The sequence below is a fragment of the Gymnodraco acuticeps genome, unplaced genomic scaffold (genome assembly GCF_902827175.1).
Source record: "Gymnodraco acuticeps unplaced genomic scaffold, fGymAcu1.1, whole genome shotgun sequence".
NCBI classification, from domain to species: Eukaryota; Metazoa; Chordata; class Actinopteri; order Perciformes; family Bathydraconidae; genus Gymnodraco; species Gymnodraco acuticeps.
In genome coordinates, this window is record NW_022990772.1 from 1,939,040 (window position 1) to 2,010,943 (window position 71,904).

The 71,904-nt window shown below is 41.8% G+C and overlaps 3 protein-coding genes across 12 annotated transcripts; 2 read left to right on the forward strand and 1 right to left on the reverse strand.

Moving 5' to 3' along the window:
* Positions 1-1,096: 1,096 nt before the first annotated feature.
* On the forward strand, positions 1,097-12,863 carry anxa6 (annexin A6). 3 transcript variants are annotated; one of them, XM_034232606.1, is made up of 25 exons: positions 1,104-1,323; positions 1,722-1,777; positions 3,516-3,600; positions 3,788-3,882; positions 4,042-4,155; positions 4,256-4,346; positions 4,434-4,513; positions 4,611-4,667; positions 4,756-4,849; positions 5,396-5,491; positions 5,585-5,643; positions 7,689-7,811; positions 7,903-7,961; positions 8,164-8,242; positions 8,804-8,885; positions 8,971-9,065; positions 9,159-9,272; positions 9,950-10,040; positions 10,120-10,199; positions 10,419-10,472; positions 10,576-10,669; positions 10,782-10,877; positions 10,987-11,045; positions 11,239-11,361; positions 12,436-12,863. In XM_034232606.1, exons 2-25 carry the CDS (start codon positions 1,775-1,777, stop codon positions 12,493-12,495), a joined length of 1,983 nt encoding a protein of 660 aa, XP_034088497.1. In that variant the 5' UTR covers positions 1,104-1,323; positions 1,722-1,774; the 3' UTR covers positions 12,496-12,863. The 3 variants fall into 3 exon arrangements, 2 of the variants coding, with proteins under 2 accessions (XP_034088497.1, XP_034088496.1); XM_034232605.1 differs by having other exon boundaries at positions 1,107-1,323; positions 11,239-11,376; XR_004570644.1 differs by lacking the exons at positions 8,164-8,242; positions 9,950-10,040; positions 10,120-10,199; ... (4 more) ...; positions 11,239-11,361; positions 12,436-12,863 and having other exon boundaries at positions 1,097-1,323; positions 9,159-9,223.
* Positions 12,864-24,137: 11,274 nt separating this feature from the next.
* On the forward strand, positions 24,138-37,909 carry tnip1 (TNFAIP3 interacting protein 1). 8 transcript variants are annotated; one of them, XM_034232552.1, is made up of 18 exons: positions 24,138-24,267; positions 28,329-28,511; positions 29,029-29,172; positions 29,323-29,381; positions 29,480-29,539; positions 30,231-30,440; positions 31,310-31,404; positions 31,847-32,003; positions 32,291-32,383; positions 32,497-32,562; positions 33,717-33,848; positions 34,149-34,277; positions 34,361-34,498; positions 34,602-34,727; positions 34,873-34,956; positions 35,395-35,613; positions 35,867-35,951; positions 36,277-37,909. In XM_034232552.1, exons 2-18 carry the CDS (start codon positions 28,364-28,366, stop codon positions 36,396-36,398), a joined length of 2,067 nt encoding a protein of 688 aa, XP_034088443.1. In that variant the 5' UTR covers positions 24,138-24,267; positions 28,329-28,363; the 3' UTR covers positions 36,399-37,909. The 8 variants fall into 8 exon arrangements, with proteins under 8 accessions (XP_034088443.1, XP_034088442.1, XP_034088445.1 ...); XM_034232551.1 differs by lacking the exon at positions 24,138-24,267 and adding an exon at positions 26,773-27,345; XM_034232554.1 differs by lacking the exon at positions 24,138-24,267 and adding an exon at positions 26,787-27,345 and having other exon boundaries at positions 36,280-37,909.
* Positions 37,910-38,073: 164 nt separating this feature from the next.
* Positions 38,074-44,449, reverse strand: LOC117556946 (epididymal secretory glutathione peroxidase-like). The gene is made up of 5 exons (XM_034232559.1): positions 44,323-44,449; positions 40,917-41,064; positions 40,717-40,834; positions 39,124-39,223; positions 38,074-38,592 (listed from the first exon to the last, which is right to left on the reverse strand). The coding sequence occupies exons 1-5, from the start codon at positions 44,401-44,403 to the stop codon at positions 38,371-38,373; spliced, it is 669 nt and encodes a 222-aa protein (XP_034088450.1). The 5' UTR covers positions 44,404-44,449; the 3' UTR covers positions 38,074-38,370.
* Positions 44,450-71,904: the final 27,455 nt, after the last annotated feature.

Here is a 71,904-nt window from a genome sequence, read left to right on the forward strand (position 1 = left end):
TCAAGGTGGAACGCTCTTCCCACAACTGTAAAGGAAAGTAAAACTATACTTACCTTCAAAACCTCTCTTAAAGAGCACCTTCGGGGGAGAGCATTGCAAAACTGGCCCCGGTAATGGTACAAATCTCAACCTGTCGTACAATGGACAGCTTCCCCCCACCCCCCATCTATGTATATACTCGCATTTTAGACTCTGTTACTAACTGTATATCTGTAGACTTGGTATGTCTTAAATGTCCGGTTAGGATGTATTAGAACGAAATCTAAAATGAAAATTGTAAATAAGCAATCTGTATGTAAAAAACCACCTGTATGTAAATTGTAAATAAGCCATCTGTATGTCAAATATGTCTTATATGTCTTAAATTACATGATGAATTGGAAATGGGGGACCCTGATGTAAACAAGACGAAAGTCTTTCTCTGGTCTGCATCCCCTTAACAATTGTATGTTTTGAGCTGTACTGTACTGTACCCAATATACAAGCTGTTAATAAACTTTTCAATCAATCAATCAATCAATCAGTGTTGGCAGCCCTGCTAAAGCTGTAGAAGTGTAGTGGAGTAAAAAGTACAACATTGGCTTGCAAAATGTAGTGGTAGGCCTATATAAAGTGACATACAATGAAAATACTCACAGTACAACAAGTAGGCCTACCACAACATTGTACTTAAACCACTGCTTGAAAGTGTATGTTTCCACACATTACCACCAATGTGAAAGATTTGTCTCATTTTTATCATGTTTAATTCTGTAGTCCCAAATGCTGAAATGGCCACCCCCACCCCCTCCCATTCCCCTCTTACTGGAATAGATGCCGACAGGACAGAAATAGAGCAGACAAGCTGCCTTCTGTATAAAATCACATAACTCTCAGTCAGAGTCACGTGACAAAGTTCAGAAATTCAGAACAAATTCAAAGCAAAAAGTGCCTTCAACAAACCCCAAGTGAAGGTTTCCTTGATGCTAAAGCAAATAGCTTTTGAATGTTTTCTTAAAGAGGGGTACACGCTTTGCAGCAAAGTGCTAGAATGCTGAAAACAAGTGGCGTAAAATTGCGCAGCCTCCGTGCGTTAGGTTTATGATGTTACCACGTAACACACGTTGGAAGTATGTCTTTACCGTAAGACATCTTCCCGTTACATTCAGGATCTCTCTCTCTCTCACACACACACACCCCTGCGAGACACATCGCCGCAGTCGTGACGTCACAGAGGACACGTAAGGGGACTGCCCGAGTCTGACTGGAGGAGAGGAGCACACAGACCGGGTTAACGGGGACAGAGCAGCACGACATTCTCACCGGATACTGCCCACACACAAGGTAAGCCATATTCAGTATTATTTATATTTATATTTGTGGGGTTCAGAGAAGGGTGTGGCTCTGCATATACAGTGGAGGCTTGAGGCCAGCCCCCCGCCCTCATACCTTCATTCTGATATTAAGTTAAACTGTGCATGCTATTTTGGGAGAGCTTTCCTTATGTCTTTAAACGAACCGTGCTGCATTGAAACTGTAGAAAAGCTTAAAGTCTACATTTTTAAAACATTTGTCCTTTCTTCAACTTGATCTCATAGTACTCAACTGTTATTTTGCACCGTGATTACACTGCAACACAATGGGGAGGCGGACGGGGGGGGGGAGACACTTCAAGATGACAGGGATGTATTGCAATTCTGTTATCCAGCCCTACATCAGCATTTCTCTGTGTCTCTCTCTAGGCCTGAAACTATTGATTCCTGCTCAGTGTTGACACAGAAGACCACATATAGAAATGGTAAGTTGACCTTTCTCCTCTTGCATTATGTAAGTATGAAGCATTTTGTATCATACTGCAGAGCAGATCTTGTGTCTGTGGTACATGGTCGGTTTTGTGTACCATTGAATGAGATGTGGATAGAGTGAGTGAGGTCATTTTTCTGCCACCTGCCACCATGTGATTCCTCCCTATCATACAGGCAGCAGTGTTGGGTGACACATCTAATGGACACAGCTGACAGCATCTTTCCAATGGCTTTGTCTTGTCTTCAAATGAATTGTCCGAGACGTTAGTCAGTGTCCTATTGTTCTGCTCTTAGTTGAGTTGGACCAATATTGGCTGTTAATTATACTCTGCACAGCTGTGGCTTTAGCAAATAAACAAGCAGGGAGGAATGAAGGAGTACAAATGTAGCTAACAATTTGAATCCACATTAGGATTTTTCCTAATCAAACACATTACTAAATGGGATTACTTTAGTTAAAGGCCTGTTGCTATGTGGGTGAAGCTCTCCAGCTGTCGTGAGGAGAGATGGTCTGTAGTAAAGCAGAGAGCAGTGGCCCCTCACCAGGGTGGAGAACATATTTTGGCTGCATGCCTTAATGCGGTAGTATTTTATACAACAGCAGCTGCAGTAAGAGCCTTCGAAATGAAGGCCAAGCTTTCAGCTTTCTTTTTTCCCAAAGTGAATGAGCTAATAACATCACACCTCTAAAGCCAGGGCCCATTTTATAAACAAAATCCTTGTGTAGTGCTTTATATTTTCTTTTCATGCCCAATGGAGTTTGTTAGTAAACTCTGACATTATTGAGGTGCTGCATGACAGAACGTTATGTGAAACCTGACTCCGTGCTGCTCCTATGGACCCACTGCCCCCCCGACACACACACACACACACACACACACACACACACACACACACACACACACACACACACACACACACACACACACACACACACACACACACACACACACACACACACACACACACACACACACACACACACACACACACCTAGGCTATCCTCTGCTCAGCTGGGGGTGGGACAGGTGCAAGCAGCCAGCTGTAATAGCAGAAATGGCTTCACCTCCTGTCCCAGTGTCCTGTCCCTGACACTTTTACACAATTAACTACTGCAAGCCAGTGCACTGTTAAAGTGGGATAGTGCAATCTTTATAAGCTGTCTAGGTTGAGGTCAGCGGCCTCTGCAAATGCTGAACACAGCAAGTTTCTCTGTGAGGCTGTACCCAGGCACATGTGATGTTTTGAGCGAATGGCTAATGTTACCATGCTAACATGCTGATGTTTAGCTGAGGTTCATCCAAACATTCACAATTCATACATGTTCACAATTATTTTTCATAAATGTTTTGCAAGGATTTATTCATAAACCAAAGTATTGACTCAATTAAACGACACCATGCATGACTGTATCAATCCTATAGTTATCAGAGAATTTCAAATAAAAACTAAAATATCAACATCATGCATATGCTAAAGTAGTAGTCAGGGGATCACCAGGAGGCTTTCTCCTTTGTGGACCATGATATTATATATTTGTTAGGGATTAGTGAGCCAGAGCAGATGCATTTCCTTGCATCTGAATGTACAACTGCACATCCAGAGTTGCATTTCTCTGTACTGGCTCAGAGGTCTATGCATCCCAGACATCACTGTGCACTTCGTTCTTGAGTCATGAGCACTAACACCTTGTCTCTCCTCTGAAACTAAATTATAATTTCTTTCTTACAGGTGTTCAGAGGCATAATAACAGATGCTCCGGACTTTGACCCCTCCACTGACGCAGAGACCCTTTACAATGCTATGAAAGGCATGGGTAAGTGCCACATTCTTCTTGTGATTTCTGATTGCAGAGGGGAAAATGTCATCTTTCCCCGTCTCCACTCGTAGGCTGAATGATCACATAAGGAATTTCACGCAGTGTTCAGGGCGGTGGTGATGCAGTAATAGATTTTCTGTCACTGAGATTACGTTTCTTGAAAATGTTGCTTTGTGCTCCTCAGGTAGCGATAAAGAGGCCATATTGGACCTGGTCAGTTCAAGGAGCAATGTACAGAGGCAGGAAATCATTGCAGCGTACAAATGCAACTTTGGACAGGTAATCTGATTTCTGATTTTTGTTTTAATTTGCTTTTGTTTTAATTTGCTTTAATAGAAACACGTTTGTCAGAGACTGTTTATCTATCATGCTACAGGATAACTTAAAACACATTGGAGCAGACGCGTGCACTCTATTATGTTGTTGTCGTTCTAACAGGACCTAATTGAAGATCTGAAATATGAGCTGACGGGCAAATTTGAGCGCCTCATTGTCAGCCTGATGAGAACCCCAGCCTACCATGATGCCAAAGAAATCAATGATGCAGTCAAAGTAAGACGTTTTTTTTCAATTGTACAATTCTTTATGATACTTCAGGCACAACTAATAAAGAAGAAGCTACTTCATATTTAATGTCATGCTCTTTTTTAAGGGAGCTGGAACCAACGAGAAAGTCCTTATTGAAGTCATGGCATCCAGAAACAACCAACAGATTCAAGACATGGTTGCAGCGTACAAGGATGGTAAGGCTTGCTAAATAAGTCATTTTAAATCAACTCATTCTTTGTTAAGCATCTCTTAACATTTGACATTGATGCCCGTGTCTTCAGCCTATGGCAGTGACATTGAGGAGGATATAATCGCAGACACCTCCGGTCACTTTAAGAAGACACTGATTGTTTTACTTCAGGTCAGTTCACAGAGGAGTTGATGTAATCATGACTGAAATGTAAAGTCAGCCGTGCACCTTTAACAATAGACTGATTGTATTGGTTTGATGTTACCAGGGGACCAGAGATGAGTCAGGAGTGGTGGATGCAGATCTGGTGGAGCAAGATGCACAAGTGAGAATAAGAACTGTTTAAAACGCCTTAAAAGTAAAGTAAAATGTTTTGATTATTTATAACCTACACTTTGTCATTCTGTGTGTAGGATCTGTATGCAGCCGGAGAGGAGCAGTGGGGGACGGACGAGGCCAAATTCATCATGATTCTTGGAAACCGCAGCAAGACCCACCTTCACATGGGTGAGCACATGCTCTCTGGACAATTTACACTAAAGTCAGGCATTCATACATTACCACTGTGACCTCAAGTCTCTCAGGAGTTAATTGTAGTTTAAAAGTTGCCATCATATTGTGAAACCTACTTTCTCGTTCTAATGCCGAGAAAACTGCCTAAGGCCTGCTTCTTAGAAGTGAAATTTGAACACGGGCATCACAAACTAACAGAGATACATAAAAGATCATTCAGGAACATCATATGGCTAGTGAAAAAAACATGTTGGTTACTTTTTGTTGATGCCAATTGTTGCATCTGTTTAAAGAAAACCGGCCGTCTGTAACAACACCCATGCTAGCAGCTCTTTGAGGCTGTACTCAGTGGTGGTTTGAGCTAACATTAGCATGCTAACATGCTCATAAAGATGATGCTTGCAAACTGATTTAGAGATGGTTATATTTACAAGGTTCAACATCTTGATGTAGCTTGGTATTTTCCTTTTCAGCATGTTAAGATATTTAAATTGTCATGCGATGAAAAACATGACATAACAATGTCTTCTGTTTGCTTAGTTTTTGATGCATATGAGAAGATTGGAGAGACGACCATAGAGGACAGCATAAAGAATGAGTTGTCTGGGGATTTTGAGAGGCTAATGCTGGCTGTTGGTAAGAAACACATTAAAAGTACCACTTTAAGACATGATTGGTGTCAAGTTGTGAAGTTTACAGGGGTCTCTCTTATTTACTTTTTTCTAACAGTCCAGTGTATAAGGAACGTTCCCATGTTCTATGCAAAGCGCCTCTACAAGTCAATGAAGGTAAACAAAAAGTAAAAAATTGCTGTTCAGTCTAGTTTCAAACTATTTGTGGACATGTATTCCCTGGCAACACAGTTGTTATAAAATGTTTTTTTTATTTAGGGGCAGATTGCAATCTAACGTTTTGACTTGATATTTAAAATGTATTAGGGCTACTTAGATTAGATTAGAATCTTTAATGACTACACAGCCAGGCTGGTGGAATTCGTGTTCAGTGCAGAGTATTACAGCTTGTTCCATACAATTCAACATACAATAAACAGACAATAAAAAGTACAACACACAGCACAGAGCAAAGACATATAACATAAAGTTCAAGGTGTGGTGGATTGTTATTGTTCATTGGTGTTATTTAGAGTCCATTTAGTGTCCGTATTGCAAAGGGGAAAAAGCTGTTTTTGAAGCGGGCGGTTTTGGCGGACAGTGACCTGAAGCGCCTCCCTGAGGGCAGAAGTTGGAAGACATGGTGACCTGGGTGGGAGGGGTCAGAAATGATTTTCTTTGCCCTTGTGACAGTTCGTTGGTGGTGAAGTGATTCGAGTGATGGAAGGGGACTGCAGGTGATTTTTGATGCTTTATTGATGATACGTTGAAGTTTATTCCGGGAGAGGTTGTCTGAACTGCTGTACCAGACTGTGATGGATGATGTGAGGATGCTTTGGATGATGGCTGTGTAGAACTGGATTAGGAGATGTTTCCTCACTCTGTATTTCTTGAGCTGCCGCAGAAAGAATAGCCTTTGGTTGGCTTTTTTGTAGATGTGGTCTGTGTTGGTCTTCCATTTGAGGTTATTGCTTATGTGAGTGCCAAGAAATTTGAGTGATTCTGTGGTGGAAATGAGTTTGCCGGAGATAGATAGAGGTGATTTGGGCTGTGGCTTTCGCCTGAAGTCGATGATTATTTCTTCGGTTTTTGCTGTGTTAAGTAGGAGGTTGTTTTCTGAGCACCAGGTGACTGCTTGATGGATCTGAGTGAGGTATTGTGTTTCATTATTATTTGAGATGAGTCCTGTTATTGTTGTGTCATCTGCGTATTTATATATGTTGACTGTGGGGTGCTGAGATGTGAGTTGGTTTGTGTAGAGTGAGAATAACCAGGGGGATAGGACACAGCCTTGTGGAGCTCCTATACTGAGGTGCAGAGGGAGAGATGTGGAGTTATTTATTTTTTACCCGTTGTTGTCTGTTCCAGAGGAAGCTGTGGATCCAGTGACAGATGCAGGGGTCAGTGTTCATGTCCATTAGTTTATTGAAGAGTTTTTCCGGGTTGATGGTGTTAAAAGCGGAGCTGAAGTCCAGGAACAAGATGCGGGCGTAGGTGTTGGGGGATTCCAGGTGTTGTAGAGTGTGATGGATTGCCAGGTTGACAGCGTCATCCACGGATCTGTTGGTTCTGTAAGCAAATTCATATGGATCCATGAGGGGGGAGGTGCTGGTTTTTAGGTGCCTGAGAATGATGCGCTCAAATGATTTCATCGCCACAGATGTGAGGGCTATGGGTCTGTAGTCATTGAGGCAGGATATTTTATTAGACTTGGGTACAGGGATGATAGTGGATTCCTTAAAACAGTGAGGAACTGAACACTGGCAGAGGGAGGAGTTGAAGATGTTGGTGAAAACAGGGGCCAGTTCTGCAGCACAGTGATGGAGGGCCGCAGGGCTGATGTTGTCTGGGCCTGCCGCCTTGTTTCTCTTCAGTCTCCTGAACGTGCACCTCACCTCTGCCTCTTTGATGAGGAATGGTGGGGAGGGGGGAGATGGGGGTGATAGTGGAGAAACTGGAGAATGATCAAACCTGCTGTAGAAGGCGTTCAGTTTGTCCGGAAGCTGATGGTCATTTTCAGGTTTGGGGGGGGGCTTTGTTTTGTAGTTGGTGAGGACCTGAAGTTTTTTCCAAACTGTCCTAGTGTTATTGTTTGAAATTTCCTGTTCTATTTTTGGAGCTTAATTGAATTTGGCTTTTCTTATTCCAGATCTAAGTTTGTATTTTGCAGCCATATAGTCCTCTTTACTTGACCGTGAATACTTCCTCTCCTTTATTTCCAGGGTCTCGGTACAGCTGACAACACCCTGATCAGGATCATGATTTCTCGCTCTGAAATAGACATGTTGGACATTCGGGAGTGTTTCCGTTTATTGTATGAGAAGTCACTTTATAATATGATTAAGGTTGGTTAAACACTAATAAAATATGTTCCTACTGATTTAGCATCAGCAAAGCATAACCCCTTTACCTTCATTTTCTTTATAAACCCCTCAGGATGACACATCGGGGGATTACAAGAGGACTTTGCTTAATCTGTGTGGAGGAGATGATGAGTAAGTGTTGGCTGCAAGCAACAGCAGCAACCAGACGGGGGTGATAGAATACCACTTTTCAGGAGTGATGGTTTTCTGAGTGTAATATAAGATTTTCTGAAAGTAAAGCAGTTTATTGAGTAATTAATCCCTGTCTCCAGAAAAGTACTCACTCTGTACCACTTGGTGCTGGCTTTGTCTTGTTTCAAACTGATCATTACAGTTTAGCTGGAGAGTTCTTCCCTGAAGCTGCTCAGATAGCCTACAAGATGTGGGAAACAAGTGCCATGACCAAAGTCCAGGTTTGGGCCCCATCTGCTCCCACATTAGACGTGTCATGCATGTTTGGCTTGGCAGTGGCATGCATCCTAATTACCTCCCCGCCCTGCAGTGACCTGCTTCTTGCAGTGTCACAAACTTGTGCTGATAACACTGCCATGTCTTCACAGCGAACTCTTTGTTTAGCGGCGGATAGGATCAGAATGCTGCTCGCTCAAATACAAATCGTTTTTGTTATTATGCACTGTCCAAATCATCGTTTTGTCCTGCTTTGTCCGTGAAGTGAATTGGAGTAGAAATCTCAGCATTTTGGTTGACAAAAGATCTTTTCACTAACTCTCTATAAAGCAGATATTTTTTAGCCTACCCACCTTTAATTGTAGGTTGTGTCATGGCTTCTAACCTCAAGAGGGCACACTCCCACTCAACAAACACTTTTTGTTGCATATTATATAGTTCTGCATGTTTAGTGCTTTGATAAAAAAATATATCAATTTAAATTAAACTATTTTGCTTTGCCGCATGATGTTTGGATTGTTATTATTGAATCTCACACTTCCAATGATGTCATCCCACTACTTTAGCTGAGGCCAACACTCCGTCCTGCTCACGATTTTGACCCGGCTGCTGATGCACAAGCGCTGAGGAAAGCAATGAAGGGATTCGGTATGCAACACTGAAAAGCACATTTACACTGATAGAATTTCTCAAAACAGGTTTTACTAATTCTGTTGCCTTTTACCACCTACAGGAACAGATGAAGATACAATAATTGACATTATTGCACAAAGAAGCAATGCTCAGAGGCAAGAGATCAGACAGACATTCAAATCCCTCATGGGAAGGGTAAATAATTCATAATAATGTTACAATAAACATATCGTTAGATATTTCCTTGAAGCTGTTTCATGTAACTTTTTGTGTTTGATGTGTCCTCAGGATCTGATGAAGGACTTGAAGTCTGAGCTGTCAAAGAACCTGGAGAGGCTGATCATTGGGCTCATGTTGACCCCTGCAGAGTTTGATGCCAAAATGATGAAGAAGGCAATGGAGGTACAGTAGTTGACATGGTTGATATCAGTACATGTGAATGGAGAAGCTAATGAGTAAGGTACACCCCTTCATAAAAAATAAAAAACACTTGTTATCATATTATAAGTCTGTGATAGTTGATGTCAAGCCCCGAGAAGTAGATTTTGTGCTTGAATGTCATGACCATTAGACAAAATGTATGAAAGTCAATTAATGTGCATTTTAGGTATTTATAAAGATTATCTTACTTGCCTTTTGTTGAAACCTTTACTATTTTGTACATACAGGAAGTACAAAATAGTTTCACAATTGTATGTCCCTATTATGTAGATTTGAATGCAGTAGAATAGAATAGCTTGCCTTTTGAAGGCCTAGACGCAAAATACAAGTAATTGAAAGGATTAAATATAAAACATCTGCATTTCTAAATCTTTAATGGTCTCACTGAATAGTTATGCGTCAATGCCACACTGAACTGTGAATCAGCTCAGCTTACCTGTCATATTTCACAATATACTTCCTCGCTTCTTGGACATTGATACAGTTTTAGGAAGTTCTGTCATCAAAATACAAATGAAGATGATAACAATCAGAACAAAAATAGCAAAACTGAACTGACATTTAATTTCAGCAGATATGAGGAGGCCCCATTTGTGAAACTTCCCTGTGTTTTTGTTATTTACTCTTAATTTAAACAGGGGGCTGGGACAGATGAGCACGCCCTGATCGAGATCCTGGTCACCAGGAGCAGTGAGCAAATACTTGCCATGAACGTTGCTTATCAGGCTGGTGAGTTTTATACCAGAAACAAAAGGCATAGACATTTTTTGTTCAGGATACCTTTAACATGTAGCTTTTTACATCACAGGCTATACGAAGTCTATGGAGGAAGCCATTAATTCAGACACATCAGGCCTCTTCTGCCGAATCCTTGTTTCTCTTGCGCAGGTATAGGTTCATCAGCATGAGAACTTAGTCTGTGTTTTGTTTCCATGCCCACTCACTGGTTGCAGTCTGTCTGCTGACTGTAGCAGAGAACTAAAGGTCCATTTCATTACATACACAGTGTTCTTTCACACGGTCTTATGTTACAAATGAAAGAGAACAATTAAATGTTCTAGGTGATATTTAATGGATCAAAGCACTTACTATCTTTTTTCTGTTCAGGGTGCAAGAGAGGAGGACCCTGCCAATGAGGAAAGAGCTAATGCAGATGCTCAGGTGATTTAGTGTGTGGCTTTTTACTGTAACGTTTTACTGTTAAATATGAAATGGAAGACTGGGTTTCAGTGTTTGTTCCTGTTCTTCCTCCCTAACCTATCAGGAACTAGCCGATGCATGCAACGCTGACTCTGATGACATGGAGAACAAGTTCATGAGCATTCTGTGCACCAGAAGCTTTCCCCATCTCAGAAGAGGTAAACGACAAGACAAATACAATACAGTTACAATTTATAACATAATGTGTGTGTTTCTCAAAAACAGAATGTAACTGATCAAGCTCATGAATACACTCCCTGCTATTCACAGTTTTCCAGGAGTTTGTCAGATACTCCAACAAGGACATTGAACAGATTATCAAGAAGGAGATGTCAGGAGATGTCAAAAATGCCTTTTATGCAATAGGTAACCACTGTTTTTGACCTCATTTTACTTTTAAATGTGTCGCATTGTAGACTGCTGACAACATCTATTCTCCTCCTCAGCCATTTCACGCACTCTCTTTACTTTGCAGTTCGCAGCGTAAAGAACCAGCCCTCTTATTTTGCGGACCGTCTGTACAAAGCCATGAAGGTACTTAAGTATAAGTATATGCATGTATAATTCCAGCTGCAAGTGAAAAGGTTATTTTTATTGATGCATGTAAGATATTTAAGTTTTGTGTCTTTTTCTATACTTTCTTGGTATTCATGCTGAGTGCTCTCACACAGTAGCAATTACTAGTAAGTCAATCAGAATAAACACATTTCATTGGTCTCCGCTGCAGGGCCTCGGCACAGACGACAGAGCGCTGATCCGCATCATGGTGTCCCGCAGTGAGATCGACCTGTTCAACATTCGCAAAGAGTTCAAGGAAACACATGATGTTTCCCTCCATGAATTCATCCAGGTAGAAACTATGATCGTAAGTCTGAGCTTTTGTCAACTAACACTCCTGGTTGCTGTGTTTCCTCATCTCATCTGTATGTGTGGGTGTTTTGTCTTCTGGTCTTTGTGTGATTGCATGTTGCACATCCTTCTTCTGCTGCTGTGCTGGGGTGGGGGTGTATGGTAATCTATAGCTTCCTGCGGTGGACTATGGGTCTGTGGCTATTGCACAGCTGTTTTTAGGAATTTCCCTTGCATGCTTCCTCTCTATATCTGCTGTCTGATTGGCTGACAGCACAGGGACAGGAAGCAGTTCTATAATAATTCACAGATGAAATCACCGTGACACCAATACAAACAAGCAAGTAGGGTGCCCTGAATTGGCTTTGCAAGAAATATTACCAGTTTATGCAATGGCAAGGATTGCTGTTGTGTATTCTGAAGTGTGTATATTGTACGCAGTTTGTTCACAATGTTTGTAGTTCTGTCTATATTAGGGAGTACATTTTAGTCGCAATATATGATTTAATATGATTAAAACAGTTTGTCAATTACAAAGTCTATCCCATTTTTTAACCCATTTTACAGATTTTATTGTCAGTAACATCCGAGAAATAAACCCGGAAGTAGTATCAAGTGGATTTTGCTACTTTTGTACAGAGCAGGGTATCTGTTTCCACTTGTTTCCAGTCTCTGTGCTAAGCTAAGCTAAGCTAACATTTACCGTACTGATGTGATCTAACTCATAGCGAGAAATCAAATGACCAAAGTTCCCAAAAAAAGGAACTAGTCCTTCAAAAAGATTTAGCTCAATAATGATGATTATAAAGATAAAGATCTGTATCTGTGACTATCAGCTGATATAAAGGGTAATTCCACTTGATTGTAGTTGATTTGTTGCTTGCGATTTCTGCTTGTCTCCATGACTCACCCACTCATTGAACATAAATGAATGATAATCATTGTTTTGCTTTTGTGTGACTGAGAAGAATAATCCCGCTTCCCAGTTTCAGCTCTGTAATGACCAAATGTCTGGAGACAATGACAGTTTTTTTTTAACACAATCCTTCTGTGTGCGTTATCTATCATTGCTCAGGGTGATACTTCAGGTGACTACCGTAAAACCCTGCAGTTGCTGTGTGGAGGGGAGGATTAAACTGGCCAAGTGTCTGCAGCTCCATTCACAGACTTCAAAGAAAGAACACATTCAGACGATCTCAGAGTTAAACTGCGGTGGTTAATGTCAGTGTCCCATACTGCTGCAAATCCTCAGCCAACCAAGTGACCTCTCAGCCTTGCAAGACAGTTTTCTCTCTCATGTCTGATCGTCCTCTCCCTCCGGATGATGTCTTCCTTTTTTTTTTTTACAGTCATATGTAACATGAGAATGTTCACGTGGTGTATACATAGAGGACATTGGGAAATTAGCAAATCAAATAGTGCCTTCAGATCCAGGCCTTCCAATGATTACTGTGATTTAAAGATATCATATAGACCTTAATAAAATGATGAAAAACACAAAAATAATCTTTCCTCTTTCTTTTTTGCTTGCCGAACATTGTTATACATTTTTGATGTTGTAGAGCCGATGAATGGGAGTCGGAGGCGAGGTGTTCAGTATGGAACTCCACACTTTATTATTATGAAACATCAGACAGGTAATACGTTAGCTGTTACTGCATGTGAAGCTAGCATGAATGAACCACCAACCCGGTGCCCTTGCTAATGGGTCCGGGTTGCAACACACACCAAACACACAGTGAATTATGTCCTCACACGTGACACCACACAAGCCCCCCCAGAATTCACACATAAACAAAGTCTGTGCGGCGGGGAGGAACGACACGCCGACCCCCACGACTCCTGAGCACGGGAGTCGGAAAAGCGACTTCCGCTTGTGCGGCCCCCGGAAGAGGAGGGACCGGAACAACAGGTCTGAAATCCGTGACCGGGGTCAAAGCCGGGGGGCGTCCCCGTCGCGGAGGTCGAGCCAGCACCACTGGCTGGCCCAAGTCCAGATGAGCAGCCTTCACCCGGTCCACCGAGACATGCTCGGCTTTGCCACCCAGGTCGACCTCCAGGTGCTTGTCCCCGTGCTCCAAAACCCGAAACGGGCCATCGTAAGGGGGTTGTAGGGGGCCTCTGTGCGCGTCGTGCCGGATGAACACATGCCCCGCCGTGCGGAGCTCCGCGGGAACCCAGCACACTTGGGTACCGTGCTGAGTAGTAGGGACCGGAGCAAAAGACCCAGCGACGTCCTGTAGGAAAGCCCGCTGGGGTGTCGCCGACCAGGGAGCCGATGTATTAGGGAGGAAATCCCCAGGAACCCTCAGCGGCTGACCATACACCATGTCAGCCGTAGAGCACTGCAGATCCCCTTTAGGCGCAGTCCTCGGGCCCAACATCACCCAAGGCAGCTTGTCGACCCAATTACCGTCCGTAAGGCCGGCCTTGAGGGCCGCCTTGAGGGCCGCCTTCATGGAGCGATGGAACCGCTCACAAAGACCGTTAGCCTGAGGGTGATAAGCGGTAGTCCTGTGCAACTTAACCCCCAGACCACTCGCCACGGCGTTCCAGAGCTCGGACTTGAACTGTGAGCCCTTGTCAGAGGAAATGTCTGATGGGGTGCCAAAACGACACACCCACGTCGCAATGAAAGCCCGGGCAATGTCTGCTGCTGATGTTGACACGAGAGGAACCGCCTCCGGCCAACGGGTCGTCCTGTCTACCATGGTGAGGAGGTAGGAAAAGCCCTGAGAGGAGGGCAATGGACCAACCAGGTCGATATTGACGTGGTCAAACCTCCTCTCAGGCACCAGGAAACGCTCCAAAGGGGCCTTCGTGTGGCGGTGCACCTTAGCGCGCTGACAAGCCACGCACTCACCAGCCCAAGTCCTCACGTCCTTCTTCAGCCCATGCCAGACGAACTTCGCGGCCACCAAGCGCACCGAAGGCTTAACACCGGGGTGTGACAGTCCGTGCACTGCCCTTCGAACACAGAGCGCCTCCAGCTGGCGGGAACGACTGGCCGCGACAGGCCCGTGGAAACGTCGCACAGGAGGGTAACGCCCGCGTCGCCGAAAACCACATCCTCCAAGCGCAGCCCGGGCCCTCCACCTTCAGAGCCTGGACGCCGGGGTCTGCGACCTGGTCCGCCGCCATGCGAGTGTAGTCCACCTAGTGCTGCGTACCTGGACTCACATTCAGGTTCAGGTCCGGACTCAAGTCCAGAGGTTCAGGTTCAGGTCCGGACTTACAAGTCCGGACTTGAACCCATGGCTTGTGTCAAGTTGTGTGAGTAACTAAAGTGAACTTATTGTGAGCTAATTATCAATTGAAAATTAACTCATAATCAACTCAAATTCAAACTCGTCAGGTTTATTGTGCTCCTTTCCAACTTGTGTCTACATTTCTCTAAAAAGTACAAATGTAAAAAAAACACTTTTTGCCACTTAGTCTACAAATGACTTATGACAGTAACTACAGTGAACTACTACAAAGTTCAAACATTTATTTCATTTACCAAACTAAAGTAACCAAACAGTCCCTGAGCTGACTGAGCCTAAATCCCTAAAACGTTGTTGAAAGGTAGAGTGTAGAGTAGACTATACGCATTACACTGTTACACACCTACTATACAGTATAGGCTACACTGTAGTGACTGACTGTACAGTCAGAGTGTACTGTACTGTCTGTACACCATGTCTTTTCTACAACTCTACATGTGTACATTATACAGTACATACTACATACATAGTGATGTACATACATACTGTTAGAAATTAAAATCAATGTTGATATGGCGTAATTTTGAATTAAATACACTATTTAATTTAAATCAGTTTTATTCTGAAAAAAACGGAAGTTCACACTATTAACTTAATACTTTTATTCTGAAAATTCTTCACTTCCGGTTAGCATTAGCATGTGGCGAAATGCTACGTTTTCAAACCGTGAATCGAAGGTGAAATGACATGTGATGTTGTACACTGAGCACACTGGGATTAGCACTCATTTATTGACGCTGAATAACGTTTATCAGGGAATGTTTAAATAACCACAGACACCAGAATATATACGTAAGTGCTAGTTTTTTTTGCAAGTACCGTTTCCCGACGTTCCGGTTTTAACCAGACTTGAACCGAAACTTTTTACAAGTCCAGTACCGGTTCGGCGTACCGGTACGCAGCACTAGGCCCAACTGGACTGCTCCGATGACGACCCTAGAGAGGCAATCTGCAACCAGGTTCGACTTGCCAGCCACGTGTTTAATGTCTGTGGTGAACTCCGAGATGTAGGAAAGCTGCCGCTGTTGACGTGCCGACCAAGGCTCCGCCACTTTAGACATGGCGAAAGTGAGCGGCTTGTGGTCGACAAACGTCGTAAATTCACGGCCCTCCAGCAAAAAACGGAAATGCCGCACGGCCAAATAAAGTCCAAGGAGCTCTTGGTCAAAGGCGCTGTACCTGCGTTCTCTGGGCGTCAGCTGGCGGCTGAAAAAGGTGAGTGGCTGCCAAGCGCCCTTCACCCACTGCTCGTGCACCGCACCAACAGCGTAGTCCGATGCGTCTGTGGTAATGGAGATGGGAGCCGTGGATGATGGATGCACCAACAGGGCCGCCAACGCGGTCTTGACCTCCGTGAAAGCAGACGCAGCTTCCGCCGTCAAGTTGATCGCCTAGATGGGGGTCGTACCTTTCAAAGACTCATACAGCGGCCGCATAATGTGAGCGGCCCGGGCGATGAAACGGTGGTAGAAAGTCACCATCCCCAGAAACTCACGGAGCGACCGGGCTGTGAGTGGGCGAGGAAAAGCCGCAACAGCCTCCACCTTCGCCGGCAGGGGTGCTGCACCGCCTTTGGTGACGCGGTGTCCGAGGAAGTCAATGTCAAACACCCCGAACTGGCCCTTTGCAGGATTGATGATCAACCCGTGTTGGCTGAGCCTCGCGAAAAGGGCTCGAAGGTGTGACAGGTGCTCTTCCACCGAAGCGCTGGCGACGAGTATGTCGTCCAGATAGACGAACACGAACGGCAGGTCCCGCAGCACCGAATCCATCAGGCGCTGGAACGTTTGGGCGGCGTTCTTGAGCCCAAAAGGCATCCGCAGGAACTCGAAAAGTCCAAACGGCGTTATCACTGCTGTCTTAGGGACGTCCAGGGGATGCATGGGCACCTGGTGGTAACCACGCACCAGGTCCACTTTCGAAAACACCGACGTACCGGCCAGATGTGCCGAGAAATCTTGGATGTGCGGCACCGGGTAGCGGTCAGGTGTCGTGGCGTCGTTGAGGCGGCGGTAATCCCCACAAGGGCGCCAACCACCGTTCGGCTTAGGAACGACATGTAGAGGAGAGGCCCAAGGACTGTCAGAACAGCGGACGATGCCCAGGCGTTCCATGGTTGAAAACTCCGCCCACGCTACTGCAAGCTTAGAAGGGTTCAACCGCCGGGCCCTGGCGTAGACTGGGGGACCTTCGGTGGTGACGTGGTGCTCCACCCCATGCGTGGTGGTGAGCACGGAGAAGGTGGGCAGCGTCAGGTCTGGAAACTCAGCCAACAGTCCACTCCCAACAGCGAGCCCGACAGCCCGTCGTACGCTGCCTCACCAAGTGTACACACGAGGGAGGAAAACGTCAAGGCATCAACCAAGCGTTTATTTTTAACGTCCACAAGGAGTCCGTGAGCACATAAAAAATCCGCCCCGAGGAGGGGAAAAGAAATGTCTGCCATCACAAAATCCCAGTTGAAACGTTGTCCTCCAATGCACAAACACATAGGCCTCACACCGTATGTGTGAATGGGGCCACCATTAGCCGTCGTCAACCGCGGTCCATGTCCCCCACAAGTGACGTCTTCCCTCGAAGCAGGAACTACACTCCGTTGAGCTCCCGTGTCACACAAAAACAAGCTTCCCGAGACTCTGTCGCTGACAAAGAGAAGCCTGCTCGCTCCTCCGTTTCCCGGAGGCTTGTAGCTGCAGGGAGCGACACACTTCTTCGCGCTAGTCCCGAACCGCGCGTGGTAAAAACAGTCTCCTGTGTCTCCACGCTGGCTTGCTGCTGTCGTGTCCAGTCTCCCCCAAGCTTTCTTGACTGTTGCGGGGGCGCTGAGTGTCACAGCTAACGCCTCTGCACCGGGCTGCTGGGTAGCCAAGAAAAAAAGGTTGGCTTCTTCAGCCAATGCACGGGGCGTGTTGGCTAGCGCCATCTGGACACGGGAAGGCAAGTGGCGTAGGAATGTCTCCATGAATAAAATCCGGGGATCTTCCCCTCCTAGCAGATTTAGCATCCTCTCCATGAGCTGAGATGGCTTGCTATCCCCTAGGCCTTGAATTTCAAGAATATGGCGGGCCCTCTCCTTAGCAATCGCCTCATATTTGCCATGGTGTGGGGGGTCAGCGATAAATCCCACCAACCTGGATGACGTGGAGCTTCCCAGCGCTGCTACTACATGGTAGTATTTCAAATCCCCATCACGGACTTGTCGGCAGGCGAAGTGCGCCTCCACGTGTGCAAACCACGCCGCAGTGGCATGCTCCCAAAACGCCGGCAGCTTTACAAAAACATCGCTACTAGCCATGTTCATTGAGTCTTCGGAAACTTTCTCGAAAACGTCGGGGTCACCAGTGTAGAGCCGATGAATGGGAGTCGGAGGCGAGGTGTTCAGTAGTGATGTTACGTATTGCGCCGAGGCTTCGGAGCGTGTGTCGAGTAATCCCCGAAGCTTTTTGTGAAGCATGTATCGAGGCTTGTATCGTTTTGGGCCAGTGACGTCATCGATGACAAACGAAGCCTCGCTGCCTGTCGATACCACGTGACTGCTTCAGGAAGCAATTCAGATTGAACCGTTGAACCACAACGCTCATACCCATGGATGTATAATAAGAAGAACCATATTACCAGGGGCGGATCTACCGGGGTGGCATGGGGTGGCAACTGCCACCCTAAACAATAGCCTTGCCACCCCAGCTGCCACCCCAGTTGGCATCTTTGTTTTGAAAGAAAAGTTGTGGCTCATCGGACATTTATGAGAGAAAGTCTCTAATGTCCGAGTGCAAGTGAATGCAGCACAAGATGCACGTCATGTAACCCCTCCCCCGGTCCTGGCGCGAGAGTGGAAATATGATTGGTGGCGAATTCACTTGAACGTGGGAACGGCGCAAAACGAGAAGCCTTTCGGACCCAAGTACTGAAGGAATGAGGTAGTTGCGGTCTACAATGACAGAGAAGAGAATGTCAAGTTTGGCTGTACTCAGCATTGAATCAAAACGCATTACAGCTGTTGATCTTAATAAGTTTGTGAGGCGTTTTGCTGAACAAAATAGTAATCGCCGCATTAGACAATAGACAATAGACATGCCAACTTGATGCTCTGCTCACGGATGACTCGATGAGAATAACAAACTGTTAAGATGATGACCTTGTATGCGTGTATATATATTTTTCTTTGAGGGGGTCTGCCCCCAAAAACAGTTTTAAGTCCTGAGAAAGTAAAATAAGACGGTGTGTAAAACTACAATGCCCAGCCAACAGAAAGTAACCACTTTGATTTAACTAGGCCAGTAGGTAAGGACCTTCCACTGGATAATAACTGCAGCGATGTTTATGTTTTAGCTGAATACACGTTTTTTAACCCTAACTGATGCAGTTAGTCACTTCTTTAATGTTTGTTCTTTCTGATGTAAAGTCAAGGTTGTAACTGTATATCAATAATGATATAATTACTTGTTTTTCAAATTTGAAGGAGGGTGAGCAAGCATCTTGATGAACATTCATCATTAACTCCTCCAAAAAATATAGTTTATTCAATAATAAATGAATATGTGAATCATAACAGTTCTTCACTATATCTGTAAAGCGTCTTTGAGCACCTGTAAAAACGCTAACAAATTAAATCTATTATTATTATTATTTATTAACAGTGATTGACAGCTGATAGGAATAATATGATTGTTAATAGTATCATATTCATTCAGACAAACATCGATGAGACAGTTAATTAATGTACTTATTGCAGCAGTCTGCATAGATTGGTACCCCTGCTGGTCTAAGAGTGAAACAAACTCATTCAGTTATTGTTCAGTTAAAATTCATTAAATTACGTCTGCCACCTTGTAAGGCTTTACTGATGTGCCACAATAATATCACCTATGTGATTGAGTTAAAATATTAATATTGTGGCTTTCCAAGTTAACATTGATTGTAGGGGTGTAACGGTTCACAAACATTTCGGTTCGGTACGTACCTCGGTTTTTAGGTCACGGTTCGGTTCGGTACGTTTTCGGTACAGCAGAAAAAATTATCACAAAACATTAAATATTTTTTTTTAATTATTATTAAACTGTGACTAATGTATTCAAATAAATACAAAATATAGTAAAATAAACATTAAGGTGCAGCATTTCGATGAACTGAAATAATCTGTATTTGAACTGTACTAGTACCTAAGCAGCCAGCTTGACATTAGAACTTGCTTGTCATTGTATTTTCATGTTGTTTAAAGAAAGATGAACTTGTCCATATTGCTTGCTGAAAGGGCAGATCTGCTGGCACTAACAATGTCTCCTGCTGTGGGGAACACCCTCTCTAGGGACAGTGGCAGCAGATACAGCCAGGTAGCGCTTTGCTAACATGGCAACATAAGGATATTTGGCGTTTGTAATAGCTTTGGCTCGGTCTGAACTCTTTGCGAGTGGTGGAGGCTTACATGCTAGTGGGAGTTGGGTTTGCACTTCAGTCTTTTTTCTTTTGGTACCGGTAATATTCACATTCGGGTGATGCCTTTTCAAATGAGTGTGATGTATTGCCAGCCGCGTAACCAATGTTAGTTGAACAATGCCGACAAACAGCTTTGGTTCGGTCCACCTGTCTTTGTCCGTCATCCTTGTACGTAACTGCGAAACCAAAATGTTCCCAAACCGGAGACTTCAATGATGCCGGAGGATTTTCGAGCTCAACTTTATCTGCGTTCGCCATTTCCTCAAATTACTGACTACATTTGAACGCATCCCTGTGACCAGCTCTCATAGTATGCCTCTCGTCCAATGAAATGACTTGGTCGCTCTATGATATAGATTACTTCCAGAAAGTTGTTCATGTTCTCAATTTTTTACGTTTAACGCTATATTCGTTCGGTACACACGTGTACCGAACCGAAGGGCCCGTACCGAATAATTTCAGTACGGGTACGTATACCGTTACACCCCTAATTGATTGATATGATTGCGATTTAAATCAGCATATACTTCTGTCAGGGGATGCCACCCCTCAAAATCTCCTGCCACCCTCTTGCCACCCCATGAATATTTGTCTAGATCCGCCCCTGCATATTACCCCTCCTGTACCCGGGCCCGGTGACACGATGGAATTAAGAGAGCTCAGACCCTCACTTATATAGAGGTCGGAACATGTCATACTCATAAGTATAAATAGATACAAGCATAAATAAATGTAGGAATAAAAACATGAATAAATACAGGAATAAATATCGTGCAGTGTTTTCAGGGAGATTCAGTGTGGGGCTGGGGCTCAGCTGGAAAGCAGTTGACTCACAACCGCAGGGTCCCTGGTTCAACAACTGGTCAATAGGCCTACGTATTTTTTGTTGTTTATAAAAGCTACAGCTAAATGAGATAATGTAGTTAATAAATGTATTCTTTGATATGGGTTAGCCTTTCTCAGGCTACAACATGGTTACGTTTATGAAGGAATACAAATCCCTCTTTGCAATGTTTACCAGCCTCCTTAGGCTTTTCAATCACAATCATTCAACTGGAATAAAAACAATATTGTTGACATGAAAATATGATTTAATGTTCGTTGTTTAGAGTTATTCTAAGGCTTTACTCATTGGGAACTCGGTATGAGATAGAGCACACTGTTGAGATGTCCAATCTGCCTGTTTTACACACTTTGACCAACAGGGGGTTTGTGTTCAAATGAAGCCCATGATGAAGCCTCATGAGATGAACCGTTTTGCGAACCAATTGGCTGGAAAGCTTCATAAGGCTTCATCTCGCCATCACTAGTGTTCAGTATGGAACTCCACACTTTATTATCATGAAACATCAGACATGTAATACGTTAGCTGACTGCATGTGCAACTAGCATGAATGAACCCCCAACCCTGTGCCCTCGCTAACGGGTCCGGGTTGCAACACACACCAAACACACAGTGAATTATGTCCTCACACGTGACACCAAAATGTATAATTTACATTAATGTAAAATGTAAATAAGGTAGCACTTTATATTAAGGTACACAAATTAACCATCAACTAGTTGTTAATTAACATATTAGCAGTATATTGGCTCTTTATTAGTCATTATAAAACACGTATTAATGCCTTATTCTACATGACCATATTCTACAAGTAATAAGCCATTAGTTGAGAGTTTTTCATCAATAACCCTGTAATTAGTGCTTATTTATTGCAAGTAAGGAAGTTGTTGAAGTTGTTGTACATGAGTTTTGGTCTTAATATGCTCTGCTCAATATGGGCCTAACAGTATAGGCTACATGCTTATTGCACAGCTAGCATTAGCTATATTTACCTTGTTTACACTAGTTAACGGTCCTATGTGTTAATCTGTGTATGTTACACATGCATGTATGAGATCATTAAGTGCCTTGTAACTTCTTTTTTTATAGTTTCACTCCGTTTGTGGACTGCAATAAGTAAATAAAGGAGCTTGGCTGCTCATTCCCTGGCTCTCAAAAGAGTTTGGCTGGCAGTTTAATCTATGTTCACACTGAGACAGTACAACACATAGAGAGAACTGTACACCCATTGTGTAAGTACATACAAGCAGGTCACACAATATGATCACAAATACATAAAGTCTTTTAAAAATCAGTTTTTATAAAAAAAGTAAAGGCTGCATATGTTCTCAGCCTTGTAGAAACTTGACATGTTTTGATATGTGTCTGAACCTCTCTTTAGTGGTTCATTAATAAAACATATTTCAACATGTGCCTACTTTGTTCATGTACTGTTGAGGTTAATTTCAGTAGTTGTGTGCTATAATGTATTTACAAAGTATGAAGAGGAGGCGACTTTAGAATAGGGAACCTGTTCAGGTCAATTAGAGTCAAACTAATAGCTTATTGGTTATGAACAAGACTTCACTTTAAAATAGGGAACATGTTCTTAAATATAAATACCTAATGTTGAGTTATTTAGACACAATTAACACTTATAGTTTCATGTCTTGTTACATAAGAATAGATCATATTTGTTAAGTGTTATTATGGGAGAATTACTATTTTTGTGGTACTACTGCCTTATTAGGCCCATATTGAGCAGAGCATATTAAGACCAAAACTCGTACAAAAACTTCATTAATTGCAATAAATAAGCACTAATTAGAGGGTTATCGAGGAAAAACTCTCAACTAATGGCCTATTACTTGTAGAATATGGTCATGTAGAATAAGGCATCAATAAGTGTTTTATAATGACTACTAAAGAGCCAATATACTGCTAATATGCATTTTAATTAACAACTAGTTGATGGTTAATTTGTGTACCTTAATATAAAGTGTTACAGTAAATAATGCTAATTTCCTCTCTCTGTTCCCTTTTTTTTTTTACAGTATGTGTTCTGGGTGTGGTGCCCTGGTTTTGTGTTTGGCAGGGCTGTTCAATTATTAACTCTGTTGAAATTGGCAATAGCAGTGGGTCGAGCAGAAAAGGAACCAACATATATAACAGCAGGAAACTCCCACTTCAATTCAACGCCTCATCTGCTTAACAAACTCAAAAATACCCACATTCTTATTGTTGATAACTGTTTACTAGCCTATGAGTGTTAATAAAGGGTGATATTACAGAATAGTTTAAATGTATTCAAACACATAGTTTTCCTATAGATATATTACAGATATTATAGCGATAGCAGCTAACTTACATTGTAGGCCTATGTGTCAAACAATTCAAGCTTGACATTTAAACACACTATAGAATTATAGCTTAACTTCATTGGATACATGATGGCCTACCATGGCTGAACTGTTATGTATACCTCTACATGTTTAAATGAACAAAAGAAAATATGTTGTTTACAGTGAAACCGATTAAACATGTCAACTCAGTTGGACTTGTTTACTTGAAGAAAAGTGCATGGCAGTTGTCTCTTTTCTTGACAATGTCTCAGTTCATTGCGTATTTGTGAGCGCAGCTGTTGTCAGGCCATCTTTGAGTTAAAAGAGGAAAGAAGAAAAAAGACGTATGTGGCGAGGAAATCCCCTGCAGTACGCCAAAATCCAAGGCAACACATAGAGTCTGCAGCAGTCAGTCACACTTTAATGGCACACCCAACCCTAAATTGCTCCATTTGATGATAATTATGAGAGATTAAGAGATTACTTCAGTAGCACTTTGTAAGATTGCAGACTATGTCAAATATGCAAATTTGAATTTCCCTTTTAACAGCTTGGGGAAGTTTGAACTGGGGTGTTGTTCAGAACAGATTAGATTTTCCTCTTTAATAAATTCACCAAGGTTTAAATATTTTAGAGATTTATGAGTGTATGTTTAAAATGTGACTTTTTTTTAATCTACAGTTGCAATAATTAAAGTGGCATCATGATTTGATCATGCAATAAAAACACATGCAGCATTGTATACTTGAGTATAAGAGGTCATCTGTAAATATTCCTTTAGTCCTCTCTTTGTGTCATGTGTCATATTGTGTGGCATTCTCTACCATTCAGTTTTGTAAGCATGCATTAATGTGTGCCACATGGTTTACGTGCAGCAATCCACTGTATAAAGATGGCAGGCCACACAGTTGGACAACAACTGTGTATAGTATCAGGCCATTTTACTGGGTTATGGGAAATCCCCAAGTCTCAGTGAAATTGCTTCCCCCCATTCACCAGTTTCCTTAAAAAGCGCCTCTCTCCGGCAGAAGCTGAATGTGTGGGTGAGTTGTTGTTTATTATTTTAACATTGGAGGTAACAGAGCAAATTATATTTATTATCAATAGTTGTGATGCTGTCTTTTTTTTGTTTTTTTATTACTTCTAGGGCAGGTTGAATAACTTTAAGATGTCAGTGAAATGAATGACGTTAGTTTGAATTTGGAACATTACATAAAAGGGAAACACAACATGAAAAGATTAATTTCTTCCTTATACAAGATTGATTTGTAACTTACAATCTCTATTGTATGTTTTTTTGTTTGTATTTGGGGTACTTCCTTGCCTAGGCAAATACTCTGTCAGTAATATATGTTTGTTATTTACTAAGAGCAAATATGGAGGTAAATCCATGTTAAGAACAAAATAACACTATTTAAACTTAACCATGAAATGTGTTGTTTATCAATTGTATTATTTCTACATCAGCCTGACAGAAATATGCTTGCCAATCTGTCACACAGGATTCTTTGTTGTCTAGGGTTTCGATTCTCAGTAAAAAATAAATACATTCAAAAGAAGTAATATGAAGATCCTCTTAGAACTAACAATGTTTATGAGAATATTTGGAGCCGGTGCACGTTGCTGGCATATGATACTGTTCAGTGAGGATGTCTTTAGTTCAGGACCCGAGAAGACAGCTGGAGTCACAAAAGGACGTTTTGTATTAAGCACTGCAGAGCTAATGACTATCAGCTGCGTATACCCGCTGCTAGATATGGGAGACTAGACCGTCCTTTTGTCTCAACAGGGTGGGGTACATACATACTGTTCTGTCTTTGTGCAATGGAAAATGCTTTCAAATATTTATAGTAGCTGGGAGGAAAAAACTAAGTGCACAGTTTGTTACCCGTGAAGACTAAATGATGGGCGACATTTCCTGTATCCTCTGGCTTTTGTTTTTGAGCTTGGTAGGCTCAGAGTCACCGGCCTGTTTGTTATTTTATCAGCCTGAGACTGAAACACTGTGCTCCTATAAATAAGGACAAGGTCACGGCTGGCATGCTGTGTGAACTGTGTGTTTGCTTTATTCTGGCCAATGGTTCACTGAGGTTCCACATACAAGGTTAAAAGTATATTGTTTGTCATTTTTTTTTTTGTATTACAAAAAAGGCATGTGACTCTTCAATTGAACTAAAGGCAGTTAAAGCCAGATTTGTATAAAAGGAAGTCTCAAATAAGTTGTATTGTTTTTAAGCACAGTCAGGACAAAATAGTAGCCTCTTTTCTCACTAATTCACTTATTGTCTTAAGTCAAGTACATGAATGTTGTATACTGCTCTACATGGCAAAAATTCTAACTACATTTGTAGTTAAACGTGTTGATATAATTACAATCGGAACTCTTTTATCAGTTTTACAGTATGAAAAATACCATGTAAATGTGTATTTCATAAATTCAGTTAACCTATTTTATTTTTCTAAGATTAGCTAGCTGCTAAGGTACTTATTTACTGACTTTTCTGACCTATTTCCTGTAATTGAAAAATGTGTGTTACAAAATCTATAAGGGAGTCAAACCAACTATCACAAAAAAAGAAACTAGCTACTAAGCAGTATCGTGAAAACCTGTTTCAATCTTAACTGGTTTCTATTAGAGCATTATATTATTGGTGCACTTTCTTTCCCTTAGAGGAAGTAATAATGGTGGGGATATAAATACAAAAAACAAGCTTTTCATACTGATTAGTTTAGATACTGTACACTGATAATAAAGCATGCAATCTAACATCATTTGCAAACTGGGTATATCCTGTGTTAACACAGCATGCTTCCAGATAAGACCTCCAAGGCTGATGCCATGACATTTTAAATCATTGTCGAGAATGTTTGCCTTAATGTTTTTTGTGGACAAACTGTGGTATTTGTTTTCTCTATTGTAATTCATAGACATTTCTATATATATTAAATACTTTTTGGTAGTTTTATTCATAATTATTATGACCCATTATAGATCTACAGTTAACCAAATAATGCTTTTTGTAAATCATTGAGGAAGTAACCACAGGTGACCTGTGGTTTTTTTCCCACAAGATGTCACTATTGTTCGGAATTGTTCATGTTTGGTAAATCAAGGGCCTGAAATAAAGCTCTGAAAAATGGTGGCACACTGCTTCCTAACAAATTCCTTACCTGTGACCATGCCTGTGACTGACCTTTAAAAGGTAAATTGCATTTTACTTCAAGACAAGTAAATCATGTTATTTACATTTCACCACGGTATTATTTGAAAGTAAATATATTCCCATTATATATTAACATATTTAAGTCAAAACTAGAACAATTAATTGATTAATCGATTAGTCATAAAATGTGAAGACTCAAAAACCACAATATACTAAATGTATTCATTGTTAGAGTATGTTTTTTGTTGTATATATATACTAAACAATAATTAATGAAGAAAACTAATGTCAGTTTAAATAATGATGAATACAATAACTTATTGCCCTATCACAATATACACATTATATATCTCTGAGCAGCTTACATACAATATATGTATTTCTCATTTACCCATAGTGTGGACTCACCCACTTTAGTGTAACTTGAACTAGGCCTTATTCCCCAGTTCAGAAGAAATGTGTGATGCAATCACAGAAAACCCCACCAGCCCCTTCTCTAAATGTATCAATGAGTTAAAAAGTAATTATGTGAACATCTTGGGACTATGACTATATGACGAGTCGCGATGAGTGTCAATTGTCAATTTAAAAAAGAATAAGAAATTAATTTAAATAAACAAGACAAAGATCCGGCTGCAGTGTTACTCACCCTAGTGTCATTGTGGCATGCAAGCGATTATTTCCATATATTTATGTACAAATATATAGGCCATCTTGAGTCATTCTGATCAAATCTTTACCATGAATTATGAATATGTGAATCATTTCGATCTAATGTTTACATTACGGTTCCCCCGCTGACAGAGAGCTGCGCCCTGATTGGTCCGACGGGCTGTCAGTCACTCGCTGTTTACATCAAACGAGGTGGAAATTCCCGGGTTACAGCATAGACCAGTAGACCACTTCCGCAATAGATGTCTGGGCAGAGAGACGAGAGAGGCCACTGCGAGCTGAAAGGTATCTAGACAACAGAGACCTCTTTGTTCTCTCGTTTGTCGTTTAACTCCGCTTTGCGACCGACTTCGTGCATCGATTAAAATATCTGTAGTGGGTAGAAAAGAGGAGCTAACGGCTTACTGTCCCGCACTGTCATCTAGTGTTAGCTAGCCGACAGCTAACAAGGATGTTGCTAGCAATTTGCATGACAACAGCGAAAACTAATATTAGCCTTTTTCAGCCAATCAAGGTAGCTATAATTTGCTAGATTGTGCTTTATTTGACTCTCGTCTACTGCGTAGATGTTTGTTAGCAGGATTCACGTAACATCTAGGGATGTTCCCTCTGCTTTTGTCCTTTTTGCCTTCGGTTATGAACGTTATATTTGTCATATTTAGCCATCACAAACGTTAGCCCATTACTGCCATTTGTTTCACTCTGTCAGGGTAGCATAACGATGACTCTGTTCCTGCTTTTGTCCTCTCAAAGCTGAAGGCTGATCGGTATTTTCTTCAACGGGCTTCACCTATAGTTTACACTCGTCCTGCTATAAATTATAAATAAACTGAAAGAAGAGTTGAACGTTTTTTATTGCTGGGTAACTCGCAGAAACACTACATAGTGAGTGGGTGGTGTCTATTTAATCTGTGACAAAGGAGTACCAGGAACAACATTTGTTAGATGTTCTCACACTGTAACATAAGAGGTTCTGATCATTCGTTTCCTTCCTCTGCATGACATTTGGGTTTCCACATTTTATGTTGACTCTTTGATCAGTACACTTTACACTTTTAAGTCAAATGCAACTGTTTACCATGCTTTCTTGCAACCAGTGGAGGACCACAAGTCTTTAGTCCTCCATGTTTAAAGTCTTTACTGTCAGCACCTATTGTTTACAAAAAACTTCAGCAAAAATCTGTGTTTTATGTTCTGTTGAGTAGTTTCCAGTACTTTTTATGTTTTTAATGAAGTTGTAATTGACAGTTTTTCTCTTCTTTCCACAGTTCAGAGGATCATGTCTAGGAAGTGAGAAACGGCGATGGAAGGGAAAGGCCCGTACCGCATCTATGATCCAGGCGGGAGTGAGGTTAAGGCCAGGGAGCAGGCCGGGGCGGGCAGCAGCTACCGACAGCTGCTGGAGGAGAACAGCATGTTGAGGGAGAGGATGAAGGGTCTTAAGAGTCTAGGTAAGTTCCTAAAGACGGCTTGGGTACCACAAAGTTGTGGACAGCAGTGATCTTAACACACGAGGATAACATTATTGCTGATTGGTGTATGTCAAGAGCATTAGTTTATTTATTGTAGTAAACAGTGTGCAGCTTGCATTTGGCAGCAGCACTAAATTAGTTTTTTGATCTTCATTTTGAATTCACCATTAAAAATGACAAGACAAGGCATCACGTGTCTGCCATTAATAGACTACATGACTTAGTTTAAAGTAAGAATAAACACATAGGGGAGGGAAACGGTCACGCAGCTAAAATAATGTGGAATGTAGTAAAACCTGATGTTCTTCATTGGGGAGGGGTTGTTGAAAAGCTGGCATGCGATGACAGCGGCCTGATTGCTCTTTGTGTGAATCACCAAAGGAGTGTTACTTATGTAATGTCTCGATAAACCTCTTTCATATCATATATGATGACTGCTCATGCTGATAGAGTGAAGCACTTCTGGATATAGACAAGATCTCTTTGAAACCTACAGGTGATTTGCTGGAAGAGTCTCAGACCGAGGCATCAAGGCTGCGGCAGCGAGTGGAGGAACTTGTGAGAGACAACGAAGCCCTGAAGTCCTCCAGCTTTGTTGCCAGTCTCTGTATGGGGGGACCCATTCAGAGTGAGACACAAAGTAGGTCTCCCATACCAGAGGATTATTATGACTTTATTAATATTACTCTGGGCAGTGTTGTAACCATACGGCATGCTCTTCTACCTTAAAGTTGTATTTACCTTGTTATTGAATGGCTTATTTCATAAACCATGTTTAACCTCACTACAGAGCAAAAGGAGGAGCAAGCAAGCTGTTTAGGAAAAGCCCTACAACCAGAGAAGCCTAATGTAAGTACCTGGAGAATGTTTACTTTATTCCTAAAAGTGTATAGATGCAATTAGCACTGCGAGTACTTTGGTGCTACTTACATTTGTGCTCTTTACAGGAGGCCTCTGCGGAGTTTGAGGTTGTGAATGTAGATGGAAAGACTTCCGACGCCTTGACTGTACGTATCAGATTTTTTTGTGACAAATGATGACAAATCTTTTTCCAAGTATCACAGGAACTCGCCTTTTTGTACTTTTCCAAAAGTCTTTACATTTACCATGTTTAGATGATCAAAATGCTTTTGGTGCTAATTCCCAAAGGTGATTTGTTGTGTGTGATTTATGTAGGCTAAATTAAACCTTTCCTCTTTATAGCCATTTCCCTAATATTAGGAACATATCCTTAGTGTGGTGACTCACCATCAAACTCAATACTGGTAGCTCCAGCCTGAGTCAGCCCGGGGGAAAGTCCAGGATTATTACTGGCTGATTCATCCACAGTCACACACTTCATCCTAAAGGATGTCCTAATAGGACCTGCCAGAACATTTCATGCCGAAAAAGTAATTTCATTGGATAGCCTGACCTATTATAAAATTCTATGGCTTACCTTTTTGGCACAGTCCCACACCTAAACAAAATATTTGTGGTAAAAATCGTAGCAACTCTGTTTTGTGATCTATATCTATATTTAGATCCAATAGGAACAACTGGTTTGCCTCTCCAGATATATCAGCTGTGGCTTTTCATAGAAATAGAAGCAACATGACTCTTACACTATGGTGTTCTTTCGGTTTTGTGCTGGTTGAATTACATTTGTAAGTAGTCAGCTTGAGAAGCATTGACTGACTGTTTACCTGTTATCTCCAGGCCGGGTCAGTGGCAGGGTTAATCCCCGTCCTGCCTCAGGAGAACCTCGAGCTAGCCAGCCAGCTGAAGAGACTAGAGAGCTCCTTCAGCATATTCGCAGAGGAGTCCAACCCCAACCAGCTCCTGGCTCACCTCGGTCGCATGGCTGTAGAGTTTCACCATCTTTCCTCTAAGGTCCAGAAGAATGAACAGAGGACTTCCCTCCTACAGGTATGACAGAAATATAAAATGTCAAAGCTAACATTACCTCTTTTTCAAACATGGCTTTATATGCACTTGAAGCTAGGGTTGGTAATAATGGTAATTATAGTTAAATACATTTTGGAAATACGTTGTTTTGTGGTATCTTATATTTGTAGAGCATTGAGAGAGGATAAAGTTATTTGAGTGTTTATGACGTATGTACAAAGTTCTTCTCTGACTAATGTTGTTTTCCCACTGCAACAGCAGTTCTGGTGTCTTACACAGTTATCTGTGGGTTTAACATTTGCTAAATCATGACACTCGCCAACAACTACAAAAATGACTGCTCATGGCACTCATCTCAAGCTTTCCTTATTCGAGCAAACTGTCTTTTTAACTAATAACATTATTTTCTAACAATGTTACAAAGTGCTTTGCAAAAAAAATAGACTTGCAGTATAATCTAAAAATAATACTTCCAATACAAATCTTAGGGATTATATGACATTATCTTTCACATAAAGAGGAGGCTGCATATTTGTTGCCAGTACCAGTGAAAATGCGTCACGACTTGGAACTTCCAAAAACCAACTTGGCCTAATTTTTATTTAAAAAATACAGCACTATTTCTATTGTCCTAGACTTCCAGCTACTGTCTCTCTTGTTTTTAGTTTTGTACTCCAGAGATGTCATATCCTTGCACGTATTGTTCAGGTCTGTTTGGGGAAGGGGTGTGAATGTGTAATGTGTTGATGGTTGCTGTTGTCTTTAAAAAATCAAATACAAATATTTCTGAGGAGAGAATACAAATAAATACGGCACTATTGGCAATGACTTGGATTATGTTTGAATTCAAGTTGTATGTGTTGAAGTGATTGTTTCTTCTGGTTTTGTAGACTCTCTGTGAGCAGCTCAGACAGGAGAACAATGAGCTTCGAAAGAAAATGGAAGAGGATCATCATATCAGGAATCATGACTTGGATCATCTGAAGTAATGTGTTTAATGTTCTCTTTTTTAACTTGACTGTGTTTTGTGTTGCTGTAGAAATGTCATATATATATATTAACATCTGCACTGTATTGCCTACAAGTAATACAACCACTATTGACAGATTATTCTAATTCCTCTGGTAATTTTCTTTCCAACCATAGGACCATTTTGTTTCTCATTAACCTTTTGAATGTATTGCAAGCAGCCCTCTGTTAATATTTGATGACAAATCCTACACTACTTTTACTTTGTCCTGCATTTTGACACTTGCTTTCACTTTGATGGGGGATTATACCACTGCTTTCTGTTTGCGTCATTGAGCCCAGCGGGCATAGTAGGTTCTTCCCAAAGGAACTTCCTGAAGCCTTGTTCAAACTTCAACAACCTCTGGGAAGGGACCTTGCTCACAAACACTATCATTTTCCTGTCCTTGCCTATTCAGACAGGAGAATCAGAAACTTAAGGAGCTGGTCACAGGAGGAGCAGCGGCATCAACGACAGCGCCACCTGACACCGAAGCTCCAGAGGCCAAAGAGGAGCCCGTGAAGGAAGAGTCAGCCGCTGTGAGACCCAAGATGGAGGCCACCACACCGCAGAAGGTAGTTCAATTAAATTACATAGTAACATGTTTTTTTCACCATGTACAGACATCACTTTGAATTGCCTTGTGTTGAAAGGTGCTATATAAATAAACTTGACCTGCCTTTATGACTTCATATTGATAAATCTGTTCCGCTAACATGGCATATACATTTTTATTTAAAGCTTTACCCTTTTAAGAAAAAGCTCCTCAATTTCCTTGTGACTTAAAACTTCCCCAGTCACCATGTGATGTTACAGTAATGGAGGAATGTTGTGCATTAAGACATTTTTTGTGTGCCCCCAGAGTGGAAAAGCTGCAGAGAAAACCCCAACTAAGCCTTGTGATGTCGAGGTGTATGAAAAGAAGATCAAGCTTTTGGAGAAGCAGAGAAAGGATGCGAGTCTTTTTCTGTGCTTACTGCTCATCCTCTTTGAGCCATAGGGGAAAGTCTCTGTGCTTAGTTTCCTATGTCGATTGTCATTTGTTTCGCTTTCTGCCAATCCTTCCAGGTACTGGAGGTGAACAAGCAGTGGGACATTCAGTGGAACTCCATGAAGTCACAGTTTGAACAGAAGGTACAGTAATGACTTTACAGCTGTTGTGAAGGGTGTGGGAAGACATTGCTGTGTATTCAACTTCTATAGAGACGTCATCGGAGAATTCATTTCTAATGTGCTCCGAATTCCTCTAAAAAACATGTTGTTCTTGCCATTTCAAGTCTAACGCAAACAAGTTCAACGTATGGTCATTTTTTAAATGCTTAATTTCGATTGATTAACTCTAAAGACATTTTCAAGAAAATTATATTCAAAGCACTTGTAAATTGTACAAGGAAACATGTGCAGTACATTGCAAAAATGTAGTATCTATACATTGTTCAGTAAATATAAAGTAATGTTTGTGCTAAGAATGGACAGCCCTTTGGTTTGAAATGAACACATTTAGCATCTTACCAGTGGAAGAATAAAAAAGTTTTCCCTTTCCATCAAAGTTGTCATGTTTTTTTAAGTGAGTTGACACATGGCAGGCATTTTGCAATTTGGAAATACCTTTAAGGAACAGAGGGCTCTGATGTTTGTTTGCATCAGTTGGCAGTGAAGCTCCTGTGCGTGTGTGTCTGTGTGCGTGTCAATGTGTGTGTTTTTTTTTTTTATATGCTTGTCCAGTGGAAAGGTGCAATCTTGCAATAGTTTGCTATCTGAACATACTTACCACAAGGCTTGTCACACCTCGGTGAGAATTCCCCTCACCTCTCTGGTACCCGCTGACTTCCTCCTGCGGTGCAGTCAGAGGGCAGCAGAGACACACATATGCACAAACTCTCACACTCATACTCACACACCTACGCGTGTGCACACCCACAATCATGAACAAACCTACATTCACACCTTGTTGTTACGCGGACACCATGCAGCCTTGGGTTTACACCGCAGAACCCTAGATATATATCCATTTGCGTCACTCGGTTTGTTCATATTTGACACAAAACAGAACTGCGTGTGTTCTCGAATGTCTCCTTGTTGCTGTGGTTTAGTTTATAACTGTATAACACACATTTCTAAAGCTGTATCCAAACACACACAACAGCTGATGCCTATCTTTACCAGATAGATCTTATCAGATAACCATTTTTTTTTCCATTTTGGTTTGTGTTCATGAGAATTGGATTTTAGAACTGTGTACTGGGTGAATTCTGTACACGACTAAATGGTTTAAAACATCTCTCCAGATCACAGACCTCAGACAACGGCTGGCTGAGTCCCAGAAAACTGTGCTGGAGCTGGAGGCAGAGCGAGAGCAAAGGCAGCGCGACTACGACAAGAAGCTGCTGCTGGCCAAGTCCAAGATTGAAAATGTGCAGGTGAGAACCACCAAGACTCAAAACCAAGGTGGAAACAGGTCTATCGTTTCAAACTTGGACACAGAAACAGGGAGGAAAAAGTGTATTCAGATACTAAGAATAATAATAATAGTCATTTATATAGCAGTTTACAAGCAATTAAAGACGAAAAATAACAACAAAAGTGCTAAACTACGTGGATTAAGGGCGAGGGGCTAGTGGATTGGGAGCTGGAGGCAAGAGTGAAAATGTGAGTTTTGAGGGATTTCTTGAATGAAATAAGAAAGGTGTTTCAATGTTTTCTGTGTGTTTTTATTTCAGGGAGAGAAGGAGTGCCTGAACTCTGAGACCACTGAGCTTAAGCAGAAGGTTCGCTACCTGCAAGATCAGCTGCTGCCCCTCAGCAAACAGAGGGAGTACCAGGAGAAGGAGATCCAACGCCTCAACAGGGTGAGTGCACTTCATCTCTCCATCTATTACTGCATCTTTTCCACAGAGACGTTTCCTCTAATACTTGTTTTGTCTTACTTCAGGCCTTAGAGGAAGCCTTAAACCTGCACACCCCTTCATCATCCTCCCAAAAACCACCGGGTCAGGCTAACTTTCCCGATGCAGCCAATAACCTGAAGAAACAGGAACTGCTCACTCAAATTGCTGTACTAAAGGAACAGGTCAGTTTTTACTTGAAATATACACTCACACGTACATGGTTCTTTTTGCACTTGTACGTTCATTTCCTCAACTGATTGTATTTGTTGTTGTTTTGCACTTCAGGTAAAGATCTTTGAAGAAGACTTTAGAAAAGAGAGAAGTGACAGGGAGCGAATGAACGAGGAAAAGGAGGACTTGAGGCGGCAAGTTGAGAGACTCCAGGGTCAGATCACTAATTTAACCAATCAGGTAAGCTGTGTGTTTACAGTTTAACTGTCTTGTGTGTGTGGCATGATAACAAATGCTTTTTTTCTTTCTTGCATTAAATTACAATCATAACTGAATTACTCTTGTTTTTTTCTCCACTAATTGTGTTATTGTGTGTTTGGTTCAGCTTCACCAGGCACAGAACGAGTGTCAGAGAGAACGTACGGAGAGATGCAAGCTGGAGAGACTGCAGATGCAGCATCACAAACAGGTAGGCTACTGGCTGCAGCTCAGATCTGACTCTAGAAGTGTTGCCGACATGTTGAAATGTGAATTACATTGTTGCCGTCCGCCTGGAAATAAATAGATGACATGTTTGTCATACTTTCAAATCATTTAATCAGGGACAATGCAGTCACTGAGAGTTGGGATGCGTCATGCACGAGGATATGAGTCAAACCTTGCAGACTAGCGCCCCCTTGTGATAGAATGCAGTCATTCAACCGACTGCAATAAGTTCTTACACCAAGCCTTACTCGGGTTAGAGTGTTTGTCAGTGCAGCAGGTGGAGCCACTGTTCCCACAGTGGGGGCCGCCGCACTAGGGTGAAGGTCAGCGCTGGCCCGTGCCATGACAGGGCCACAGTGTCCTCGCTGAGAGTAGCCGTACACTGATTGGGGATCACGTGTGTACTTGTGATCCCTCGTAGGGGCAGCAGCAGGAAAGATGTACCTCAGACCCCACGTCAGGCTCAGTGAACGGCCCGCTGAGCCCCCCCTACTGTGGTCCCTTTGTGCAGGTGGGACCGCAGGGCCTTGAAGGCTGGCCGGTACACTTCCCTCCCCGGATGCCCAATGCAGCAGGCGCCAACGCCGCAGCCACAGCCGCAGCACCGCCCCCCATACGAGACTTCCAGCCCGTTACCCCGGTAAGGGCCCTCCAAGGCCCCTCTGTCTCTGTCTATGGAGCGACTCTGGTTCACTGAGGAAACACGGCTCTTTTCTCTCTTTCCTCTACTCCCCTTATCTCTTGGGAGGAACTTGTCATTAGGTCTAACTATAGCTCAACCTAGCCACGCTTACATTTAATTAACATTGTTAGGTTAAGCTGTAGGGCTGCTGTTTTTGATAAATGGGGATTTTTTGTGATTTCAACTAAATTGGTGCTTTCTCTTTGGTCAGGGTTTTCCTTGGCAATCGTCATTCCCACAGCCCAGAGGGGCCAGAGCAGTAGGAGAAAGTTCAAGACCACCACCAGAAAATGCAGGTATGGTACAGCCAGCCAAGCACTATTGTTTTTTTATTCCAAAGGTTTGTTGTAAATCACATTTGTGTTTTATATCTCAAAGCATACAGCTTGTGTATTTTTCCTTATCGTCAATATAAAGACTTTTTTGTAGCAGTATGTAGGCTCTCAATTATTTGAGTTCCCTATCTGTGGCTACACGGATCAATACATTCTGCTTTTGAGATTTGCTGCTCAATTTATAGGATGACATGACAGCTAAATGTGGACTTATCCATTCAAAGTGAAAAGTGTGTAAAGCTAAGTTTATGACTGAACATAACCGAGTCTTGTCTTTCCGTGTCAGTAGATCAGTCCGCAGCAGCAGCAGCTTCAGCAGCCGCAGCAGCCGCAGCAGCGTCGGCAGCAGCGACAGCAGCAGGATTTGGAAAAAGGGAGCGACAGAACATTGACCCTGGAAAGCACTAAAGCATCACCGTACCCACCAAACGGAGTCTGGGTAGTAGCATGACATCAGTTTGTTTTTGAGTTGACAAGGTGTGATTTGATCTATAATTTTCCTACTGAACTGTAGATATCCTATTGTAATGTTGTTTATACTTGCGTTTTATAAGGCTATTTGTGAAACACTTCGCTATTCTGAATATATACATGAAATATTATTTAGACTTTTTTTTTTATCAGGAACTGAAGTCATTTGTTAAATAGGTTGGAATAATTAGCATTCTTTTTTTTCTCCAGAAAATATACCTATGTGCTTGTATCACTGCAAAGATGTAACAACTGGACACTTAGTTTGGTACTTGTAGGGTTACAGGAAGCCATTCCCCAATATGACTAAGACAACATATACTCATTCCAACAATGAATGATTATATACGTACATCAAATCATAGAGTTTACAATGTGAATGTTGATTGATTTATGAAGATTTCTTCAATACCATTGATGTTTTAGAACTGTCCCATACGTGTAACTGTTCAAAAGTGGTTGTTGAAATACAAAGATTTTGGGAAATGAATTTTGATGGTATCATACCAAAAACATGATTGTGATTATTGATAATTTATTTATAACCTGCTGTTTTGATAGTTGCATTGACTATGTGTAAATCATTGTCTTTAGTAATGCTGTTCTTTCTATGTTGTTAGTGTAATCCAAATATATTGTAGCTATTGACATTGTATGTTTGTATCAGACACAATACACAATGCACAGAACATACACAGCCTTTTTTTCCCATGATGATGGACCTAATCTCATTAAACACAACACTTCTACTTGATTACAATTGATTTGACCACTCATTGCAGTATTCATACTCATCTAACGGCATCTTGTACCACAGTTAAGACCCCAAATAGAAGTTAGAACAACAAATCCTTAAGGCAATAACTGCCTTCCTCTACTGCGTTTTAATCTCAACTAGTATGGACTCATTCAATATATGTGTAGGATAAAGAAAGGGGAAGATTCTCATAAATATTTGGAAATCCTAGAGCTGTTATAACGGCAGTTCAGTTGCTCCAGACCTCTCCCAGCGCTGTCTACTTCAACAACCAGCAATCCTTCCCATGCAGACAGTCCTGTTAACTGATGTGATACAAAGTAAAGTCCCCCTGATACAACAGATACACACCCAGAGATAATATGCTTTACCATTATAAAAGTATCATCTCAAATCAAGCCACTGTTTAACTGAATACCCATTCAATTTCCTTAGTATATGTCAGATGAAGGGCTCAAAACGTGCGCAGATGAACTAGAAAAAGGCTCCAATTTTATCAAACCATTTTAGTTACAGGGAACAAAATCCTGATGGGTGAGAGCTGAAATGAGAAATTGCACTTTGAAAGGTATGCTGTAATTACTGGCAGTTGTATTTTCTTGGTTTGTAGCCTTTTCTTTTTTTGCTGTAGGCAAAAGCACATGTGAGACTTTTTGTATTTGACTGGCTTAATAAATCTATTCTAAATGTCTTCTAGCATCTTACCCTATACTTATTCATGTTGATACTTTCCCCGTTTTTTTTTTATTGCATTTTAGAAATGTCGTTGCCACAAGTGTGCTACATGTTCACCTTTCTATAACAGGACACCCACATAATATCAGCTTCTTGTTGAGAAAATACTTCACAAATCGGTGTGATTTCCATGATTTATTCAAAGTAATTAAAGTGTATGATGTAATGGCTAACAGGTCCTGGGATGAGAAATGGACATAAAGCTGTGGGGTAGCAGGGCGGCTCGAATGCACTGAAGAGCCGTCCTGAACCCCAGACTCCGAAGAGGCACCACAGATTTACTGTTTTCAAGCCTCATCTTCATTAAACATGCCATTTTCATAGATCAGAATCTGTTGACATTACTATCTTTTACATTCAACATAAGCTCTACTTATCCTGGTACTTCATAAGTTGGACAATACTGTATGAGGCGATCTAATTTAACCTCTGCTGTGGGTATAGTTGCAGGAGCAGATATTTGCGGATGTCTGCTCGGACCTGAGGAATGGAGATACTTGGGTGCCACCTCATCACTGGCTTCCCGTCTGGGCCCACCAGAAACTTTTCAAAGTTCCACTTGATGTCGCTGAGCTTTATGGGCCCCCAGTACAACATGCTGGGGTCGCCCAACAGCTCTCCAACAGGAGGGCATGATTTCTGCGTGGCACAAAGGACAAGATGTCACACAATGCAGGAAGAACTATTCAGATCTCTGACTTAATACAATAATGCAGATAACACTCTGTTACAAGTCCTGCATTAAAACTGTGCATAAAGTACAAGAGTATTAGCATTAAAATATACTTAAAGCAGGGAGACCCATTTCAGAATCTTATACTTTATATTACTGGATTATCATTATGTCTGCATCAATGCAATCATCACCCTACCATTGCAGCTAAAAATAGAGCTCTCTTTAATGCCTTTATTTACTGCTGGTATAGTTTAATCCACAAGGATATATTATTATTTGATTTGTATTCTGTATTTATAATTTAGACATTTGCAAAGTAAGGAGTAACTAAAGTATAAATAAAGTAAAGTGGCAATCAAAAAACCAGAAGGCATTTCCGAGTGGGTGCGCAAATCATCCATTTTGCTTAGTAAACTAAACCTTTAAATTATGCTTGAATAACTCAGAGTTGATGTATATCAGGTATTTAAGAAAGTAATCACACAGAGACGTACCTTAAGGAATGTGAAAACCTCTTGCTCGTCTTTTCCATTGACATCACCTTTCTCAAACAGCAGGAAGTTTGGAACAAATCCGTTTCCTGGTCTAACATGCCTGGAATTCAGGAAGAGGGCAGATTATCAGTGGACAGAACTGTGAGCACTTTGGGCTTGGCAGCTGGGTCATTCTACAGAAAAGGTGGAAGTGCTGTCACTTACTTTTGCAGACACCAAAATACATGACGTTGACCTAATACTCACATTCATTATATATGTTGAATAAATAGAGATTGTCTTTGCAATGGTACTAAATAAAAAATGGTTTTATACGTAAATTGCAATTTATTTAAAATGCCAAGTTCAAGGAACTGCCTTGTCACTTTGATCATACATGGAAGTGGAGCCCATAGTTTGAATTTAAAAGATTTTTTTTTCAATAAATAAATCTAATTTATATTTACATAACAAGCATTAAATATAACACTGAAATGGTAAAAAAAAACGCAAATTATTATTAATAACCCAAAATTACATCATTGGTGTTACTGCTACACAAAACGCTTTTAATTTGAAATAATGTACTGTCTCTGAAGTGCCTCCTGTAACAAGAGATTATTTGAGGCAGTGCAGTGGACAAAGACATAAGGAAAGTCAGATACTTCTTACTTTGTTTGTTAAAGGTGTCATTTTATCTTCAAATTTTACATGCGTCTTTCAAGTCTGTCATTAGTGTTACTCATTGCATAGCCCTAGGGGTGAACATTTGAATGGGAAAATGTATTGTATTGAAGAGTTACACGATTTTGATATTGACTGAAGCCATATTTGGTCTGACACATTGCAGCCATTTTGTTAAAATGGTGTTTTCTCCAAATTGTCACTGGTGTTACCGTCACTGGTGTTACTCTTCTTCCTGGTAACACGTAACACCAGTGACATTCCTATACAAATAAGCTTTGTATAAAGTATAAAAATAATTTAAAAAATAAAAATACTTTAAGCAATACTTGTTATGGATTCATCAAGTTAAGAGTTAGTTATTGCTATTTAACAGGTTTTAGATGTTTTTAGAAGGAATATATTTCAGCAGATTTGTATCACCCAGATTCCACCTTTTCTGTAGAATGACCCAGCTGCCACTACATTCACTACAAGCTGAGGAAAAACACATCTCTTGCAGTGGCTTTGCTATGGCTCGCTGATGGAACCTGAGACATAAGATATATGTGTGTAACAGAGGCCACTAACAGAAACTGATCGTATTGCCAAAGGATGTTTTCCCTGATTAAATGAAGCTTTGGTGATTGAAGAGGATTTACCATTATTGCAAATTCCTCTCTGCATCCAGCTTTGTAGGTTCTTAAGTTACAGAACCGTACAATGTATGGTATTGAGACTGAGGCTTTGAGGCTTAAATTCTCATGTTTTCATGTCTTAAAGCAATACAAAAAATCAAGTATTAAGGACTTCAAACTTTCCAAAAAGCTTTCATTTAGGAGGAAAAGGGAACGTTACTTTATTTATTTGGATTGGGTTCAATGTGTTGTTTTTTTTACTGAGTTGTGGATGTCCTAATACTGATTTGCATTAAAGAGAAACATTTCTCACATTAGACCTGGCAGAATTTCATGTTTTTGCCCTGGTTCCTGCTTCCCAAACTGGTTGCAGGGAAAGCCGAGAATGGTGAGTCCAAGAGGTTTCATCTCTTCGTGCAGTGCATTCAGTTCTGATAACAAAAATAAATTAGAGAGCGCTGATTTGTTCTAATACTGTTACATAACAAATATGGCTTTTGTGGTGTTTCTTACCAGCATACTGGAAGGTGTATCGTCAGTAGGTGGCCACGTTGATGAAGAGGACACTCTTGCCCCTGTAGTCGCTGAAGTTCACAGTGCGTCCGTCGTTTAGAGTGTTTGCATGGTATCTGTAAATGTCACCATCTATTGGTTCACACAGCTGGGAGTACAAACGCAGGTCACAGCAGATTAGCTTTGTTTTCACAGGCCAACAGCCAATACAATGCTTATGTTTTTCTTAGTGTAGTACGTGTTGCTTAAAAAAGATGCTTGCTGGACATGTATGCAAAAAAGCCTTCGACTTTACCATATCTGGCTAGACAGGATAAGTGTTTGCTTTAGATTTACATTTTCTACAACGGCCATCTTCTGCCTGTTAGGCTTTGGCATGGAATTGACCTCTGTTAAATGGGTCATTCTAGAATTGGAGGACAATTTAGACACCAACATTTTTGAAAAATTAACCTTTTATTTTATTTTAATTTTTTATGTATTTAGGAAAAATAGATAATAAACCATAAAAAAAGTGATTTGCCCAGCTAAGGCATCACATGTATATTTTCCAATGAAGAATCACCCCTGTTATTCTAATTATAGTAACAGGGTTGAAAGTAACAGGGTTGAAAATCAACGCTAATTTGAGCTTTAACCTCAGGAATTACTGCTAGATGTAGCATTTAATGCTACTTTCAAGACAAGGACAAACTTGGATATCTACTGAAAGAAAAATAACTTTGAAATGAATATGCTTTATTCTGATAATATGAGTAACAGGGTTGAGTGGGTCAGAGTGCCACACTCTTTTAAGACTGAAAAGATTGTAAAAATATGAAAAATAAAAGAGAGGACTTAGTTTTGGTCTACCCATGGCATTAGCACATGGCTTGCTGATGTCCTTTCCACTGCGTCATCTGACTTACAGTTTTTTCACTTCCTCTGCCAATCTAAAAAGGTTTGGGTAACAGGGTTGAACGCATGTTGAGGGACACACCTTCTGTGCAAAATTACTGTTATTTAAAATATGTTTATGATTTAACAAATTGATTTGACCATTACACGAGACATATACAAATATGATTAATATATCTTTACTGTCAGGCTATGTTCCACAGTCATTTAAAGTAGCTATAATTAAACCTATTATAGGTTATGGCCAACTACAGCCCAATATCAAACATTCCCTTCCTCTCAAAAATCCTCGAGAAAGCAGTGGCCTCACAATTGTGTGCATTTTTAAATACAAATTGTTTATTTGAGAAATTCCAGTCAGGTTTTAGAAAACATCATAGCACAGAGACAGCACTGGTTAAAGTCACAAATGACCTGCTTTGTGCATCTGATAATGGACTTGCCTCTATCCTGGTTCTGTTAGATCTGAGAGCTGCCTTTGACACTATTGACCATAACATACTACTCCAAAGATTAGAGTTTTTGATAGGTATAAGGGGAACTGTACTAAGCTGGTTCAGGTCTTATCTATCAAAACGGTCTCAGTTTGTATCTGTCAACGATGAATCCTCATTACAAACTACAGTCAGTCATGGAGTACCGCAAGGGTCTGTACTTGGACCCATCCTGTTCATCATATATATGCTACCATTGGGCAATATCATAAGGAATAACTCCATACATTTTCATTGTTATGCAGATGATACACAATTGTATCTATCAATTAAACCAGATGTACAATTTCCATTAGTTAAACTGCAAGAATGCCTCACAGACATAAAGACATGGATGACCAGCAACATTCTATTATTAAACTCCGACAAAACAGAAGTCATTATACTAGGCCCCCAGCACCTTCGGAACGAACTGTCCAACAACATAATTTCTTTGAATTGTTTTACCATGACCTCCAGCACCGCGGTAAAACATCTTGGTGTTATTTTTGACGAGGATTTGTCTTTTAAATCCCATATAAAGCAAATTTCAAGGACTGTCTACTTCCATCTACGGAATATTGCAAAAATCAGGCACATCCTAAATCACAACAATGCAGAAACACTAATCCATGCTTTTATCACCTCCAGGCTGGATTATTGCAATTCCCTTTTATCAGGCTGTCCAAACTCATAATTAAACACCCTTCAATTCATACAAAATGCTGCAGCACAGGTTTTAACAGGAACACTGGACCACATCACTCCTGTTTTAGCAGCATTGCACTGGCTACCAGTTAAGTCCAGGATTGATTTTAAAATACTTTTTTTACTCACATACAAAGCGCTAAATGGTCAGGGACCATCCTACCTACAGGATCTTTTAATCTCCTATTGCCCCTCTAGGCCTAGGGCATTAAGATCCCAGAGTGCAGGTCTGTTGGTGGTTCCCAGAGTCCACAAAAAAAGGTCAGGTGCTAGAGCTTTCGGCTACCAAGCCCCGTTCCTCTGGAATCAATTTCCAGTGACGATCAGGGAGTCAGACAGTGTCCACACATTTAAGAGTAGGTTAAAGACTTTCCTTTTTAGTACAGCGTACAGTTAAGACAGTTAAGTTTTAAACCCCCTTTTATACATCCTCATGGACCCTTCGTTTTATGGAATTTTATTTATTGTACTCCAACTGTATTTGTGTTATGTTTCTTTTTAAAATTGGTATTTTCACATTGATCTTATAAGATACGTTTGTTGTTTTTACATTGTTTTACATTGCCAATTGTGTTTGTTGACTTGTGAAGCCCTCAGAGACAAATAGGATTTGTGATTTTGGGCTACATAAATAAACTTGAATTGAATTGAATATATCAATAGAATAATACCAACAAAAGTAAATAAAATCCCTATTTTAAATGCTATATTTGAGATGCAAGTTGGTCACCAAGAAGCGGGGACAAGAGAAAAATGCCATTTTAGGGGGTGTTCGAGAGCTGTTTGATAATTTAAATCACATTTTGTAACCACTTTATATACATTTTGTCTCAAGACAAGTATGTTTAACACAACAGTGCATGTTTTAGCTTTTTGGGCATGGATTATTAGATTTCTTATATGGGGGACATGAAATGTCCTCCAATTCTGGAATGACCCATATGTTTGATCATGTTGGTTTGTAGCCTATGTATCTAGTATCAATGATTTGTTTTCATCCACGTCACTTTCCCTGAAATTAACAACAACAACAAAAAACACTTTAATTACAATATGTTTATTGCAGCAGCTCTATGAGTCCCACATCTATTTGAATATCATGGTCATTGAAAAAAAGGATATATTTTTAATACACAGACCTGTTAGACATTTCATATCATTAAATCAATCATACATTTAACAAAATAGCCAGTTCGCCTTGTGCAGTTTAATCAGGGTGAACCTACCAGCTGTGAAGTGCATCATTAGAAAATAGACTGATGTCATCTGTATATCTATCTGGAGTGATTAGATGCAGGTGTTGTGGCGGATATCAACAGGTGGCCTACCTGTGTGAGTGCCAGTGAGCATCCAGCGGTGAATGGTCGCAGCAGACCGAGCAGCAGCAGCGGGAAGAGGGGTCGCATCATGTCGTCCTCTCACGACACGTTGCTCTGAGTGTCTCTCCGCTTCTCCCTGGGGATTAATAAAGTCCTCTGGCGGGGGTTGGAGGCGCGGAGGGCGTACAGCTGCTGAACAACACCCTCTGGTGGCTATAAATGTACACAGTGAGATAGGCCCATGCATGGATAAAAGCTGTCAGCGAGGAAAAGGAGGACTTGAGGCGGCAAGTTGAGAGACTCCAGGGTCAGATCACTAATTTGACCAATCAGGGTAAACTGTGTGTTTACAGTTTAACTGTCTTGTGTGTGTGGCATGATAACAAATGCTTTTTTTCTTTCTTGCATTAAATTACAATCATAACTGAATTACTCTTGTTTTTTTCTCCACTAATTGTGTTATTGGGTGTTTGGTTCAGCTTCACCAGGCACAGAACGAGTGTCAGAGAGAACGTACGGAGAGATGCAAGCTGGAGAGACTGCAGATGCAGCATCACAAACAGGTAGGCTACTGGCTGCAGCTCAGATCTGACTCTAGAAGTGTTGCCGACATGTTGAAATGTGAATTACATTGTTGCCGTCCGCCTGGAAATAAATAGATGACATGTTTGTCAGAGGCGCGGGAAGGTATTTTGAGTGGGGGTGCTGAGGTGCTGGACTCCAGTGAACACTATTACGGGCACTATAGAGCACGCACAAAAACACTCCCCACACACAGTACACCCGCGACACACACAGTGACGTCACGAACTACCCACAATGCAACACGCGCCATATATATATAAATACGCCATTTTCCTGGAGGTGCAAATATCCTGGAAGTGCAAATATAAACAGCTAGCTAACGTAGCCATGCAGAGCACACTAGGTTTTTTTTTCTGAATTAACGACTGAAGAAATCGCTGCATGTCTTCGGATTACATCTCTGGACTTGAGGGGTGTGCTCTAGGTCGTTACCAGCGTAAACTAGAGCTGTGTGGGTTGTCGGATTGCCCTTACAGACTGCCTGCAGATGTATGGAAAAACGACCCTCGAAAGTGGCCTTCGTCGATTTTGGCTGCATCAACGTCTAATTTCTGGAAACACCAGGTGAATACCCCACTTGTCACAATAATATTATCATGCCATTGCATATATGTGGTATTTTAGAGTTGACTAGATATTGATTAAGGCAATAGACTATGATATTCAGTACAGGAAGCTTAGCAACACCTACGGTACGCTTGCACCTCGCGTAAAACGGCGGATACCGGAAGTACGGTGTCGCCCTCGGCCCAATACCCGTATGTGTGTGGGAAAGAATAGGCAGGGGTAACGTGCTATTTTTTACGAGTGGGGAGCGGACCTCACCTCCTCTAGGGGAGTCCGGGGGGATGCTCCCCCGGGAAGATTTTGTTTAAATATTGAAGTTAAAAGCATCAATCTGGTGCACTTTGAGAGCAACATTAAGAGATCTATGGATATATCTCTCAACACCCAGATGAAACACAACTGTAAGCAGATGTTCTTTTTATTTATGGATATTTTACAAATCACTCCTCTACTGCGTTTAATCTCAACTAGTACGGACTCATTCAATATATGTGTAGGATAAAGAAAGGGGAAGATTCTCATCAGTATTTGGAAATCCTAGAGATGTTATAACGGCAGTTCAGTTGCTCCAGACCTCTCCCAGCGCTGTCTACTTCAACAACCAGCAATCCTTCCCATGCAGACAGTCCTGTTAACTGATGTGATACAAAGTAAAGTCCCCCTGATACAACAGATACACACCCAGAGATAATATGCTTTACCATTATAAAAGGATCATCTCAAATCAAGCCACTGTTTAACTGAATACCCATTCAATTTCCTTAGTATATGTCAGATGAAGGGCTCAAAACGTGCGCAGATGAACTAGAAAAAGGCTCCAATTTTATCAAACCATTTTAGTTACAGGGAACAAAATCCTGATGGGTGAGAGCTGAAATGAGAAATTGCACTTTGAAGGTGTTACGTGTTTGTGTTGCTTTTCTCTGTCTCTCTGCTGCTCAGGTACACCTGGTCCGCCCCTGGCTCCACCTCCCCCAGGTGTTGATTGATTGATTGATTGATTGATTGATTGATTGATTGATTGATTGAAAAGTTTATTAACAGCTTGTATATTGGGTACAGTACAGTACAGCTCAAAACATACAATTGTTAAGGGGATGCAGACCAGAGAAAGACTTTCGTCTTGTTTACATCAGGGTCCCCCATTTCCAATTCATCATATCATTTAAGACATATAAGACATATTTGACATGTGGCTTATTTACAATTTACATACAGGTGGTTTTTTACATACAGATTGCTTATTTACAATTTTCATTTTAGATTTCGTTCTAATACATCCTAACCGGACATTTAAGACATACCAAGTCTACAGATATACAGTTAGTAACAGAGTCTAAAATGCGAGTATATACATAGATGGGGGGGTTGAGATTTGTACCATTACCGGGGCCAGTTTTGCAATGCTCTCCCCCGAAGGTGCTCTTTAAGAGAGGTTTTGAAGGTAAGTATAGTTTTACTTTCCTTTACAGTTGTGGGAAGAGCGTTCCACCTTGATGTGGCATAATTGCGAAACGTGTATTCCCCCTTTTTTGTGCCAAATCTGGGTTTCACATGATTTGTGAAGCTCCCTCTGGTGTTATGATCATGGTATTCCTTGACCTTTGGGAAGAATTTTGACATGTACATGGGTACCATAGAGGTGTAGTGGATCTTGTAGACCAGGCCCATTGCAAGTAGCTGTACTCTGTCGTCTACTCTAAGCCATCCTAGGTTGTCAAAGTGGGCAGAGGTGAGGTGGGTTCTAGATGAAAGGTCAAGCAGTAGTCTGACCAGTTTATTTTGCGATGTTTGAAGTTTTATTTTTAGCGCCTTGGAGGTGCTATGGTACCATGACGTGAAAGCATAGTCATAGTACCCTTGAATGAGTGCTCCTGTCAGAGTTTTCAGGGTGTTTTTGTTTACCAGAGAGGAGATCCGGTATAGGAATCTAGTTCTTTGATTGACTTTTTTTATTACATTGGATGCCATTTTGTCACAGGAGAGGTTTGCCTCAAGAATAGATCCTAGGTATGTAATTTCCTTCTTACTTCCACTCCCACTGCAACTGAGAAGTCGTCGGATTTGCTGAGATTATGTTTCGAACCGAAGAGAATGGACTCTGTTTTACCCAGGTATAATGACATTCAGCTGGGGACTTTAAAAGGAGAAGCTGGAGGAGAAGAGGCTCTCTTTTCCTGCCCTGATGCCGAGGGATTATATCCCTGGATTTCCTCTCACCCCACGTGTGGATCCATTATTCTTTTGGCTGTCTTATACTGTGTGAACTCTGGAGGATGTTAGTGTAGGATTTTTTGCGGCTTTGTTTTTTTCCCAGTAGGCTGTGTTAGATCTCTGGGTAGAGGAGGGAAGTCTGGGTCCTACGGCCCATGGTGTGGCTGGCCCAGGCCCCCCTTCTTCCTTTTTGTTTGTTTATTGCCGTCCTCCAGACTTGGTTCCTTTTTGCCGGTAGGCATGTAAGTTATGGCTGTGCTGACAATAAATGCCCGTCCTTAACGGTATTCTGTGTTTGGCGTGAGTAGTAGTACTCATACTGTTTCAATTACATTAGTATGCATAAAAAGTGACAGGTGGACACGCCCCCAATTATGCAAATGAGCTAAGTTCCGCCTCCCATTGTTCGCGATCCTTTGATGTGAGGGTGAGGGGTCATCACCCCCTAGGGGTGAAATGCCCCCCTGTGTAGCGCCTTTGTTCGAGATCCTTTTGATGTGTGTTATGTGAAAAGCCCCCGGGCTAGCGTCTTTGTTGTCTAATTCTTTGATGTGTTGATTAAGTCTCTTTGAAGCTGTATTGTAGGCCCCCCTCAGAGCCCTTTTGTTGTCTAATCTAATTATGAAGTCTAATCTAATTATGATGTCTAATCTAATTAGCCTTTGGTGTTTGCCCTTTGATGTGAAGTGTTATAACAGGCCGGTGTGACTTCACACTGGTGTGCTATAAACCTTTGATGTTAATCTAGGTGTCTCTTTGAAGTTATGTGTGAGACTGTCTACCCAGCCCCCCTCCCAGCCTCTCCCCCTTTTCTACCCCTTCCGGGGCTATGACGCAACAAATAGTGGGGGGTGGAATTAGGTAGAAATACGCTCAAACGAAATAACAAGACAGCAATTCCATTTAGCCAGTCACCTTTTACAAAAAAGAAAAATGGCAAGGGACGCCTCGAATTGGGGTTAATCAGCCTGTGACAATTTACAGCCATCCGTCCGTAGCGTCAGTCAAGAAACGAATGCAGCAGCAGTGCAGGGGTCAGACGCCTACAGTCTGTGCACAAATTTATCTCGTGCCCTCTTTTGGTCATGCGCGCGTTCATGTGTGTTGGAGGAGGGGCTCTGTGAGGAAGTGGCAGATTTTCCCCCGGTTTGACTGCAAAAGACTCCACTCAACATAACAAGCCCCCGCCTTTCCTCACCAGATCATTTAAAAATGAGAACACCTCAAGGACATTTTGTGAGCAGCAACCATGGATCGGGGAGAAAACAACTCTCTCACCGCGAGCTGCAGCCTGGAGAAAACGCCTGTAGGACCTCCATCCTCTCCAACAATCTGGACACCAGATCTCGACAGCTATATGGCTGATATTGATATTTCGGGGTGGCTGGATATGCACCAACCTCCATCTACTCCATCCGAGTCTCCAGGGGAATCAACAGCAGTAGGCATTGATGCGCCATGCTTTCCTTGTGCTCCCGAGGGTGATGCTAAAGAACGTGCTCGGACATCGTCATTCCTGAATACGGTAAAAGCAGTTGTAGTTCATCTGTTGGACAGGGTCGTGTACCTTTTACAGAAAGGAAAAATGTTACGGATGTCAAGTCGATCACCCAAGTCAGAGGCGGCACGAGTGTTTATTTCCGACCGAAGAATACTATCTGGATCGAAACTATGATGAAGTGGTAAAGAGACTGTGGACCGTTCGTTTCATTCCAGCCATTCGGGACGCTCTCCACCAGGGCCACCTTCATGTGTCGGAGAGGAGAGTCTTTGGAGCCACCGAGGCGATTCTGCACAATCTCAGAAACACCAGACTCTTTGAGGCTAAAATGAAGAAGCTTTACGAACAGCTTATGGAGAACGACGAGACCCATCTGAAGACTATAAGAGCAGCTTGGGCCTTTTGGCAGCAATAGGAAGAGTTTTTTTGATTTTATTTTATCTGTTTTTATTTTTTATTTTAGGCTACTTGATCTAGTGTGTCCTTCCTAAAAAATTATGTTTATTATTCTCTGCTTAGAGAAAATGTTTTTTATACATGTGTGACATATCAATAAAATGCGTTGTAAGAAAAACTGTTGTACTCATTACCTCATCGGGCTGTAACAGGGAACATGTCTGAGAAACGTGTCATGCAAAAGGTGTATTACACTCCTTCTAATCCAGGGAGTTTAGGAGGTGTGGATAAACTCCATAGAGCTGTACAGAAGGAAATGGGTAAACAAGTAAATGTAGAGAAAGTCATAGAATATTTATCTGAGCAGGATGCATATACTTTACATAAGCCGGCTCGGGTGGATTTTGTAAGAAACAGAGTTTTCGTACTCAGACCGCTACAACAATTTCAAGCAGATCTCTGCGATATGCAGTCGCTGTCCGAATATAATGATGGTTTTAATTATTTGTTAACAGTCGTAGATGTATTTTCGAAAAAAGCCTATGCTCAAGCATTAAAGAAGAAGACGGGTATTGAGGTTACCAAAGCCTTTGATACAATTTTAACACACAGTGAGATTCCTAAAAAGATACAAACAGACGCGGGGAAAGAATTCTTTAACAAAGTTTTTCAAAACTTATTGAAGAAACGAGGTATAGCACATTATGCAACCGCCAGTGATATGAAGGCATGTGTGATAGAGAGATTTAACCGTACGCTGAAAACTAAAATGTGGAGGTATTTTACAGCTAAAAACACTCATAGATATATAGACGTCTTACCTGAACTAATTGAAAGTTACAATAATAGTTATCACCGAAGTATTAAGATGACACCATTGCAAGTGACTAAGGAAAATGCGGCTCAAGTGTTCCGGAACCTGTATAACCCTTCAAGCCTTCGTAAAAAAGCTGTTGCCAAAATGAACTTTAAGGAGGGGGAGCTTGTAAGGATATCCAAATTGAGAGGGGTATTTGATAAAAAATATGAGCAGAGTTATACGGACAAGTTATTTACGGTGTCTGAAGGCATACCTCGACAGCCACCTGTTTACAAACTCAAAGATTATGATGGAGAAGAGATCAAGGGGACTTTTTATGAGAAAGAGTTACAAAAAGTGAAGATATCCAAGGACAAGGCTTTTCAAGTCGAGAAAATTCTAAAAAGGCGGGTGGTGAGAGGGAAAAAACAAATGTTTGTATCTTGGCATAATTGGCCCGAAAAATTCAACAGCTGGGTTGATGCAGGCGAAATCAAAGATGTATAAAAGCAAACAGAATCAATGCTCAGTCCTTCATTACAGCCATGGAGATAAATGAAGGGTTCTACATTACGCTGCCATCCAATGCCAGCCTTGATGTATTTCAAAACAATACAAGCTCTAGTTATCAGGTGAACCTGGCCCAGCCTTTACACTTGGATGGTTCGTGGCAAGTCGCCATGACAGAAATGTCATACCCGCACACCTGGTACAATATACCTTTGGAAGTAGCCTACTTTGAATGGATAAAGAAACCAAAACTCCCCGACATATCTAATAAGTTAAAACTTCATATGTTTAGAGCTGGTTACTATAGTAGCATAACTCAGCTCATGGAGGAACTAGAGTCCTGCTTCATAAAAATTGACTCTGATGTCAGTTTGTACTATAGTCCAATTCACAGGAAAATTGAATTTCTAGGAGGGGGCCAATATCGTTTCCGCTTTCCAAAACCCGTCGCTTATATGCTTGGAATAAAACCAGACCAGTGGCTCAAATTTGACGATAAATCAGCAGTCTACCCAGCGGATATAAATGCAGGCTCAACTCATCTATACTGTTATAGTAATGTGGTCAGTCACCAGCGGGTAGGTGACGCTTTTGCTCCTCTCTTGAGAACTGTAGATATAAGAGGAACATTCGGCGATACCGTAACTCAGTATTTTAATCCTGCGTATTACTTACCGGTAACAAAAACGCACATCGAGAATATACAGATAGAGATAAAAAACGATCAGAACAAACCAGTAAAGTTCACCTACGGGAAGAGTGTAGTGAAACTTCATTTCAGACCTTCAAAAGCAGGGCAATCTTTTACAAAACGATGATTCATCACGACCCCCAACGTTTTGTGAGTTACTATGAAAATCAAGCGGGAGGATCCCTGCCGGGTTTTTATGGTGCCCAGTGATGTACGGGCGAGGCATTGGCTCTATATTTTCGAGATTATTTCGTTTTGTCGCACCCCTGGTGAGAAAAGGGTTCGCCATAGCTAAACCTCATCTGAAATCGGCTGCCAAAAATATTGCATCAGATGTTATCAGTAAGGCTGTCCGTAAATTTGGCCGCCAGTCAGACCCCGGATCTCAAGAAGGAGCAGGTGGTCTGATGGTTCTGGCAAGAAGGGCCAGGAAGAGACCTCCAGGCAAACGGGTTCCGGTAGGTGTTAAAAAAGGAAAGCACTCAGTCAAAAGAAAATCATTAGGGAAAAAACACCCTCGGAGAAGGAACGTATTGGGGAGAGATATATTTTAGAGTGTTAAATATGGCTCTTTTACATCACAAATCTGCTGAATGCAGCATGGCAGAGCTGGATTTATTTTCTGCCCCCATGACGCAGCTTTCTATCGATGAAAAACACTACACAGAGGTCCTTCCATTGTCTGCCATTACGGAGGACGGACCCATTGAATTTTTTATTCCCGGGGACGGGGATAAATACCTAGATATGAATGACACCTTGATGCATCTCAGGATCAAAATAACCAACGCCGATGGGACTAATCTGGTAGCTGATGCCCCTGTGGCCCTGGTTAATTATCCTCTGAATACCATTTTTAGTCAATGCGACGTTATTCTAGGGGACAGGCTAATTTCTCAATCCAGTTCGACTCATCCTTACAGAGCTATGATTGAAACGCTATTGAATTACTTTAAAAACTCAGTTCACTGCCGGCTTATTTTATAAAGACACTGCGGGTGCTATGGACTCTGTAGTGATCGCCAATGGACCAAACAAGGGTCTAGTAAAGAGATCTATATTCACGGCAGAATCTCGAGAGCTTCATCTGATGGGGGCCCTACACACAGATATATTTTTCAGCGAGAGGCTTCTCCTGAACGCTGTAGATGTGAGAATCAAACTCACCAGATCTAACGATGCCTTTACGCTCATGTGTGCAAATGACTCTACATACCGTATAAAGATACTGGAGGCTTCACTTTTTATCAAGAAGGCCACCATCTCACCTGCCGTGCGTTTAGGTCATGCTGCGGCTCTGATGAGAGGTAATGCCCTCTACCCTTTATCTCGGGTGAATATCAAAACCTATAGTATCCCTGTGAATTCCAGAATATGCAACCAAGAAAATCTCTTTCTGGGTAATATGCCTAAATACATAGTATTGGGTATGGTAAATCACGAAGCCTTCACCGGAAGGAGAGAGCTTTTACCTTTTAATTTCCTTCATAATGATATGGAATATCTGGCTCTATGTCAGGACGGCAGACAAGTACCAGCCAAAGCATTCCAACCTCAATTTAACCGAGGGTCGTCAATCAGAGAGTTTTACAACATTTTCACTGCTACAGGGAGACACATGAAAGACTTACCTCTGAGTATTGACAGAGATGATTTCGAACAAGGATACTCACTATTTGTGTTTAATCTAACTGCTGCTGAAGATGCGGACGCACTGTCTCCCATTACAAGCGGTAGTTTAAGACTGGAAATGAGGTTCAGAGTACCATTACCCCAAACGACCACTTTAATTGTGTATTCTTGTTTTGATTCGATTCTGGAGATTAATTCAAAACATCAAGTGTTGGTAGATTATTACTAAGAAGACTACAACATGAATAATCACCAATTGGCCAGTCTCCTGCGTCACATGGTGACTCTTTCGGGGGGGTGTGGGCCTCAGATCAGCTACCCCGAGTAAAACAATTATTTAGATGCCCTGTATACATGATTGTAAACACCCACCCCTCCCACATGCCCGGAGAACACTGGCTAGCAGTGACTTTAGAGGAAGAGGAAGGGGTTGGAACTTTTTTTGATTCTTTCGGATTTCCCCCCGATTTTAGTCATTACCCGAAAAGCATCCTACATTTTCTAGAAAAACAATGTAAAACTATTTTATACCATAACCGGCAACTTCAGAATGTCATGTCTACAGCCTGTGGTCAACACTGTGTTTTTTATCTATGCAAAAGAGCGTCCGGGTTGTCTTACGAAAATGTGTTATCTCTGTATCAAGATGATGTGGTAAAAAATGATGCTGCTGTAACGAATTTTGTGAAAAAATACCAACGGTGTGAGAGACGTCATAAAGACACTCATTTTAACCACAGTGTTTGTTCTCTACAAATGTTTAAAGATTGTTATAAAATGTAGACATAAAAAAGGTCTGAAGACAAAATTAATTCAGGTGACTCTGTCTTTATTAGGAAAATAAAATATATAATACAACTTTAGGGGGTAAAATGTAACCAGCTAGGACTTAATATTCTGTCCTTCCTTATCCTTTTCTTCTTAAGCAGGGCACTCGGAGGTTCTCCCCCCTCTGCGGTGTCTGGGTCCCTGCCACCCCCCATCGGGGGGTCGTAGGAGATGATTTACTATTCCTTCTTCTTTTTTTGGGTATATTTTCTCCATTTGGCTCGCCCTCTTTGATTATACGATATTGTTCACGAGCGTGCAGGTTTTGAAAAGCTGATAAAGGAATGTTGAGCTCATTCAGACTATTTAAAAAAACCCCGCCAGCCTTTAGGTTCCCGGGCATTTGTTTTATACGAACAGGATAAATGTTTAAATAAATCTAACATGTGTGAACCTTTTACAGCTGCCCCCTTTTCTACAAATTCCCCCGCTGGTGTCTATCCAGCTGTACTCGTGATTAATTTACTCATAATGTACTCGGCATTCTTACGGCTGCGTGTAGGAATGTTATGAAGTACCTCGTTCTTTATTTTATCATCGGACGTGCCATCCTTTTCTTCTCCTTTTACCAACCCTGTGTCTTCGGGTAGAGTTAAAGTAATATGTCGTTCCTCATTCCCGTCTTGTTTGAGTAAGGTGAGATATCTCTGTAGCAAGGTATTGTATTTTCTTATTTTTTCATAAGGGGTTAATCCTGTTTCGTTTAACACTGCTCTCATTTTTTCATCCAGAACATCTTCGGCAGTGCGTCTCATTGTTTCCTTACTATGGTGGTTAGTTACACCAGTCTGATTGAGCTGATTAAACTGGTGAGGTGATAACAAAAACATCTTTTGACTCATGATCGAGTGAGCCCTCCTAAAAGTTGTCCTAAAATGGGGATCACAGCACCAAGCAGCGGCAAAAGAAAACCTCCAGATTGTTTTCTTAAGGCCGTCAATTTAGTTTTTAAGTTGGTCTTTTTATCGGCCAAGAGTTTGAAAATTTTCTTTTGTTTCTTGAGCTTCTTATACTGAGCGCCTGATAGTGGAATGTTACCCTTTAAAAGATTTAGAGACAGCTCACAGAGTGATTGAAGAAAATCCGTGGAGCAGTTCTTGAGAATATCCTTGCGCCTCGATGCCTTTGCGTTACACAAAGCCTTCAGCAGAGGCATTTTTCTTTTTAAACGGGCCGACATACTGTTTCAAGTTTTCGTTTTTGGTACATAAACAACTGGCCACTGATTAGGTAGTGCTCCCGATCTAAGTCTGTAGATGTCTGGACAGCTGGGGGTCATGTCTACGATTAAATAACCGTGAGGTTCCGTTGTAGCGTCTTCAAAACTTTGTAGGAAAAATGATTTATTACCCGGGTGTATCTGTTGAGCAAGTATGTTCATCTGTAATCTGTCTCTGGGGTTTTTAAACAAGACCATGTAATTAGTATTCAAACTAATGGTACGACTGTTTTTCCCCTGATGAAAAATTTGTTTAAAAAAAAAAAAAAGAAAAGATCACTAACTCATGGTGGGGGTGTTACGTGCTTGTGTTGCTTTTCTCTGTCTCTCTGCTGCGCAGGTACACCTGGTCCGCCCCTGGCTCCACCTCCCCATGTGTCCTAATTGTGAGGAAAACTTCTGTGTAGCAATGTTGAGGTGAAATGATGGAGTCTGGGTCGTCGTTAGCCAAAGCACTGAGAGTTTATTAAAGAGTACGAAAATACAGCCGGAGAGATTACATGGTTTCACACTGCCCGTGCAGCCACCAAGTCATCTCTGAACACAAAGGGGAGACACAGCCCACATGAGAAGAGGCGGAACCACAGAAACCCGCGCTTTACCTAATCAATGCCAGATGTCGGGACAAAGGTCTGTTTGTCTCGCAAATGCATGGGGACAGGAAACCCTCCCCCACAGGAAAAGCAGAGAAGCTTCTGACCTGTGACCTCAACTTACAGAGAGGATCATATGACTAACGAAAAGCATGTTTGCAATAAGACAGATTCTAAGAAAAGCTGAGAAACTCTATACAATCAAGATCGGATTAAAATATTCTCTCACAGCTCATTCTTTTTATCAATTTATGATAACCAAATTAACATTAGTCTAAGAATATTTCAGTCACTACTTAAATCAATAAGCGTCTTCAGAGTTGGGTGGGCTCACATACATCAATTACATCAAAAGTAAACAAGATTGAAAACACTTCAATCACCATGATTGAATACAGTCAATCATAATAGAAAAATCATCTCTCTTCAGTGTTTGGCATCATTTGTCAAAAAGCACAATAATGAACACATGAAATACAAAAATATAATAGCAAAATATATGTTTAAAAAATAAGATCTTTTATCATTTATCACTCAGTTAATCTCATTCATCAAACACAAATTCTAAATCAGCTTACATCTCAAAGATTTACTTCAAGGAAATTACTTAATAAAAACACAATTAGAATTTAGGATTATAAGAAATCCAATTGAGGTATAAAATCAGAATCATGAGAGATCCAGCTAAAATTCCCAGTTAAGGTATAAATTCACAGTGATGAATCGATCAATCTGTAAAGTTACAGTGTCCTCAATCTTTAACATTAATTACGTTTACTTCATTACGCTTTATTCAAGAGTAAGGCACTTAGTAATACATATATTTCATTCAAATACATTTGTTCAAAATCTGAAAAGGAAGAATCAGACATTTTATTGTATAACAACCTGAAAAGGAAAAATCAGACATTTGTTCTTTAATTCAGAGTATCAACTGTAATCAATTTATCAAAACATCTGTTCTTTATTCAGAGTATCAACTGTAATCAATTTCTCAATCGCTGAACGGGGGTACCCATGGTACAGAAACCGCAATGGAGACCCATGGATCTGGAAGCTCTGTGTCATACATCAACATTGTGTCATCTACAGTTGATTACCCCACTATCCTCTGTGGGGCCTGGAGGGCGGTCTTGGCAACCCTTCGTATGGCTAATTTAACTACAGTGATCAAACAGATCACTAGGATTAGCACAACCAAGATAAACACTGAAACAGTAACAACAAATGTAACCAACCCCGCTCCCCAGGATCCAAAGGTTCCACTTAACTCCCCAAATGTAAACCCATGAGTTTCATGCAATTCTTTTATTCCCCTAGCCGTATCATGAGCCATATCCATAACTTCAGGTGAAGCATCAGAAATGAAAGAACAGCACTCACTTCCAATCACCTTGCATGTGCCCCCCTGGGCAGCTAAGAGGAGATCCAGCGCCATGCGATTCTGTAGTGCTACTGTCCTAACTTCCTGCAATTCTTTGTGTTCAGCTAACATCGCTGTGTTGGATACATTTAAATGATGTTCTACCACTTTAGACAATGCCACAATTTCCTGCTGAGTAACATAAATACCGTACCAAGGCAAAAATAGGCTAGCTATCTGTTGTCCTTGTGTAATTGACCTGCTGTTCCTGTGTAGAGAGGGAAGTATCGCTGCAATCTCATTAGCCTCTACTTTACGGATTAAAGGGATTAGGTAGGCTAGATAACAGGTGCCATAAAAAACGTCATATGGCACACAGCCGTACGCGCGATCCCCACAAACTAAGTAAACTCTCTGTGGGAGGGGAATTCTGGCTAAGTTTACCCTCACTATGGTATTACAGTCGCTGTGTCCCACATCTGGAGAGGTGTGAGATCCTACTTCATTCTGGAAACAGATGGACACATTCTTCCATTCATGCACCACAATTGGGGGAACATATACTGAGCAGTCACGTGTAGGGGGCTTGCCTAAGGGTATTGGCTGCGTACAGTCATGTATTTTAACCTCAACGGAGTCCACTGTTCTAGAGCCAAACCAGGGCACAATTGTTACCAAAGCTTCAACCAACAAAGATGGTGTGTGTGGTTGCATTATACATGTTGGACTTGTAAAGTTAGCCGAACAATTAGTCTGAGCTAGAGCTAACTGGAATCTGTATTCAAAAGCTAGGTTAACGTATTTCTTCATATATATTAGTTTTAAAAACATCAACCGTTTGAAACCGTCAGGCAGGTAATTTGTATTTACTGTATCAACAATGAGAGAGACTAAGCCCTTGTACTGTAAAGGTTGCTCAGAGTCTATGGGGTAGGAAGGAGTGTAACAATCCTCCGCCTCATCGCTAATTCTGGATGCTATGTCATTTCAGCTCACTAGACCGTAGTCAGCTTTCGTGAAAGGAATTGGGCTAAACATGGGAGAATGCATGGATTCTGGCATATTTTGGCACAGCCAACAGTTGCTAACATTACGTTCATGCGCGTAGTCTAACATTAAACTTACTGCAGAATTAGTTTTAGTTCGTTTAAAAGGAGTGATTAAGGCCTTTTTTGAAGAATCTACATCACCTCCTGATTGTTTAAGTGGAGTGGATAGAACATTTGTTTTGCTATCTGGTCCAGTAAATGTGCATGCAGTATCACCTGGATTGGGAACCTGGTAATCTGGTTTCCTCATTGTACATTTTACCTTATCCCTTATCAGTGTCTTGAACTGTTCTACAGTGCTACACCACAGTTCTGGGGGCATTTCTTCAATGGTGTTGAGAGCCATTCTTACCACCTCTGATGAGACCCCGAACCAATGGTACTGGTTCTTTGGATACATCTCCCACGTTGGGTAAACTAAGGACACAGGAAACACAATAATACAGTTAGATGAGTCACATATTGAAGTTGGGCAGTTAAAAGAAATAGTCTCTGACTTATGATCAGGGAGGGAGACAATCCTCCTGATTCTCCCTCCTTTCCTCTCTCTTTGTGTCTCTCGCACCATACTGAATGTCTGTGTGGTGATTGGATACAACCTGTCCTTGTCGCTAGGCACTGCTTTGCCCGTTGGTGTTGTTTTGCCCTCAGGGTCTGGGCCCTGAGTGGTCAAGTCGTCTGCGCTCTTAGATAAGAGCACCTTATTTTCTCCCTCAGAGGGGCGAGAGCCCCCGCCACCTGTCGTTGGGATTTTCACAGCTTCATCTAGCAGGGCGTCCTTGGCCAGGTATAGTAAACCCAGAATGACGATGATGATGACTGCCTTCACACGCCAGCATCCGGTAGAGGAGAGAGACGACATCTGGAAGCGTGAATCCACTCCGCTCTACCTTGTACTCTCAGGGCTGTTCTGGTCACTATTAATACCTGGAAAGGACCTTTCCACCTGGGAGACAAAGCATCTTTTTCAAGCGATTTGATTAGTACATTATCACCAATCCGAAAAGGGTGGGTGGGCCCCGGGTGGGTGGGCCCCGGGTGGGTGGGCCCCTCTCCAGGCTGAGGGAGCCTGTCAGCCACCTGCCTGTGAAACTTTCTCAACATGTCAGTTAGATATTTGACATAGTTAGTCATGTAATCATCTGTCCACAAAAGAGTGAGTCTGTGGGGTGTTACTGGGGGGCTAGACCCTGTGAACATTACCCTTCCCATCAATACTTCGTGTGGGCTAAGCCCTGTCGTTGCATTTGGTGCGCTTCTGATGGAGCACAGAACTAGCGGCAGCGCGTCTACCCATTTTAGTCCTGTGGTCAACATTGTTTTAGTGAGTTTCTCCTTTATAGTCAAGTTCATTCTCTCAACCTGACCTGAGCTCTGTGGATGATAGGGAACGTGCAATTGCCATTTGAACCCTAACACTGTAGCTAGACTCTGGGTTATCTTAGAAATGAATGCTGGACCTCTGTCACTGTTAATCCCTGCTGGAACACCAAATCTAGGGATAACATCTTTGAGAAGACACTTTACAACTGTTCTAGCGTCTTCTTTTCTGGTAGGGTAGGCCTCTACCCATTTGGAGAACTGGCACACTATTACCAAAATATATTTGAATCCTTGGCATGGTGGCATGTGCGAAAAGTCAATTTGCATATTTACAAAGGGCCCCGAGGGGGGCGGTAAGTGTTCATGCTGAACTGGACCACTTCTTCTTCTTGTCTGCTGGCATATCATGCATCTATCTACAAGGGTCTGTGTAGCTAGGGTGATGCCTGGAGCAAACCATTGTGACTTTATAATCCCATTCATCCCTCCTTTTCCTACATGTGATTTGCCATGTGCAACATGTGCCAAAACATGGAGGAACGAACGGGGACAAACCATCCGGCCGTCTGGGTGGAGCCACAAGCTGGACTCAGCGTCAAGTGTACAACCTCGTCTTAGCCATAAATCTTTCTCCCTAACATCAGCGGGGGCTTGCATGTCCGCGACATCATTAAAGGAAGGCAAACAAATGGGTTCTGCAGGTTTTGTTGAGGGAAATTGGAGCACCATAGAAGAGCAGGAAACTGCTGCTTGTTTAGCCGCGGTGTCGGCTAACGCATTTCCACGCGAAATAGGATCATCAGAATTTGTGTGAGCAGCACATTTAACTACTGCTAGCTGTGCAGGGAGCAGGATAGCGTCTAATAGCTCAGCTACTAACGCATGATGTTGAATAGGCTTACCAGCCGATGTTAAGAAACTGCGCATTTTCCACAAGACACCAAAATCATGGCACACACCAAATGCATACCTGGAGTCTGTGAAAATGGTTGCAACTTTACCTTTAGCCAAAATACACGCCCTAAGCAGAGCATACAACTCTGCAGCCTGAGCTGACGTGCCATTTGGCAAGGCTCGGCTTTCTAAAACTTCCCAGTCATTCACAACAGCATAGCCTGCTAAGTGTACTGTGTCAGACGGCCTGCTCGCAGACCCGTCTGTGTATAGAATCATATCTGAATTAGGGATAGGAGTTTGCAACATATCAGCTCTGGGGGAAGAAGACATGTCAATTGTTGTGACGCAGTCATGTGTTATTTCAAAATCTGGAATTGGCACCAGCGTAGCTGGGTTTAGGGGGGGGGGAACGTTTAAGAGTGATGTGTGGGCTTGAAAGAATTACCGCTTCATAACCAGATCGCCTTGCTGCCGTCATATGCTGAGTAGCAGAGGTGTTCAGAATATGCAAAACTGCATGTGGGACATGTACTATACAGTCACTGGCCAGTACAATAGGAGAGGATTGTTTGATAACAATGGCCACTGAGGCTACTGCACGCAGGCATGAAGGCATACCAAGTACCACAGGGGAGAGTCGAGATGAATAGTATGCCACAGGCCAAAAATTAGAGCCATGCTTCTGTACCAAAATGCCCGTTGCAAAGCCCCCCTTCTCATGGACGTGCAGGTGGAACGGCTGATGATAGTCAGGTAAACCCAGGGCAGGAGCCGATGTGAGGGCTCGCTTTAAGTCCTGAAAAGCAGTGTGCATGTCCTCAGACCATTAAACAATGTTAGGGGCAGCCTGCAGAGTGGCAGCACGCAGGACATAATCCATCGCAGCGTACTCAAAAATCCAGTGTCTGCAATAATTTGCCATGCCCAAGAAGGAAAGCATGTCCTTCTTTGTGCGAGGTGGTGGTACTTTGTTCAACAGGCAAATCCTTGCTGGCGAGAGGAGACGTTGTCCATCCCTCAGAATGTGACCCAAATACGTGACCTCAGTCTGGCAGTATTGCAACTTGGCCAGGGATGCTCTGTGTCCGCATTCAGAAAGTCTTTTCATGAGCAGAATGGAGTCGATGCGACAGGCGTCTTTGTTGGGAGAAGCTAACAACAGGTCATCTGCGTACTGAAGCAAGGTACTACCTCCTGTCAGGACCAAAGTGTCCAGATCTCTCTTAACAGCTGCTGCGTACACAGTAGGCGACTCAACAAACCCCTGTGGGAGGCGCGTCTATGTGATTTGTTTACCTTTAAAAGTAAATGCAAACAGATACTGGCTGTCTGGATGCAGAGGAACAGAGAAAAACGCTGAACACAAGTCAATCACTGTGTAGTACTTAGAGTCTGGGGGCAGAGAAGCAAGGATCGAATTAGTGTCCGGCACTATTGGAGCTGTCGGAATGACAATAGCGTTAATAGCTTGCAAATCTTGGACAAAGCGCCACTCATCAGGGTGATTGTGCTTAGGTATGGGTAGAATTGGAGTATTACACGGGCTGGTTGTATAGATATAGATATGCCCTGATCGAGCAGAGATTGGATGACTCCTTCAATTCCCAAAATGGCTCTATGGGGTAAATTGTACTGTCTGATAGCTGGCAATCTGGCATTGGCTTTAAGTGTTACTTTGTGTGGAGGTGCTGAGCTGACAAACCCAACATGGTTCTTGTGTTTGGCCCATAAAGTGGCCGGGACTTCTGAAAAATCTGAGGGGGGGCCATACTCTGTGGGGGGGTTTGGTTGTAAGTGGAGGAATGTGCTTTGAGGAAGAGCAATTGGCTCAGCGAGACGCAGCAAAAAATGCTCCTCTCCAAAGTTAATTACTTTAGGTGTGTGTGTGTGTGTGGGGGGGAGGGGAAACTTTTGCAGCTTCGAGCCGAGCCTGGCAGCGGGCTGCCATAGCCCCCACCTCCTTTGGATTACTGCCTGGAGTGACAGCCAGTGTGACGTAGGGGATCGTTTCTTCAACATGAAAGCCCTGTTGGGTGGGTGTTAGCCTGAGGGGTAATGCGCACCCCTGTGGGCCAATAAACCTGCTCGCATTCCAACGGATCTGAGCTGTTGCAAAAACCTCTTACTGATCGCGCGTAGTCATCTGACGGGTTAAAAGCAGCTGTGCAGTGACAATTCAACACAGGCCGCATGAGGGACATCGAAGAAAACACACAGGGGAAAGGCTATCAATTTTCTGAATCCCTGTTGTGGAGAAAACAGAAATCATGTTGAAATCTGGAAATGACCAACAATAAAAGTTGTCTTGAGATGATTGAATGAATTGGACAGCTTGATAGATTTTATTGTCAGGAATTGTCAAAAACAATCCATCTGGAGTGCAATGTATTGTTGCCTGTAACTTACAAAGCAAATCTCTGCCCATTAGATTAATAGGACTTCCATCTGAAATAATGAAAGAGTGTTGCACATTTGACCCTTCGATTGAAACATTCGTGCTCTCTGAAATGGGCTCGGACATAGAAATGCCAGTAACTCCCATTGTTGTAACAAAATTATTAGTAGCTTCACAGACTCTCTCCTTAGTACCTACTGCAGACAATGTGGCTCCGCTGTCAATCAAAATATCTACAGCCGTACCACTAAAATCAACGGGCATAATCGGATCTTCACGCGGGTTATTGGAAAGGCGAATTGTTGCTGCTTGAATGGGGAAATGCTGTGAATCTGATCCTATTTCTCATGGCACCCCTATCTTCTATTAAATCCACTTTGCTGACCATTTTGCTCCTGTTGAGCCTGTCTGTCATAGTGTGGGGGCGGCATTAATGCAGGATGCCGGGGGGCATGGGGGAGAACAGGCAAGGATTGTGTGTTCTGCTGAGCCCCCCATCGCTTTTCGCACTGCCCCGCCCAGTGGTCTGTTGCGCCGCAAACATGACATGGCATCAACTTTTTGGACTTTTTATTCTGCTGCTGTTTGCTCTTGTTTTGATAATCCTGTGATCTTCCCTGATTTTGATATTGCTGTGTGCGGTTTTGTCCCTGAAACTGCTGGGAGTTATCCGCACCCTGATAAGCCTGTGTATTTTGAGGCAATTGTTGCATTAGCTGGGCAATTCTGGGGGTCAGAAATATCTGGCTCCTATGCAGGGCACGCATTGTGGCGATCGTGAGTTTCCAGGTTTTAACTTGCCAGTCAGGAGTCGCCATCATGTAGGCTTGAGTTGTCTCTGGGATTAAATAATGTAACAAGGTTTGTATGGCAAACAAATCATTGCCCTCCCTTTTAATGCCCGCATTATTATCCCACACTGTCATGAAACGCTGGATAAATTCTGGGACATTTTCTGTTGGGTTCTGTACGCAAGCCATCACTTGGGAAAAATCTATGTGAGTCTTAGCGCATGCTCTAATAGCCAAAGCAGCGATGTTTTGAATCCACATGTCGCGCGTCTGTGTCGGAGGCCAATCACCTGCAGGCGTACACTTGTCTCTGCACGTGGGCCAATCTGCCTTGTATGTTAAGATTATCAGCTGTTTAACATCATGAACCAAACAGTTATAAACCGAGCAAACATTAGTCAACCACGACAGATACTCATCTGGGCTTTTAGTGGGACTGGGAGTGTGATTAGTGACATCAATGACCTCAGCGGGTGTCCATGGCTTAAAAACTGGAACCTCTCCTATCAGAATTTTCGGGGCGGTCACAGTTTCAGCAGAATTATTATTCTGAGATGTTTGCATTCTCGTGATAATTTTACGCTGGACATTTTTTGGAAAACTGCTGCCGTGCGGCGATCCTGGGTAATCGTGTAAACGGAGTGGCGGAATACGAGGAGGGGGGTTTCGCAACGGGCTGTCGTCTGAAAAATCCCCCTCACCCTCCGCTGCACTCTGCTCCGGCTGTCCTAAATCTAATTCTCTATAATGTCCTGGCTGATATCTCAACCCATTTTCATTCATGATAGATGCAGCTGTCATTAACAAATCATCATCGGAGTTTCTCGCAACGGGATTTGAGAGTTCTGTCGCGGGAATCATTTTTGTACAGAGAGACACAGCCTGCTTTCCTTCCAGCAGCCCAGCGTCTGTTAAAATGCAAATGAGCTGAGACGGGCTGGGAGACTTCCCTTGTCTTTTCAACCAATCGTACATCACTGATTTAGCAATGGCTGCAACATATTTTCCGTGTCTTTCCTTAATTCTGGACATGTTCTCTGATTTAACATCAAAAGCAGCCTCTAGGCTAAGCAAATGACAACTCGCCGCACATTTAGAAACCCTATCAATCAAAGCTTTGAGCTCAATGGCGCCTCGCTCGGTGCCAACAGATTTTGTATTCTTCCGCTCATCATATCCTCTTTTCTCTGCAATAGACATCCATGCTTTAACACATTCTTTCATGTATCCCATATCCCATGAGCAATTTGAATTATTTTCAACCAGTTTAAATGCCTGCCACAACACGGCCATGTCAAAAGTACCTGTTAAAGGCCAATCGAATTGAATCTTCCCTTTCTGATTAATCTGTTGTGAGTGTTCGCAAAGTAACGATGTAAACGGCATAACTTTAGACCAATCCAAGCTTCTTCCAACAATTCCGGACGGCATGTTAGGAGAAAACATGTGCGTGTAATGGCTGTCTGTAATTGGATCTTTAGAAGGTGTCTTGGCACGTGAATTCGTTTTCCTCTTACCAACTGAATCGTTTGTGGAGGCAGTATTACCCATGTTTAACGGTTAGTACAATAAAACAAACACTGCAATTAGACAAACAAACATGTACTCGCAACAAAAATCAGCGCGATAGCCAGAGTTCATCCAATTTAATTTAATCCGAATTAGGGAGATTCCAGTGGGTAGGGAAATATCTGTTTAATATGAGCGCCTTCTTACTCATATACTTGTACAAGTGCTAAGAACGGAATCTGTTGAAGAGCAATAACTAATTTATTCTCAATCAAACAACCACCATGCCAATTTAGTAGTGCTCCGCTCCCTCCGTATCCGGAGAGCGGAGGCTTTTTTATTTATTTACCCTGTCTTCCAACAACAGCCAAATTTTAACAACTCATCAGTTATGAAACACAGCTCTAATGCCACACTCCTGCATACCACCCTTCCCATTTATGATCGTTTTGTTTAGTTCCAAATCGACAAATGGTGTGAGGAAAAGAATATGTGGCACTCTGTGCTTATTTTGTTTTTTCTTTGCCTGCGGCTCCCCGCAGGGGGGGGGGAGAAATCACACACACTCCCTGCAGCAGCAGCATGCAGGCAAATTCGAGACGAGTTGATTTAACCAGTTTACCGCTGAAATCTCCAGAATTCGGCGATTCGTTTCAATACAAATATTTACATTGCTTTTGAACAGAAGTTCCACCTTACTGATGCTCTCCTTAAGGTCTCCGAATATTTGCCGTGTGTAATTGTCTGGTAATTTAATTCCAGGAAACACAAACAGAGGAAATCGGTAAAAATCGATATCCCTAGGTTATTATTACCACCAAATATTCTTATTGTATTTTACATGAGCTGTGCTTGCTCTTGTAGGCACTTGCCTCCAGTAGCAATCACAGGGAAAATCGGCCAGGACAGAATCCCCATTTGACACCGATTCCCCAGGTTATCATTATTCCTCCAAATGTAAAGAGTAGAGAAACCAAAACGAAATGCTGATAGAGGTGTTATGATTCTATGTTCCTGCCTGTTGACGTCAGCTGATAGAGGTGTTATGATTTTATCTTGTTATGCAGCAGTTTGATGATGTTCTGGGGACTAGTTAAATACATGGGTCTGAGGCATAGACTGTATATATAAATGGACGTAGGGTCCGTGACGTCACCCATAGGATTCTGCAGTTGCCGTGAAGCCCTTAGTAGGCGGAGTCGGCCACTAACGGCTCGACAGTGACGCCAGAGTTCAACTCCCGCCTTCTCCAGCCTGCTCCAAATAAGGGCAAAGAGGCGGAGCCGAGGCGGGACCTGCTGCCACCGAGCTGGAAGTTCCAGAGCTAGCTGAAGCTACCAAGCTAAGCTAACATGCTCCCCATCTGCACGCTGCCTTCGCATTTTACGTTTCTAAGGTAAGCGGACATGAAACTATTCAGTAAAACTATAAATAATAATCTAAGTTATTGAGCTTTTAGCATAATACTTCAGAATCTTAAAACCCCTTAACGTTTGTATGCAATTGTGCTAAATTCAACACTGGAATCAAGCAAATATTAATATGTTTGCATGACATTAGTTATTTATATTTTGATATCACTTAACTATACGTTTAATACATTTAAGTCAAGCTAAGGTACATGTGATGGTAGCTAGTTAGCGCTCTTACCTGTGAGGCCTCCTCCAAACAGCATAATAACCAGACTGTATCATTAAAACTAAGTACCAGTTATAGATCCTTGACTTTAGACAAACAATTCAAAAGACAAAATGTATTTAAAGACCAATCTTTATTTGAATGTGCCTCTTAACCTGAGGTATTAGTTATACAGTAATAGTATTGACAATCTAAAAAAACTGAGCAACTCAACAGTCAACTTTATGTTTCTTATTGTCTAAAGCATTTATTATTTTCATTTTCCCAATCTCATATTCAGTGTGGACGGATTGAGACAGTCTGGTGTCCAGAGAGCTGCAGAGACTTCAGGGAGAAACCTCCGTGTGATGGACGTCCTGTCTGTTGGTTTGGAGAGGACTGAGGGTCTTTCCTCTGCGAGGAGGACCAGGGCTGATGAAGGAGCCCATGCTGGGCAAAGCTGATACCAACTGCACAGGCCTAGTCGGTCACTTTATTTGACTAAATGTGTTTAATACATTTAATAGGTTTACACCTTCTGTCCATATGTGCTTTTTATTTAAAACATGTGATTAACTTTTGGTTCACATTTCAATAAATTGTATTGTATTTGCACTCCTTTTGTCCATTATTCTTACTGAAAATGTTAGATTACACATTCACATCTGACTGAAGATTGGCCCCATTTATTTGTGACGTTGCAAAACAAGGTACATGTTGTGAAGCTCATAAAGTGAGGCAAATATAAATAATCAGCTGATGGAGTGTAGATGTGGAAATAGCTGCATTCGATCAGCTGACTGTTTTTACAATAAAAGTAGTTTCTTAGTGAATGTCCTGTACTGGTCTTAAAATCTCATAACATCAGCTTTTAATGTTCCTCTTAGATGTTCTTCTTGACCCTCAGAGAAGGAGACAATGTCGTGTCTTTCAGGCATGTCCTTTCCTAACAAAAATGACAGGAAACATAAAACATATTATTGCAGAACAAGTGTGTTATTTATGAAAGCGGTGTGTTTGTGTGTTTAGGGGCTGTAGATATAATTATTTTGTAATTGTAATGTTTTTTTTTTATTTCAACAATGAGCTACAAAGACAATCAGATTATGAATGAACAGTATGAAGTTTATCAACATTAAAATATATGTTATTATCAAAATAATATTTAACTGTTATCAAAATGTAGTGCAACTGTAGAAGCTTGCTCTGTTGTCTCACTGAAATAATAACTTTTACCACGTTTTTTACAGACAATATTGAGAGATAAATAGTAGCAGTTCTCACTATGTGTTAAATATCTTTGCCTTCAATACATTAAATTAGAAAGCTGACAAAGTCATATTGCTTGTTAACATCTAAATGTAACTTTTTGCATGGAAAAAACCCTCAACTTAACTGATGTGTAGGTGATCTAGTATTTAGTATTGTTTAATGGAATGTGTATCAGTGTATTCAAGTCAATACTTCATTTATTTAAACCAATATCTTTCTTGATTCTTTGTACAGTATGAAAAAAGAGTCTTTGTACCTGTGCTGAAGTTCACTGCTGTGAGGAGTCCAGTTCTGTCTCTCACTCTCTGGTCCAGCCTGTGTGCATCACCTGGACACCTTAAACAAACAGATATATATACACATATATGTATATATATACAGTGTTTCCCACAGATATGAAATATACTTGGGCGGGTGGTGGCAAGGGGGGGGGGGGGGGGGGGCGGGGCGCGCAAAAAAAAAAAAAAGTTTTAACAACATTATTTATTGACTTTTCATTCCGGTATAATCATTTTGCACAAAGATGGCACTGTTTGTCAGAGCACTTCATCCTTCTGGGATTTCATGAAGAACAGCTCCAACGCCTGTGTGTATGGGAATGCCTCTGGTGCTGGTCCATTAACTGCCAGTATTTCCCACAGATCTGAAATATACTTTGGGGGGTGGTGGTAGCGGGGGGGGTTGAGGTGACGTGCAACAACATTAACCTTTCTGTTGGTCGCTTGTTAGCAGACCCTTCACGCGATGGCAGAGCGAACAGGTACAGGCAGGGTCCATAATGATAGCCCTATAGTTTAAATCTACTACCCACACATGAACATATGGAAATAGATTACTATTTTAAAAAATAAATGTATTTATTAATGTATTTAGGAACCTATCCATGTGATTTTTAGTGGGGGTCGACCTCAAATCCTCTAGGGGGGTCCAGGGGCATGCCCCCCCGGTAAGATTTTATTTTTATTTTGGAGTTAAATGCATCAATCTGGTGCATTTTGAGGGGAAAATAAAGAGACTAGATCTATGGAAACACCTATATTAAACAGAACTGTATACATTTCAATAATCATAAAATCAAGGCCATAACCAATAACATACCATTTCCAATATGAAAAAAACACTGAAACTTGTTTATTAATTTAGTTTTGGTTCATTTATAGTTGTGAGTGTGTCTGTGCTCCTGAATCAGCCTCTCCTGTCTCCCTCCTCTCCCCCCTCTCCATCCTCTCCCCCTGCTCCTCTTTGAGGCAGCAGCAAAGACTAGTTTTCTCTCAACAAGTTTTAAAAGTGTATCTTACCTTTTTTCACCTAGTTAACTTTTTATTTATTTATTCATGCATATTTTACTAATCACATTACATTTCATTTAGCTGACGCTTTTATCCAAAGCGACTTATAATGACCGATTACAGGGACATTCTCCCTGGAGTAACTAAGGGCTAAGTGCCTTACTCAAGGGCACACTAGTGGTGGTGTTCCTGTCGGGATTTGAACTCACAGCCTTCCGATCTTCAGCCCACTTCACTCCATTAGACCAATCACTACCCTCTCAAATGGAAATATGTGTTTACATAAATGGTGACCACACCGTTTGAGACCCACTGAGAACTTAGACTAAGTTAACTATCTAAACACTCAGAGAGTCCTTTACCTCACCTGAGCTGAGGTTATCCCGAGCTTGAATGACACACAGAGACCAATCAAGGGCTTTGATTTATGATCTGTATGACAGTGGCCATGTCGGCAGGCCACATCATGTGGACAGCCAGTCACCCTGTGTGAGGCAGGCCACTTAACAGGCCAGAAGGAGGCGAGATCAGAGCAAGGGAGCGAGGGATCATTGTCTACAAGTTAATCGATCGCAGATGGCGTCGTGGTCACGGACGAATAAAAAAAATATATATAAAAAAAAAAATTATTAAAAAAAAAAGAAAAAACTAAATGGGTCGCGAAATATACTTGGGCGGCCGTTAATATACCTGGGCGGCCCGCCCAAGTATAGTCTATGTGTGGGAAACCCTGATATATATATATATATACACATACATATATATATGTATATGTATGTATATATATATATATGTATATGTATGTATATATATATATACATTTAAATTAACCATTAACTGCATACAGTTCTACCTACATAATAAAATATCTCTAAGTTACAAGGATGTAACCTTATTTTATCAACCTCAAACAGAAGCCGTTTGTTCAACAGTATTATCCCACTTAACACTTGTCTATTTCGTTGTAACCTTTATATATACAGTCTATGATTTTAACTTGGAGGCTACGATTACAATCGTTAGCACCGATGTAGCTACCACTAGCTTACATGCTAACCCAAGCCTTACCATTCATTACGTAGCTGATTAAAATCATTAACACATAAATAAAGCACTAGAATTTCACATACCGCAAAACCGCATTCATGCACCGTCTGTTTTAACCGCAGAGCGAGTCACAATAGTCCGATATATAAGCATGAAGAACAAACAACCACGGCCGGCTACAAGTTGTGTTTCCTGGATGAGCTGAGCAGGCAGAGTCCCTGTAGCTAGCTTCACGGAGCAGCTAGCAGAGAGACAAGAAGCTAACAGCGGCAGGCACTTGACAGAGCCGTCACTCAATGTGACCACGCCCTAATTTATGCACAAACTTTAAGACCTAATATAAATAAAAGGGTCGCGTTAGAAAACAATTCACTCACAGATCCATAATCATGAAGGTGGAATCTAACTATATCGATAATAAAATGTATGGAGCCAGGGGTAGAAACATGTTTTTTTCTGCTGTAAAGTTGGGCATTTTAACATGGGGGTCTATGGAAATTGCTCCTTTCTGCAGCCATCGCCTATCGGCCAATATATGAACTGCAGTGTGTGGCACTTACGTATTGGCTTCCCGGCTCTACCCCACAGTTTGCCGCTTGGTCTGAGGTAGAGTTCTTTAGAATTGACGTGGCAACCCACCCGTGCAGTCTCACCGGGACTGCTGTGATTTGTGATGTGAATGCTCCGGCCGAAACTCCAATAAATCATCAGTGTTTTGACATCAAAGCTACTGCTCCTACCGTGTCTCCTTCCTGAGTCGGTGACTCCCACTGCATTGCTACACAGAAGTTTCCCTTACAATTTGGCGTTGTCGGCAGGATGCCAACAGATCTTCAGAGCTGGTAAGTGTGATTTTCAAATCTACATTTGGACATTGCCTTGCCAGAATCTGTGATTGACGGTATCCTAAAATTACCTGTGAAACTGAGCGGCTGCGTTTTGTTTTGGTTAATGAACATTTGGGGATAATAAACCCAGGGAATCAGTGGCTGGGGACTCAGTCCTGGCTGATTTTCTCTGTGTGCTGCCAGGGACGGAAGTGCCATACAAGCATACACATCTCATGTTTAGAGAGACCTTAAAGAAAGGCATCAGTGAAGTGGAGCTTCTGTGTGATGAAGATTTGTATTGGACAAATCGCCGAATTTTGAGGGTTTCAGTGGCCAAAACAGCAGTTAAAAATAAGCAGCCAGAGATATTTTCCCCCATCGCCTCTGTGAGCACGGCTCCAACAGCAGCCACGGGTGTATGTGTAAACATCCCCCCTGTCTGGGTGGCTGCGGCCGTGCAGCTGAGAGGAAGAAAGTCACAGCTTTTTGTCTATATCTTTAACTCACACCACCGCCGTCTCTATTAAAAACGGGATGGTCTAAAAGCACTCGTGGTTGTGACCGTCTTCTGCATTGCTGGCAAGGCGTGCATCGCCCGATGCGCCACAGCTCTCTACTCTGCTGGAACATTTCCTACGTTGCTTGGAAAGTGTTGCCTACGTTGCTGGACCAGC

Coding starts and splice junctions, on each gene's coding strand:
- tnip1 (XM_034232552.1), top strand. CDS start 28,364: ATGGAAGGGAAAGGCCCGTACCGCATCTATGATCCAGGCGGGAGTGAG. Junction 32,004..32,290: donor AGGCCACCACACCGCAGAAG/GTAGTTCAATTA, acceptor GTGTGCCCCCAG/AGTGGAAAAGCTGCAGAGAA. Junction 33,849..34,148: donor CCAAGATTGAAAATGTGCAG/GTGAGAACCACC, acceptor TTTTTATTTCAG/GGAGAGAAGGAGTGCCTGAA.
- anxa6 (XM_034232605.1), top strand. Junction 10,473..10,575: donor GAGCTAATGCAGATGCTCAG/GTGATTTAGTGT, acceptor CTAACCTATCAG/GAACTAGCCGATGCATGCAA. Junction 11,377..12,435: donor TCCAGGTAGAAACTATGATC/GTAAGTCTGAGC, acceptor ATCATTGCTCAG/GGTGATACTTCAGGTGACTA.